Here is a 52,046-nt window from a genome sequence, read left to right as displayed (position 1 = left end):
GGGGGGGGGGGAGACTTGACCTCTCGCACACGCATTTATATTAACCCTCTTGGGACCTCGCGAGATCGCGCTCGCAGGCCAAAGACGATTCTATTTATGCGTGCAACCGACGGACCCAGGGTTAATGCGATGATATTACTCACGGGATATGCTTGCCTACCTAAGTCGATTAGCGGGCAAGAAAGCTCCGGGACCAGTTTTGCGGTCGAAAGCGAGCGCGCCGCGAAACATGAGCGAGGAGGGTGGCCGTGAAACGAAAGGGACAAAGACGGGGACGAAAACTAGTTTCTCCTCTTGCTGTTCCTTTCTCGCGTCTACGCACAAGGATCTGGACCTTTAACCGGTCATCCAGCAGCGCCAAGATTCCTCGCCACTTGTCCTCATTGCCCGTTATCCCGGTGTTCGCCAGTCGACCACGTTTGATCCATGGATTCGTTCGTTTTTTGCCATTTTATACCGATTACCGTGCGCTATTACAATTTAACGTCCGAGAGACAGAACGATTTACACGAGTGCGTAAATACGACCAGCTAATAGATTTTCTCGCCATGTACAGCTTGCGCAGCCGAATAGTATCGTTACGGTGCGTACGCGTGGTCCGTTTCGAATAAGGTGGGTCGATTTAAAGCGGCGAATCGTAACGATACCGTGAGTCTGTTTTCTGATCATGGAAAAAACAAAGATTTAAACACGATGCAAAGATGGCAGCGCCTGCATATTCAAAGAGGAAGCCAAGTGAACGGAAAACGAGCCGTAAAACTCGAAATACCCGAGGAAATTACGCGCCGAACGTGAACGCGCGAGACATCGATATAATCGTTACCAACGTCTTTAAAAGGGATATCATCCCGGCCAAGTCAGAAACGAATGAAAATCGCCTTCGTTTCGCTTTGTCGATGTTTCCGGGTCCCTGAAAGGGATACTTTCGTCGTCATTAATCTTTAGTTGACCGACCGTCTTAATTATACGCCCGATGCCGCAGCGCGATACACGCACGTCTGGTAATATTCTTTTCATCGAGCGGGGATGTCACGGACTCTCCATAAATGCAGCATGTTCGACAGGCCTGTTCTCTCTCATCGAACACCGAAAAACATATATACTTATATCGTACCTGCGTATTACACGCAAAAACTGAAAAAAGTCTGAAAGAAAGGAACGAAAGCTCGCGCACGTTTTACCCGTCCTTGCGGCTTCTGGCCGAATACATAGTCGCACCTGTCGGAAAGCGGCACACACGATAGTGACTGTACGGTACCGGCACGGAGCCGGCAATAAAATATACCTTCGAACGGCGTGATTATACCGACGAGCCCTAAATATTTCTCCTCGTGCCTTCCTTTCGATCTCCTGGAATGCATCGTATCCTTTTCACCAACGAAGATCCATCTATCCTTCCCTCTCTCTATTTCATCTCGCTACCTTTCCTTCAGCCTCTGTCTCGCTTCGTCCAACCAAGACTCCGAACGCATCCTCGCGTTAACGAATTTCAAGACCAGGCCAAGGAGCCAGGGAACCCTTCTAATCCTGACTAACGTTCGCGTCGAGTCAGCCACGGAGAGTCGAGGATGCGAGAATACATCCAACAGAGCTTAAGCTTCGTCGAGGTCCCGAAAAAGGGAGGGTTGCTGGCTGACAACGTCTTTATCGGCCCTCATCTCCAGGCCGTTGCCTCAGTGCCGCTTAATAGCGTCCATAAAGTTCCATCGTGCGACTACTATGTCGTTTAAATGTATATCGAGCGCCGCGGCACGCAGCATAGCGTGGCGCACCGAATCGCGTGCGCCTCCAACGATTTATTTTATCGTTCGGCCGCTTTATGCCTTCTTCCGTCCGCCATTTGCATACCAGCAGCCTCTGACGTACTGTACGCGCTGTACGAATTTCGTTTTATTCGCCAGACCGTGTACTGACGTTAATAACGCGTGCTGCTCTTTCGTTCGTGCCGATCTTACCTCGGCCACGACCCACTACTTTGATGCATTAACGAAGATGGGCCACGGGGAATATTCTCGTAAACGTCGCCAGTTTTAACCGCCGCCGGTTATCACGCGCTTATTAATAAGATTCGTGCACGTTTGCAAGTTTTTATTGGCGACGCGGTGCGTTGTTCGTTACACCCCCGTTGCTTTGATATATCGCGCTTGTTTCCCTGGCGTAGCCAACAGTGTCGAAACTTGAAAATCTTTTTACGAGTAACTCGCCTTACATATCCCTTGCGTGGCAAGAAGAAAAGGAATGCTATCGTGCGACTAGAACCAGTTTAGCTCCTCCACTTTGTAGCCATAAACGCGACAAACCCTACCAGACTAATCTCACGAGAAGCAGCGTGCGCGTACCTACTTTCCAATTAGCGAACATGAACCTTCTTGCGAACCCTTTTTCTTCTATACAGTTCAAGCAAATCCTTCATATTTTTGTCAGTATCTAAGACAAGGTGTATGAATGGAAATTCATCGGGAGTCCTCTCGTGTGTTCACTGTTTTCGGTGTTCTGCTTTGCATCATCATGCTTGCATCGTTGCAACGATTGTTATGTCGCAACATTCGCACGGTAGCAGCGAGCGACTCCTTTGTGAGGACACTGCATTTTGTGGCAACACAATGGCTCATTCCGGCGACCGGATTTCGGGCTCCTTCGCGTTCGTCTGAATGGGCCATTGGAGCAGGACGGACCCCAGCCAACGAGCTACATTAAGGTAATAACTTGCATGGGTGTCAACGTATTAGGCGTGATTTCCGTTACATCGTAGCCCGTCCTTTTCCCTCATTCGTCCGATCTACCGCTCGCTCAAAGCCAAGATTCTTAATCTCGCGCGCAAAAAGATCGCGCCGCGGATGACGATGCACGAGGGAAAAAACATTAAGAATCATTTCCGGCGCCATTGTCGTGTCCACGCCTCGACCACGTTGCGAATATGTAGAACGATTTGCGTGTCGATGAGAAATGGCGACGTGGCTATCGTTTACTTCTCACGGAAACCGTCCGTTCTCCTACCACGCTGAATCGAACATTTCGCAATTTAATTTGTTCCCTGATGGCGGTTGTCGTCGCTTTTACGATGCTTCGCGTGCAAGTATTTATTTCGATCCTGGATAGATCAATGAGTTTCTCAAGATGATGTAAAAGTCTGGTGTCTTGCGTGGAGTAATAAACTAGGAGGTTAGTAACGTTGTCGTCGATATCCATTGTCTGAAGCGGATTGCGGCAAACTGAGTAACTTGCATACGATTCTACGTACATTTGTACACTCTTCTTCATAAATCACGGAATGCTCGCTAATTTTTAGCAAGAGCTTCGATAAAATACGACGTTCCAAACATTGTAGTTTGGTTTTCCTTACGATACACGCGGTTGATAAAAGTAATTCAAGGCTATTCTACATTTATTATAGACTGTAACGTACATGTGTCTACGCATCCACCCACTATGAATCGATGTGAAAGGACGAAGGTTGATAACAAGTTATAATACGCGCAGAGAGTGATAGATGAACGACCAAACAGGAAACGAAATTCGATAAGTAACAGAAGGTTCTCTGTTTTCGTTTAAATTCTTCGAACACGAATCCAACGTGGTATAATCGTTAGAATCGCGGTTGTAAATTTAATTGGAATTAATTAATCGCACAGTTTTACGTTTATTCGTTGCAGAACAATGGCCGACTTCTTCTTTTTCTTTCAAACGTGCGTACTGCTGTACGTTATATTTTGCGCAACATTTGTTCGAAAGCGAAGCTCAAAATCCAACAGAAACTACTATTAGTCGCTCAACTTATCTACTCTTATCCAAAATAAACGAGTTTACTCGGTTAATGAACGTAATTCACCTCGTAAGAAGCACGTTAAAGAATAAACTATTATCCGATACTCATCTAACGCTGTACAAATTACCTTAATAGAGAATTCCAGCTGCCGATTACTATTATCTTCGCCTACTAATTGCTCTCCGTGTTACGTATCCTCGAAACAATGAACGACATAAACGAACGAACGTAATGAATGTAGACCGCAATCATCGAGCAGCAACGTAAGACTCGTCCTCTAATAACTAACTTGTACGATGATTTCGCGTTCTGTATGAACGTAAGAAACAGCAGAACTAGGTGACCGTCACGGCCGAAGGTATTGTATGAACTCACGGTCTGAAAAGTCACGGATCTACTCGACTTCCTACCAAGAACGCCCACGACGATTAAAACAGTCCAGAGGATGCTACGTAATAATAATTGCATTATACAACTTTGATATCGTTTCATTTTCTCTCTGAGGAAGCATCGTTCGATGGTTAGTCGGGATAGCTGGTTGAGTCGCCTGCTCGCCAAATGTTATTAACTCCACAAAACAAAAGGTAGAGGAAACCGATGAAATTATATAATTTTGCAAGGTTTACAAGGAGTATCGATCAATTATCTTAACGTTAAAACTTGAAAATTTTGAAAAAATGCAGTTGTGTTTTATACGAAATTGTGAATGTTGTCCCTGAGTCTCTGTATTTACAACCAACGATACGACTAACCTATCGATTTCGTCGGCTAGTTCCATTCCGATTTGCTTGCGCGTTTCGAATTATTTGAAGAATTATCGCGATGATTTAGTAGCTGGTTTACCCAAATTCCTTCGAAGCCCCGGAAGCCTTGGCGTCGATTCCGTAAATTCGAGATACATTAACGAAAGTTATTAGAGCCGAACTATTCCCTGCTGCGGCCTTTACGTACTCTCGAATCCTTGAATTGGAAATAAACGAATAATACATTAGCACCACTGAATAACAGCGGCGCGGTGATAAATGTTATACTATGTCGTCTACACGATGTTGGTGGAGGATGTTTTAATAATTTAAAGACCAGTCACGGACATCGACGTTGCAATAACGATTACGTAACCGGCGTCGTGTCGTTCGGCACTCTGTATTTATTGACGTAGAAGCAATGCCGGAACGGTGATTACGGGCAGGGAACTTGTTAAAGATATAGAAGAGCGATATTTTGCCGATAGTTTAGTCCTGCGGGGGCCACTCGGGGTCTCTCGAGTCGCCGGCAACGCGCGTTTATAGATCCGGCTCTTTCTCCACGATCGCGAACAGCCTCGTCGGATTGTAAATCGCGGGACCTCGCGTTAAAAGTTTGAGAAATGGCAAATGCATATACTATATCCTAGATACCTAACGAGTTAACGCTCGTAGCTAATCATCTGTTACGGCAAATGACGTGTTGAAACGTCCTGACAGAAGAAAAATGCTGATATCGATTAAATTTATTAACTGCGAGATTTACTTCTGGAAAAATGGCAAGCTTTTGTTTTTACGTTATAATACAACATACGAGTATAACGAAGTCGGTCGACTCCGTTTCTTATAAACTTATTAATTAAGAGACTATTCGCGTATACGATGGTATTCGACATCCGAAAGAAGAGATCTTATCTTCGTAAAGTTATTTATCGCTAGAAGACGGCATAGATAATTGTAATTTTTCTGTCGATTTTAATTTATAAAATTGATCAGCACGGTTTCCGAGCGACTCGTATTACGATGGAACGATTAACGTCGATCGGTGTTAGGGTTAAGCCAGGCGAAGCACACGATACGATTGAGAAAGGAAAAGTAATCGACCATGTTTACGATGACCATTCGATGCGCACTTCCTATAAGAGAAACTGAAACGATCGAGGAGTATCGAAATAAGTCGAGGAACGTGAAATAGGTATAATAATAACACGGTCGGACTTGATTTTTCTGGCGGTGGTGGTATTAAAAACTCATAACGCGCTTTAATAAACGATACGTGACTGGTTGCGGGCATGGTAACGATCGTTTCGACCAAATGTAGTCGAAAAAACTGAAACGTCGGAAGGGAATACAGAATGAGAGGAGGTCCGAACGAGAGGAGGAATATCGTAGAGTTCGTAAGGGAGGATCACGTTAAAACGAAATGGGGAGAAGCGAAGACGAAGAAAAAAGGAAACAGGAGGGAGACGAAGAAGAAGGAGAAAGAGGCGAGGCATAAAGAAGAACAAGAAGCGCGCGTGGTCGCGGTAGCAATCGACAGACCCGTCATTAAAAATCAGTTAACCTGGCAATTACCGTGCAAGTCCGAGCCTATTAAGTGCGCGTAATCGGAAGGGACTTTTTTGGAATAATCGTTTGCAGCAAACACTCGCAGAGAAACGAGCTCGTGGTACTCGCAATCAGATCTGCGACTATTAAGGGGGAAAGGTGCGCTTTGTTTCGCGGTAAAGCGAATGCGAATAATGGGACGACGCTACGGGTTCTTCAGGAAAGGGACACTGTGCGAAGAAATACGTGCGATACCTTGTCTCGAATGGGAAATACTCCTCGCGAGCTAAGGACTCTCGGGAACGGGATTGCGTCGGTGTGTACATTTTCAGGATGCGATCCTCGTTCCTCTACGAGTAACTCGTACGAGTAACTTGTACGAGTAGCATCGTAGAAAATAACGTAGGGAAAGTTACAAATAATTCAGGAACGTGATAGGCACTTGCATTTACAATCTCTCCTTAACAAGAATTAAACCGTCTCCAATTCCCATCGATCGAATTTCAATTTCTCCTATTCGTTCGATACGCTCCTAGCGATAGGGAACACTCAGTATACAGGTAGTACGGTTGGAGGATCACGACGGAAGAGTTAGGATACGAAACATCGGCTTGGATGTTTCGATTTAACAATTGGAAGCTCGAACGGACCGTTAGATGGGGAAGCTTTCATTTACCTTGGCTTAAGTGGCCACTTGCGAGTCTACAACCCTTTCTTTACCTACGTTATTGCTTTGTTAAAGCATCATTTTCCTTTCTCCTGATTTCCACCGTAGCGACTCCGGACCGCTCGATACTCATTCGTAGGCCCATTCGCTCCGAGTTATTCCCAACTCCGTTCCAACTCCGTACTTAACTTCGCCTACCATATAAGACTTCCGGAAGAGCCGTTTGCTCTCGATACGTTGCTCCGCGTTCGGCCTGTACCCACCAGAAGAGAAGTTCAAGAGAGAGCCGATCCGGTGAAGTAGTTACGGATAAGTTTGTCGGCGCTTAAGTGGCGCCGAATACGGTTCTGTAAGTACAACCTGCTCGTGGCAATTCGTTCGTGTATGCGTGTATACGTGTACGTGGACGTGTGCACGGTTTAAGCGCCGTCGAACGATCGTGGAGCGGCAAACTGGCCCGATACCGGCAGAAATCCTGGAAATCCTCTTTAACCAGGCTCCTCCAATTCGGTCGATAATTTAGCCGTGTAATTGGTGCACGCGAAACTCGCCGAAATTCAGAAACTACACACGAGCAGAAGATCGCCGATACATCGTCGAAAATCACACGGTAGACGATCGAGAACGACTACGGTGCATCCGTTGTACGTTCGGAAATCGAGGAAAGAGAGAGCCTGAAGAAGGCTCGTGCCTTTATTCCTCGAGCATCTTGCTCGAGTATCCTCTTCACGGTGGAATCTCGGTAGGCTGGAAGGAAGAATTCGAGAACGAAAGGCGAAACAAATAGTTACAAAACTGGCCGGGGACGGAAGACAAAGTATTTCGGTGGACAGCCGAACAACCGCATAGCGGCGTGGCGAGTCGGTGTGGTTCGTTTTAAGCGTCGTTGCCATTATCTCGAGGAGAAGGGACAGCCGGAGAACCGGTCGTACAGAATCTTGGGTTCGCGATAATATTTGCGACACTCCGATCCGTGGAACCAAGCGGATGTATATAAGCTACAGGATAGGCCAGAGGGAGGGTTAAAAAGCGAGTGATTTGGTCGGTGAGGCCCTGGCTGATTAATGTGACCGACTATGCGCGCCCGCTATATGGGCCGACCTGGCTCATTTGCATTCGCATCGGCGCGGACCACCGTGTTCTCCGCGAGTGGACTTCTTTCGGGACGAACAAGCGCATGTCCGGAGCTCTCCATTCAACGGCTGCCATTTCAACCGCGCCTTCTAGCTACCTAGCTAAAGCCGTGGGATATCTCGAACCAAGAACGATTGTCCAACTTGGAAATGGGAATCCCCTAATAAATGATACCGAGGCGAATCTAAATTCGCTACTTGTTTTCTCGTACTGCTTTAAATGGCTACACTGTACGAGATCGCTACATGGCAAGGTCGGGAATAGAACGATGATTTGGAAGGCGTCGTCGATCGTTGGCGCGTGCAAGCGTGGGCGTTTATTGGCGACCTGCTTAACATAGTCGACGGTTAGTGGATTCAATGATCGTGTAATTGCCGACAGGAAACCGGACAGTTGCTTGCAAAGCGTTTTACTTCGGAGTTGGCTCGTTCGTCTTACGACGCGTGGCAGGAGTTTGGAAACGTTTCGAAAGTTCGACGCGTTTTACTTTTTTTGAAAATGTGAAATTTTCGTCGCGTTATGTTAGATATATGAATACTGCCGTTTATAGCTATCGGAGTACCTTCTCGTTACATTTATATATTTTTCTACTTTTGAATTTCCTATAAATTGTTAACTTTCAACTTTACTTCGTAGTAAAAGAAATTCGTTAACTCTCGTTGAAAAATTCTCAACTCGTTAACGTCTCGCGGTAAACTAAAAATTTCATAAAGCGTTACTCCTTTAAAACCCGCATACGGTCAGATTGTTACGCCATACATTTGAAAAAGATACATATGAAAAACATGTGTATAAGGGAACATCCCTTAGGAAGAAAGAGGAGAAAGATCGTATGTTCGCGATTCCCTATATCTGTACCGGAAAGACGAAAACTCGATAGAATCGGCGAAAAAGTCGACGAATTCTTCCACGAGAGATGTATCTTTATAGTGAAATCGCGCGCACCTACGCAACGTGGCGCGCGCTTGTATGCAGGTGCGTAGCGATGGGTTAGCGAGGGTTAATGCGTCGGGTAATAATTAAAACGCCATTTCCCATAGGAGAGAAAGGCGAGATGAGGCGTGCTTATAAAGGCACTTGCCGCGCCTATCTTGCTAACGGTTTAAGCAAATGGATCTTTTCGCGGATCACGATATTATATCACGACATACCTGTTCCCTCTGGCAGTCGCTATGAGGATCACGGATGATACATATAAAATATGCGCGTGAATTTTAATAAATTGCCTGTTAATCCGGATAATTTATGAATGCTCGCTTCGAACTAATCGCATCAACTACGTACATGTGTATACGGTTTCGCAACACGCGCGTTTCGCTTTTCAGGAATATCAAAAAGATTCGATGGTCGTCCGTTCGACGACGAATCCATACGTCATCTCTTTTTTTTATCCTTTCCTTTCCTCCTTTTCCATCTTCTTCTTCTTCTATTAAACGAGTCAACCATATCCGGCTATATTTTATTTTGCGAATCACGGCCGCTTGAATAATGGCACCTAGGCATCGATGGCCTTGTAACGCTTCAAGGATGGTACACGGAGGCTCGTACGAAATTCGTCGAATCGGTATACGAGTGTGTTCACGTTTATCCAAGTGGTAGGATTGCATCTTGGCCACGAGAGCACACATTGTAACGAATTATCGCACGTCGAGCAGCATCGTAATTAAGAGTTACGCAACGGATAATTGAGAAACCTGACACGTTTTCAAAAACGCTACCTCGTCGACACGGTGTATCCTATCGAGAAGCTTAATAATAATATGGTTTCCGCGATGATCGAACGCGCGCGAGCTCGACAGATCACGACGCGTAGTAGCCGATAGTCCTCGCGATCCGTTTGCCTTGATCGCCGATAAACTGTCTGACGTAATACCACGTTCGCATGGTTTTCAGTCAAACGGATGAAAAGCGCGAATTTATTAATTATCCTTCGTCGTTCGCATCGACAATTCCATCTTCCCTCCCTCGAGTCCCTCCACATTGTATCAGGCTGTTTCTAACAACTCGATTCCAGTAACTCGTCTTTCCGAGAAACGTTTAATCGCATCAATCACGTTGGAAAATCGCGCTTACATCGCGCTGCATCGCGATCCATCTCAATTGGAATTACGCGGCCCGTTCGAGCGAGTGAAATATAATGTCAGCCGTAATGAAAATGTAGCCGCAACAAAAAGAGAAGCGCGACGTTAAACGACCGGGATAATCCCTCTGACGGTCGTGGGTGATAAAGATGCCTCGATTCCACGGTCTAATTACCGGCGATTATTCGCGGGCCTAACGGACAACACAGTCGCGATCGCTCGCGCGTATAACCGAGGAAGAGATGGGCGAAGAGAGACGCGTACACGCACGATAAAGAAATAAGCATCGACTGTTAACCGTCCTGGGCAATTATTAATCGCGTCTCAGGCTAATGACGAGCGTACCATAGGTACGAAAAGGCCTGCAGAGAGAGCGTATGCTAATGAAGCGGCGAGAGTAGCCAGGGCTCCTTTTATTTTTCACGCGGATAATGTAACTTTGGTTGCCGTGGCGAGCAGTACCGCGCGCTCCAGTGATTAGCATCGGCTCCGACTCGCCGTACGATGAGGTTATTCCTCAAGAAGACCACGGGATAGGTGCAGAGGGGAATATTCCTCAATGTCGCGGTAGCCGATGAAGACCTCACCGGGGGTAGCTGCGAGCCTTGACCGCGTGCTGCACGCTTGATATATATCTCTATCGTGGTCGGAGCCGAGCCAGCCCGACGAGCGGTCAAAGTGCGAAATCCAGCTAATACGATCGTGGAAGCTAGCGAACAGGTAGAATAAGCTTACCGAGGTGGCGGACGATGATAGTTGGTATACGCTGCTTACAACCTAAAATTTATACTCCGATTGGCAACGCTCTTAGGCTATTCTGGTAATGCCCAAATTTCAAACGTAACGATTTTAAAACTATGTTCATAGTTTGTAAGAAGCTTAGATAAGAGGATGAAATATAGCAGAGCTAGAGACATAAGCTTTTATGTGGTCTGAATGGTTGGCCGAAATACAATAAGTGGGACCCGGTAGAGGTTCGTAGGTATTCTGGTATTGTCAAGACTATATTTAAAACCTCATTATACCATTGTAGCCTACTATTTCTAAAAATCTGTCAATGTAATATATAGCATAGTAATTTTAGCGATGACTGATAATCAATTAGGTTTGCTTCTTATTTAATCAACAACAGAGTTGTAAAACTGTTTAATCTTGGTGTCCCGGATTAATTCATTAATATCGAAGTAATTCGTTAAATTAACATTCAAGTATTAATCAATAATAAAATAATTTTAATGTCGACGATAATCATCGGAAAGACTTTAAATGCCTACTTTATCCCATGACATTAATATCAAAATGATTGTTCTAATAGTTCGTTGTAAATGATAAATATTTGATTTTACTCCTATTTCTCTCCTCTCCTACCTTTTAAGCAATTTTTCGGCAAAATTAAACGTCACCGCCGTTCTTTACGGTTGCGCTACAATGCACGGTGTACGGTTGCCACTGTAATACATCACGGTTCACTACACAGTGGATACGCACGGTGTACAAATACGACGGTCGATTAAAGATCGTGACGAATCGCGAACGATGAACCTGTCCACGGATCGACGATCGAGGAATCTATTAACCGAACGAATTCAGACCGATCGGATACCCAAAGCGTTAATTAATCATGCCGGTTAACCGAGTATCGTTTAGCCGGTGGTTTACAAGCCACGAGCTCTCACGGAACGTGCGTGAAATTGATTTAAGATCGACGCGGTTGTAAACAGTTATTTAAACGTAAAGAATATCGGGACTCGTCGGAGGTGCGAACCAACACCTCGTTACGCTGTTCGGGGTTCCCGATGTTATTGGAAAGTATATGGTTATTACAAGACAGTTGAAAACGTCCGCCGGCAAAAATGCCATCGCTAATCACTCACCGATCTAATCGTCGAGCCTTTCGGCGTTTCGTCAGTAAAATCGGGTATCGTTGCAGCTGCAACGCACCGGCGTTATACCCGTTACAAGCTCCGCGCAAGTACCAGTAAAGCGTACGAAGTAATTCCGGAGTGTGGATACGTCGGCACGGACGTGTCAGCCGCTATTTTACAGGCGAACCATCGTCTCTTCGGTGTTGAACGCCGCGCCGCTATTTTACAAACCATGAAATACACACGCCGACAGGGCGGTGACTTAAGCCGTGTCCTCACTGGGCCCGCAACGATGTTGATATTCCATTTTCTTGAGAAAGTTGCTGGTTGTTGCCAGTAAAGAGGCTTGCTGCGCGGTCCAAAGACCAAAGAAAAACAGTTATACAGTTTGTCGACTGTTTCACAAGTTCGCCGTTGCATTTGGAAACAACCGGTAGAGACACGATAAATAAGTCGCGTTTTGTCTCGTGCGAAGGTCATAGGAAGGAAACGAGACAAGTACGTCTTTGTCCATCTTCTGATTTTAATATCATTTTATGGCTAAAGAATAGTATTTTAATGCGACATAGGCGGGAATAAATGCGACCATATCATTATTCCAAAGTTGATCAGTGCGGCTTCCGAATGTCTCGTTCTTCGGAACATACTGCGAGGACGCAGCTTAAAACAGAGAGGAATAAGGCGCGCCGTGGAAGCGTGTTAAGAAAAAAAGCAGCAGGGAAAAGAGAGATGCGTAATTACGAATAAAAGTTTCAATTAGCTCCCAGGTGAGCTAAACGTGGTGATCGCGGCTGCGTGATTCATAGGCCATATAAACTGTGTGCATAGCCGGGCAGCGTCGCCGTGTAAGATCGCCGAAGGATGATGATGCTACGTAGCACTACCTTTCACTTTGTTTTCCCGCAAAGATGCCTCGGCTAAATATTAACGTCCGTGACAGAGATGCTTTTCCCGTCTGTCGCGTCCCATGACCATTACCGAACGTTATACCGGTGCGGCTGAAAATTCAGGCGGTAACCAAGCTTTCCAAGCCGAATATATATAGCCTCTCCCGTAAACTCTTTAACCCCGTCGTGTATTACATTGTAGCGCTCGCAGTCGCCAACGACGGCAAATTAAACGGAGAGATACCGCTGTTAAACATCCCAACGTCCTTTCTTTTCTCTCTTTTCTCTCCTTATTTCATTTTCTTCCGCTTTCATCGCGTTTCAATCGCGATGCAACGCAGTTAGAAACAAAATTTTTATCACGGCAGGAAGGAGTGCCGCTTGTTCCACGCGTCTTGCTCGTAACGTTCGTCGGAGATGGGTGAAAAAGGTGTAAAAACGATCGTAAGCGTTGACGTCTACCAACGATTCTTCGCGGCCTAAGTTACGAGGTGTACGCGGTCCGGCAGCGAAGTTACAGCTGCCGAAGCTGTTATTAACGTTATTCAATCATCGCTCGAGTTTCAGCGGAGGGTTCTACGACCTCGTTCCTCCGACCTCGTTCCTCCGACGACCACCCGTGCTGAAAATTCTTCGCGACGCATACGAGACTCGGAGACGAGAGCGGCGTTCTTCTAGGACACGGTTTCTCGTCGACGATAAAAATTTCCGTCGACCGCGGATGTAGCTAATTGTGAGCATCGGGCGCTGTTAAACGCCTCTGAATGGCTTTACACCGCGCTAACAGGTAAAAAAAGCAGAAATCGCGGTGTATCGATTCTGCTTTGTCATTGCTCGGCCACCTACCTAGTTTCAACTTTTCTGACCGCTTTCGCTTTACGTATTTAGTATATATATATATATATATATACATCGTTGAGGCGTTACTCTTTTAGGTTTCTCTCTGCTTATTTGCTCCTCGAAACTTATATGCGGTGGAACTCTATTTACAGGAATAAGATTTTAGTGTCCGATTGAACAAACTTCTATCGACCGAATTTATTTATATTGTCCGCTATCACATGTATGAACATGGTACTAGTGACAAGAAACAGCGATCTTTTACTATATGATGTACTTCTCCTCCGATGGATTCAGACAAACGATGTTCCATCGTATCGTAAATAAAGACCAATGAGTGACGACGAAACCAGAACTCGCAACAATACGCATCTAGCAAAGCCTGTACATTCGGTGAAGATAAACGAACTTGATTCTTACGATCTGCGTATCGCGTATTTCGTCCCAGCTGAATCTTGCGGTATCCGCTAGATCTCCGTTGCAATGCAACCCTAACCGAGACTCGGTCACCGAACACCGGAAAATTTCTATTCCCGGGAATATCACGCATCGTTGGATCGTCCAAGCGATCGATCAAAATATCGTTTTGCAATATCGACGAGCGGAATTCGCGCAACAACGGTTGAAACGGTATATACGTCGAAGCTGGAAGAGACGCGACGCGAGTGACGTTAACGAGCGACGCGACCCGTAATGGGATTACTTTGCGTAAATCACAAAGCTGACCGGTCGTCCTGGTCTTCTACACTTATTACGTGTGTGGTTCTACGACTTCTCCCTGGCCCTGTTGAGATACGTTCGACGTTTAACCCCGAGGTCCCCGCCACGCTGGAAACCCCCGATGTATCGATCCTTGACCAACCGCACAGAAGGGACCAACACTGGTGCACACCAACGGACCAACAGGCTCGAATATTACCTGGAACTCCGGGAATTCTATCTTCCGCGATGGCTACGTACGAATACACCGAACACAGCGAACGAACGAAAGAACGATCGTCCGGTTTCTCGTCTTCTCTAATCGGGACTTTACGAGCACCCTGTATTCCGGCATGCGTGCCTCGTGCGCGACCTCAGCCGACCTACGCCGACCTCTCCCACATTACCTCGTCCACGCACCTCGCTCGGTAGAGATGCCACGACGGAGAAACTCCATCGCGGAGCATCCAGCATACCGGGATTACCCCCGACGACGTCTCTCGCAGTCTCTCGCCAAATTAGCTCTCGCTCGTGTTTGTTTCCCGTCGATTCCTCTCCTCGCAAGATTCGCGTCCTCGCGTTTAACTTGGCGTATCTCTAGCCGTTCGCGTCGGTGATCCTTTGAAAACAGCCCGAGGAGAAATTTTCGCGGCCACCGAGATTACAGCCGAGGCTTTATCCGATACCCAGGCTCGAGCTGACTGGTCGAGACGAGTACACGCATAGCGTAGAAACCTCCTCCTCGGGAATTCTTCCTGCTGAACCATCTTTAATTAAACTCCTGACGCGATATAGCTTCGAGGAATTCAGCCTGCGCGAGACACGGGAACGATCCGGGGTGAAAGTAACGCGACGCACGAACAAATGTTATTCGCTGTACCGAGATGAAATAGGACGCGTGTATTCTGACCGATCTGTGGAGGAAAGTTGATCTAAATACGAGACTATTGTCCTTGTAGGATGATGACACGATAGTTTTTTACATTCGCGAGTATTTAAAAGTTTTTAGCAACATCCAACGTGATGAAAAAACGGAAAATTTGAAATATTTCGAGGTATCTCGGAGATTGGTAAAATATCAGGATACTTCGACTGGAGAGGTGACGGTATATACTTGGTTGCAATTTTCCACCAAATCGAGGATCCGTTACGACGATGAAATTACGACGAAGAAACTTGTATCTTTTCGCAGCTGCTACCTTCTCCCACAGTATTTCTTTATCGTCTGTTTGCCAGAAGATTTTCGTACGGACGGACGGTGGAAACTTGGCTCCTTTCAGAAGTTCGCTTGACCCGCGCCGCTTCCTGTTTGTCTACTTTTGCCAGCCGAAAAAGCTGGTATCTACCGAAAAATTCGAAACTAGATTGCCGCGTTTGCCCCGGTGATTAGCAGCAGGGACTCACTAAATGGCGAGACAAACGGCGAGGTCGGTTCTTCCTGAAAGCAGCAAAAATTCCTGGCGCGCACAAGGGAAGAATACGCGAAGAGGTGGGGGATTCCTATGGAGATTCCATTGGCTCGGTGTCGTTACTCGCTCGTCTTAACGAAAGCAACCGGTGTTTGACTTGAAAATATTCCACCGGCCGTTTAATTGGCCGATAAAGTTAAGCTGCAAAACATGGCCGCGGCTAACGTGGCCAACGGAGGATTTCGTGTCTGTAAAAAGCCGTTCAACGTCAACGCGTCGATATTTTATCGTTGTATAATCTGCGCGCCAGCTCCGGAGCCTTCAGAGCGCATAAATGACATCGACCTCGGGCTGACCCGGGTAATTGAAAGAGGTGGCCGCGAAGCGACTCTGAGTAACCACAAGCAGCTCGGGCTCGTACGTAGGTGCAGGTGCGCGAGGCTGAGCGCACCTCCGTCAGCGCATATGTAATAACGAGTGTGCGGTGTTGCGTGGATTTTTGCGCTAGAATCGGAGAAACTTAACCGTTCGTTAGACGAAAGTAAACGGTGGCTGTCATTGTTCACGAGGTAATAAATAACGAGCGTCTATTCGTTGACGGAAAGTCGTTCTCGCCTAATTAGGACGTTAGTAAAAAGAAATAAAAGAATGGAATAAAAGAGGAAGAAAGAGAATGACGAGATAGACGGGGGGCATGGGAAAAGGTGGTATTAGAACGTTATTAAGTCCGAATAGAAACGCATTAAATTTTCAATAAAGAGTATCTAACGAGAGCTAATTGGCGTGTTCCGATAGGTACCTACCTAATGATTAGTTTTATAACCGGCGGGCGAAGCATCGAGGAAAATGCCCCGACCTACCCTTACTTTTTCTCCTCCTATCGTATCGATACGCTAACGATATTAGAAATAAATTTATTACCGAAAATTATCAATGCCTAATCGCCGATCGTTAGTAACATCTTCTGTTGAACCTAAGGCCACGCGGTGATTCGTGTCTCTGCGATGCGATACGGGACAATGCAGGGACGGCGCTGAAAGTATAGGCCACACGTAGAGAAAAATAAATTAACGACTTGGCCCTAATTGCACGTTCAGAATTTTACGGCCGACCCTGTCGTACACGTGATGTAGACAACATTACGGACACACACGGTCGAGTAGCGTACTACCATAGTCGGGCAAGGGTTGCGCGGAGGGGGAACGGTAATTACTTTGAGCGTGTTCTCGTGCACGATAAAAAATCAGAATGAAATGGTGCCTTTATTAATTACGTATTACTTAATCACCGGGTCGAAAAAAGGCGTAAAGAATGGAAGCGCATCCTGGTTTCTTTGGTCGGACGTGCTCTTTTGGTCGTCGATGAAAGAACTCGGGACGAAGAATCGCGAAACAGCTCGTGCTCGATCGTGGTCGAAACTAAGGCTCGTTTGCCGTGTAACGATGCCATGGCCCCGATTGCTCCTACATTTTTGGCCAAACATTCACTTTTAGAAACAAGGATGGCCCCTTTCGCGTCCTACGTCCGTCGATCGTTGTGTAACTCGCGCGTGGACTTTTTTCTCGCCGGTTTTTTCGTTCGCGCGTCTGGTGTCTGTCAGGTGTCGAAACTTTTGCCCCGAATTAACTACGATTGTATCAGTGGAATCGCGGGTCTCTGTCGCGATGCACAATAGCCACACGGCTCTGCGAGGCTGCTTCGTTATGTAAAGAGAGGAAGAGAAAAAAAAGGAAGAAGGAGAAAAAGAGAGGAGCGTAACGCAACGTGGTGTATTCAAATTGTTTACACAGTAAACACCGGTGAACCGCCGTAACCGAACGTTGTGAAACGTATTCGAAGCGCTTGTTCGTTAACTACATCGGTTGCTCTCTTATCTCACCGTGAGATATATTTATTGCAAAAAGGATAGGCTTTTATCCCGTCGTTAATGCTCTCGTCTTTCTATAAAACGTCGATCCGCTGATTTTATATAGTCGTCGATAATCGCCAGTGATCAGCGTCGACTCGTCGTCCATAACGAGGTGGCCTTGATAAAAAAAATCCTTCGAATTCTCGCGGTCGATCAACAGAGTGGCAATAAAACGAGTTTCGGGTACGCGTGTTTTGGTACTGTTTATTTCTGTCGCGACTTAACGGAGAAAGAATCGTCGTGATAGATTGACACCGGGCGTTCATTGTCTCGTGGACACTCGAAACATTCAGAAGCTACGTCGATCAACTATATAAATCGACATGTGCGGAAAGGTAGTTACGTTATAAACGCTGCTCTTTAAATGTACGTTAGAATCTATAAAAATAGGTCATTCGCTTCTGACGAATCGAATTATCAATCGTACGCTTATTTAACGAAACTAAGAAATCAATGAAACGTGCAGTTGGTCAGTTTGACTTATGAGAGACTCGTTTGACGGTTCAACCGCGATTTCGATGATTTTAGAACTCGCGTCATCGTTAACGGGCCTGCTATCGATCAACTATGATCGTCTTATAGCTCCTACTATGTAAGCTGGTTTATTTCATTCGTTCTGTTCACTCGTTGGCTTATGCCCACTGGCGCGACAGCAATTTTTCTTCTCTTCTTCAAGGATTTTCAATGCGGACACTTTCAACGTGAGTGCTTTTCTACAGCGTCAAGAATATTACTGTTGGATAGTTATGAAATAAAAATGTTGCATATTATTGAATTAGAGTGTGTGAGATACGTGATTACTCGGAAGCTGTGTGAGTTATTAGAATTATTAGATTTATTAGAAAGGGTTACAGTAGAAAGGACAGAAATATACAGGCGCTAATGTTCAGAGAAGAAATTGAGCTGAAAACAGGTTTCAAAAGACATTATCGAATTGCATCGAGGGTGTTGGAAACAAGAAAATGACTTGCGAATTTGATTAAATAAAATTGATGCATTCGCTCATTTACAAGAGTAATTTCGCAACAATCATTGGCGACTCTCGACTTTGATGCATTAATTTCTGAGAAAAATCGATGTAATTGCATTGGAAAGCATTGTCAAGACCAATATATACTAAGATTAAAATATTACGAAAGTGGGTAAAAGTTATAAAAGGCTTTATAAAAATACTCGTATATTATTCCTAAAGAAACGCTTATTCAATTTTGCTTTGATACGAAGATTAATCGACGAACCTTCCGAAAAATTCCAACGAATATTCCAAGGGAGCAGACTCGATTCCGATCCACGATTTAGGTGAATGAAACTCGCAGTAAAATCATCCGATACGTTGTACGAGTCTTGTCTATCTCTCGACGATTATTCCAATAATAAGCGAGTCACGGTAACGATTGTACCAAACGAGTGCGCGATTTCACGTGACGGCATTTCAGTTAACAACAAAATAACAAACACGAGTATTAATGCTTCGATCAAGTAAAATCATCGGTAACCTTTACTAAGGACATAGATATAAACAGACATATTTAATTATTACTCATGCACGAAAAGGACTGACGAAGAAAAAACCATCAACGTTAGGGGAAAAAACAAACCGTTAGATCTAACACGCGACATTCGGGAACACGCGACTATAGCGCGCGAGCTACGCACGTTCAATGGAGTTTGAAATCGCGCTGCGTGAAAGTGTTGCGCACACGCGTTCGTAAAAAGTAAAAGTAAAGAAATTCCATCGTGGGCTCGTCCGGGATTTGAACCCGGGACCTCTCGCACCCGAAGCGAAAATCATACCCCTAGACCAACGAGCCAACTTATTAGTCTCTTTGTTAACCATATATAAAAACCACCAATTAACATGTATAATAATTCTTATCGCGATCGACTGATTATAATAATTTACTGCACGCGCGCATTCTTCCCGTCCGAGCAACCTGACACGTGTAAAACAAGCGATCGATTAAACAGATAAATTTCTTCCATCTTCCAAGAACATAATTATCACGAGACAATTGATCGATTAAGAAATTTAAAGGCGAGAAAAATAATCGTACGCTGAAACGACAACGAACAATCGATACACGTTCCTCTGGTTTGTTCCCCCAGTTGATTCCATCTAGATTGGTCAACGGTTTAGTTTTTGCCATGACCCGTTCAAAGTTCCACGCTGTCCTGAGCGGATTGTCCAGCGGATGAAAGAAAAAACGTTAATTAGCTCGTTCGAATGGGAGACGGGGATGCGAGATCCTCCAAGTTGGTGCGCGTGGCGCCACCTGTGGTGGAAACGTTGCATTCGCGATTAGCATTGCGTGTTGTCTTCGACCTGGCAATTGCCCTGCCAGCAAGAAGATACTCCACCGTTTCGATCTATCGCAACAAAGTTGCGGAAAGGTCAGAAAGTGCGTGATTGCTTTTCATCGCTGCAACGTAATTAGGGTCGCGTCAGAGTTGTCGAGCTAGAAACTCGAAGTATTTTTTGCTACGCCAACTATGAACCGCCTGCGTTTAATACTCGTTGATACGGTCGAGTATTTTACCGAGAGGAATCGTCTCCAGGTAACGACGAAACTTTTTGATAGTTTTATACGGGGGTTATAAAGGTGTTCTCGTTTTAATGATCGCAATACTTGGTTCCCCGTGGGAAAGTCCAAGTTCCGAGTCGCCAAGTATACAGAACAAAGAAACGACAGAAAATTTCTAGTGCGCAAAAATGACCGGCTAAAAAGGTAAAAATATAAAATGTTTCTAACATTTTTTACTATTGTATTGGCTATTATCTAACGGTCGTGGGTTATTTTTTTCGACCCACGGACGGCAGTTCGAACTCGTAAAAAGTTATAGAACGACCGTTCCGACAGACCCATCGTAAAAAAAAAAATGACAGAAATGAGAAAAAAAATTTCTGTCACAATTTTTACAACTGTATACATTTACAGTGCCGCGGAATGACACACTCATTCCGAAGGACATCGAGGTTGATTAGGCGATTCCATAAAAATATCATCCCTCTTCCGTAAAAAGTACACGCGCGTTTATGGTACAGCTCGTTCAGATAGAGTTTTGCTTGCGACGTAATGGCCATGGTAACAGTATGGCAAACGGCCCTGGAATACCTTTGTTTCTATAAATCCTACTAATGTACCGTAAAACGAAGGTCGAAGATCGAGCTTAGGGCTAAAAAAACTCGTTTACGAAAAAGGTAGCAACGCTAGGTGATTAAATATTTATCTAGTACAAAAATAGATTTACAAACCATTTAAATACTTCCTCAAATATTAAGACAGACTCGTCCTGATTATTATCTTCATATGCTTCGTTAATGACGTTGTTGCTATTTGATGTGCAATGTATGGTTGGTTAGCGCGATGACGACGCTAACCTACGACAGTCCCCGTGAAAATTATTATTTTCGAAATATGTTTTTTTTTGTCTAGATTACGTCAGCGCGCGTGATTTCGTGGAATTAAAAGTGGAAGAAATGAAAGGCGACGAGGAATGCGCGATGCGAGCTTGACACGACTACGAGGGATTTCTTTTAAACTAATTAACTGAAGCGACGACCAATTGCGAACTATGGGTAATTGTACATCAGTAAGTATCGTAGAGCGCAAAAATAAAGAGTGAAAAAAGAAGGGAGCAAGTAAAGTGAGAGAAGTAAAGAAAGACTTTACCACGGTAGACGTACAGGTGCAAAGTTAACACGCGATTAAACACGTTGTAATTAATTAATTCATCACCTCTAAAATGTTACTCTTCGCTTTTTTATTTGTTTTTTTTATTTGTTTTTTTTTTGCTTTACCAGCAATCTTGGTAAATGAATACAAATGATTTGCCAATGAGTAAAAACTTGTCGAATATGATTTTGATTCTACCTTGAGATTCTAAATAATTTTATATAATTGATCGTTCAAATTTTCGCCCATACTTCCGTCCATATTGCATAGGATAAAGTAAAATTATATTTATTGAAAGCTCAATGAAAAATCGGACGTTTGTCGTCGATGATCGGCAATATTTATCAATATTACCGATGATCATTACGATTAAGAAACTTCTAGATTCTAGACGAGGTAGTCGACCAATTTAATTCTTCAGCGACTCGCACATAATGTTTATCATCATTGGTAGTATTCGTCGAGATTGGTCAACATTCCAACAAACAAACTACGATCACATACCTAAAGCAACGAATCAAAGCACCAAAAATTCAGTTCACCGACAAAATTTCCACGCTGATACACTTATTGCTATTCCTCGCCAGAAACTTTATCCCATCTTTATCGGAGATACGAATTTCTGATTACTTTTGTTGAAACGTGTCGACTCAAAAAAGCCCACGATCACGTTACTAATCGAAGGTTACTGCAATAAGCTCCTATAGGTTGCTGCTATAAATTCATAATCGACTAACATCTACAATAAGGAATTTACGCGCTTTACGCGTACAAAATCTACTACATCTTCGCTTGCTATAACGAAGGGTTTGACGACGACGCAATGCGTGCCAATAATAAATCAGGTAGGTAAATTTGCTAAATTCGTATTCAGCCAAACTGAGTTTATTCGAGTGCGCCCTACCATGCATTTATGGCAGTGACGAAAAAAGTGTTCGGGAACAGAGGATCGTTATCGGTACTGTCAACTCCGGTGTGCAAACTGGATGCGAAGCAGGTACGCGTCACAAGTCCGGCGGTTCTCCGAGAGGATAGGAGGTCCGAGCAAAGGAGGAGAAAGAGAAGATCGAAGAGAGGGTAGAGCAGCGAAGCCCCTCCCTTGAATCTCCTTCCCGTCGGCCAAGAGAATCCCTCCGGTCGACCAGCAGGACCCCCCACCAAAGATACGAGAGGACCCGCGACCCACCTGTGCCTCGGATGGACCCTGCACGCTTCTCCGCTGAACCGACGCACAGTGTGCCCATAAGGCCCATTCGAGGTATACTTACGAGAGCGCACGAGCCTCATCCAGCGGACGAACGAACGAACGAACGATCGAGCGGCCGACCGATCGAGCGGCCGTCCGATCGAGCGAACGAAGTGGGACCGTAGAAAATAATTGGAGGTGGGGGCTGATTCAAGAATCGACGTGGACACCCTCGCCTTCCAAAGTCATTCACCTAACGGTCATCGCCGCGTCAAGAATCTTCTTCTTGTTCTTCTTCTTCTGCTGTCATGTCTTCCGTTAGTCGATTTGATCAAGGGGATACCCGGACGTGTCGTTAAATAATTAGTCGAAAGAAGAGCAAACTCGAAGACGGTTGACCCGGTTTTTGTTTGGAGAATAATTTGAAAGGATCAAAGTGTTGTTTCGAGGTACGACGTGAACTGTTGTCGCGGGCCTTTAAATTCTATTTCGGCCTTGCGAATTCATGTGATCGAACTGTTACGGGAAAGATTGCAACTGGTAAGTCGTACAGTGAAATCGTCTTTGGTGTCTTCCGTAGGAGGAGAGAGTGAGTTTACAAGTGAACTGGATTTATCTATCGGATGATTCCCGATAAGTTCGTGATACCCGACGCTCCAAGTGATTGCGTAGAAATGATCGTCAGTGTCGCGGATCTGTTAAACATCGTGATGGCAAAGTGTCATGATGAACGCTATATCGTAATTAAGTAAAGGATCATCCTTCGAAGATGTCGTTGATGAATCTCGCGTAATCGTTTCCGTCTTCAAGGTACGTGATCACGTTGATTTACGAAAGGTGATCGGTTAAAACTGGGAGAAGCGATTCCCGAATCTGACAACTAGCAATTACAGGTTTCCTCATCGCGTTTAATTCGAATGGTATCGCGCTGTCGCTGTAAGTTAATAACAACGATTTTACGTTCGCTGGGTATTTTCTTCCACGTTATTTCGCGATACATTCGTCGCGTTTAGAAACGAATCGCCCGGTGTGCCTACAAGTTGAGAAGGAAAACCGAAGGACGATCTTCATTTCGTAATTCGAGCGCGTGCTGACGACCGATTCTTTCGTCTTCGATCGTGACACGATACAAAAAGCGCCATTTATCGACTAGATTTTAACGATAGAAAACGTGTCCGACATGAGAATTCGTTGTCGATAAGGTTAACTCGACTGAAAGCCTTGAGGTATCGTGATTAGGCTAATTATTCGATTCATTAGATACTCTGCGAGGAGATCGTATCGTCGTAAGTTTAATTATTTAACGATACCGAGGAGGAACTATTCTCACCGCGTGTCACTCAAGATAAGATTCCATGTGAAACCTAGTTTTCACATCTATCGTTTGGAAATATACCGTAACGAGATTATATTATATAGTTAGATGAAATCGTAGAGATTTAGATGCGATACACACGGAAAAGAGACAGAGAGTCGTATTACATGCATCGTGTCGCGTTTCTGCTCGAGCATATTCGACCGTCATACAATAGCGCATGTACAGCGCATTGCGCGATAGTTTGATACGAATCTGTACGAACTGGCCTATCGAAGAGCGATGGAATAATAACATCGGAAACAAACGGTCCACGTTGCATCGTTCGAAGGCCGATCGCCGGAGCACGCGTTGCGGAACGCCGTTTCGTTTCGAAAGACCGGAAGTCGCTCTCTGCAAACTAGATCGCGATGCTTCGCGAGGATGAGGTCGAAAGACGCCGCACGTGTGACGTGAATGAACCTGTTTGACGATCCGTCGATCGTTGCTAGATCTCGAACTTTTTTCTTTACGTAAAGTATTTAGAAAAATATATAAAATATTCAAAGTACAGTAGCTACGAGAAGTATTTGCACACGATTGTATCTGTTGTAGCATTCATACGTACATTTATTTATTCGCTTCAGGTATATTACACTTCGTATCAAGAGTAATGAAACGGAAACGATTAACTCCACCTTTTGTCGATTTCGTTATATCGATACGCGATCAATAAGCGATTTAAAAGGAAATCACTTACTCGCATAAGTCATAGGTAAGTAATATCAAATTTTAGAACGAATTGAAAAGGATAGTATGTTCCAAACAGATAACGAATTCCGTTTCAGATAAAAAAATTTGATCGAAATTAAAAAACAGAAAAATGTTTAAATCGCAGGGTTTGACGACAATTACTATCGCTTTTTATTATACATCGTCCTCCATAATTATAGTTCCTAGCGGTAGAACAATTACCTGCTTGTATCTACCTTGGCGCTCTAATCAGCAACCTTCGCTCGAGTATTTAGGAAATCGAAGATTAACCGTCTTTCACTAATAAAAAGACGACTAACGGTCTGCAGCACACAAAACACTTCTTTTTCTCTTTTACGATCTGAAAGCTTAAAAATCCAAAAACATAAAATCCTCGAACATCATAGGCCGGAAGCTTTAAAGGAGATTTGGCAAGTTAAATGATTGTAGGATCGTAAAGCACTGGAGAAGTAATTCAGTACAAAAGCGTGTTTGAAAACGGAACTAAACTCATTTCCGTAAGCGTGCGTCGTGGGAAAAAGGAAAATTCTACAGTCGTGCTTAGACGACGTGCCGCGACGAAAGTAACGAGGCGTCGGTCATTTAAAATAGTTCCGCTAAAACAGCCGTGCGCCGACTTTCACGCGCATGTAAATGAAGAAAAAATCCAGCGATTCCGAAGAAACCTCTCCTCGCGATCGATTGGTCAGCACACGGCGTCGTCGTTTAATTAATGCGCGAAGTGGCGTTGATGTTAACTGGTGGCTTTCAGCAAAATCTTCTGTCAGCCTCCATGTGTATCCGCGCGCGCGCGCGCGTTTGTGTGTTTGTGTGTGCCAGACACAAAGCGGAAGAGCGTCGTGGTAAGTGTTTTTATCGAGAAGGTCAGCTCTAGAAAGGAGGACAATCACCGAGCGGCACCGTAGGAACTCCGATTGATCCCTTTAAACGTTTGAACGGTGCCGGTTGCACCTTCTCGTTCCGTCCACTCTCTGTGTCTTTCCGTAGAATCGAACGATGATCGGCGTCACTATCGGCGATAGAGTAGATCGCGCTGAAAGCTAGGAACTGCGGCACTCGTTACGATTCTCACGGCTTCGATCGACTAGCTGGACGATTGCACCCGCGAGATCTCGACGACGATCGTTGTTACCGTTTCAAGACTTACCGTCGAAGGTGGTCGGATGGAAACCGAACGGCACGTCTGTTCGTTAATTATCGATCGAATAATCTTTTCGTATAAGTTACGCGTTTCAATAACGACCGAGGTAAACTTTCTCTCCCTTTGTAATTCACTTTTTCCTTGGAACAATGGACGGACGCTTTCCGTTATCAATCTCCGAGCGATCAAGCGAATCTTCAACGTTTACTTGAAATAATTATCGTTCGAACATGTATATTGTAGGACCATTAGCGGCAGAGGGTACGGCAATTTCGTTAAGTAACTTCTAAACAGGATCTATCGACGCAAATGCGAGGCCGGCTTAATTAATCAACAGTTTTATTGTGCCCACGGAGAAACCGTAATTAAAAGTCATTTGTTAGGGGAACGTTAAATCATCTATCATTCTTTTCGCGTCTCGTATTCTATTAAGCTCATAAGAGCGGGTATCTCCGCACGATGTATCCGTTGCGACACGCGAGCGCAACAATATGGCTTAAACTCTTAAACATTGGCAACTCGCATCGAGCGCTCGGGAATGCAGGCACCCCCTGAATGGCTCACCGGATGCACACCTGCAATCAGTGCAGGTTGCGATAGCTCGGGCGCATAGTCGAACGTTCCTCGACTCTGAGGATCGATCGATCTAGTACGGAACATCAATCGGTAAGTAATAGTACAGAACGAGGATGTTTGAGCCGAGCCCGATATAATCAAAGGAGATACCTCCCTCTCTTAAAATATCAACAAGGCCTTCGGGCTACGTTTAACGAGAATACGACGTCGTTTAAAATCAATTAACCAACCATCCGTTACTCTCTATTTATCTCGTTCTCTATCTTCGACGTTTCGTCCTGGTATTGCCGTGTTCGATCGATTTCGCGAGGGCAATCGTCGAGGTCCAGCAAACAAACCGCGATCATTGCTTCACGTGGATACGCCAGTTTTTCCGCTAGATTCGAAAATGCTCTGTAGCAATACTGTTAGCACTAAGCCGTGAAAAGATTGTTCGCTCCTTTCTTTCTCTTTCGCTCTTCTGCATTCTTCGAGTAGAAAACGATCGTTTCGGACGTATTCGCCAGCTATTATAGCCAGTTTATACGATAATAGGTGTAGTAGATAGATCCAGCGTTTATGAAAGTTGCGGGCGACGAGGAAGAGGCGAGAAAGAATAGGCGAGAAAGAACAGGGGAGGAAGACGACGAAGTGCAACAGGCGACGAAGGCGAAGAGAAGGTTGGACGCGCGCGGTTAGTGTCTAAACAGAAAAGAATCGAACGCGGAATTAAAAGTATGCGTAGGCACGTCGAGGCATCGAGCGTCCGCGAATGAGAAGTGTCAACGACTGTGGGGTGTAGGTCAGGAAAGAGAGACTCCGTTGATCAAACAATCGATGTCTCTTCCATTAGCTGGGATTTACTTTCCCATTTAGCGACAGTCTGTCATGTATGAAAGTCGCCGCAGGTGACACCGACTCCAGGTACCCTCGGGCTACGTATGTGGGTCACTACTATTGTCCCATATTCCCTCTTCGTTGTAATTCACGTGGTGCGGAGGCGGCGGCGAGTAAAAAGGACGACAACTGCGAGAGGTAAAAAAGAGAGGAAGCGTATCGGGATTCGCGTAAACGCGGTTGTCGACGAGCGACGAAAACTCGATCGGTAGAACGAGTGGAGAATGCGCGTTACCATGGAGAAAATTTTCGAAGCGTGATGTCACTTCGAGCATTATGCAAATGGTTAGACGATCTACGGGCGCAAAGAAGACGAAGTAAGGAATAGAGGCGGCGAGGTGTGAAAACGAGACCGCGGCGATCTGTTTTCTGGACGAGCGACTAAAGAAGGCGAAAGGAACTAGCCAGACTAAAGAGAGACCATCGCGAAAGAATAGAAAGAAAGAGGGAGAAAGAGTGAGAGAGAAAAAAAGCAAGTGCAGGAGGGTTTTCCGCTCGTTGAACGTAACACGCACCGCTTTGCACGATCCAGCGATTCGCGCGTACCGCGCAAACCGGCGAATTGCGCAACGAGCTTCTTCTCTTTCCCAATCGTGCGATCGGTTGTGGGCACACGATAAGGCTTGCATTGTGATTTTGTCGAACGTTTGAAATATACGCGAGTGCATTACGCGACATCGATTTTGTTTTCCCCGCGGTTTCGACATTTACCGTGACGGAAACCTGTAATCGTCGGAAAAATTACGAATTACCTAAAGGGACAAAGCTTCGTTGCACGTCCTGTTCGAATAAAACGGGGCAACTTTAAAAGAACGTTATATTCTTTGTGTTGCAGATGAATCAACAGTGCAAGGTGTGCGGAGAACCCGCGGCAGGCTTCCACTTTGGCGCGTTCACCTGCGAGGGCTGCAAGGTAAGCCGACTATGGATCATTTCAACGATACGATATGGGTTTCGTGGAAGTTCGAACGGTCGAGATAGCGATCAAATTGAAACGGCAGAGTGATATTTCGTATCGATTCCGGGATAATTGAAAGGCACTATCGTCTTGTAATTCGGTTGTAACAGGCTTCGTTCTTCATAGTTTCGTCCAACTATTTCGAACGTATCGATCTGAACGAAATCGTGAGAGAGATCGCGAAAGAAAAACGGTGGAACGCAGATTCCAGACATTTTCCAGCAGGTTTCTTTTTTCCTCTGCTTCTTTTCTGCACGTTGTTGGCGGCGATCTTTTCCACAATTTCGCAAAACTGAGAAACGTTGATCGCTTTCACGAGCCGCTTCGTGGCCGAGGTTAAACGTTTGACTAGGCATGCGTGTCAACCAAGCCCCCCACCCCCGCCCCAAAAGTAACAGCTACCATGTTTGGTGAACCGCTCGGCGATCGCTCTGTAAGGAGAACCAAAATTTCTAGCTTCAAAGGGACGTTCAAGGAACATCAATCGACCGTTCGACTGATTTCTCCTGATTAAAATGATCTACGCTATTCTAAGCGATTATTTATGCGACGATTCGTTTATACATATTTTAAAATAAATCTACATAAAGATTCGTTCGAACGAACTCTAATAACACGTGGCTATACACATATATCCTATAACCAATCACGGTTATTTAAAAGTCAATTTAATAGCTTTAAAATAATAATCAGTGAAAGATGGGCCGAAAATTACACAATTGTATATTCTGGAAAGAGTAGGTCATTCGAATCTTCTTGACATCGTAAGTGTAATATAAATAGAAATGTATATACGACGATCGATTTTTCGATCACAAATCGGACCTACGAAATCTCTCGAAGAAAAATGAATAGCCGTACGGTCGATTCGTACTATACCGCGAGTCGAGCGTAAAAGCAAACGATGCCGAGTAGAATAGTAGGAAGGTGGAAGAGGGGAGAGCTGACATGCTACGGTGGGCCTGAAAACGAAAATAACGAAACGAAACAATGTCGAGCTGACGTAATCGTGAACTAGGGCGGAAACAATTGTGGCAGACAAGTGCGAAGCGCCGGAAGCACCGCCTCGAAGCCGCTCCGCGATCCGAGCGAATTGACGAAACGCGCGTGCACGTGCTCGCGCGGCCACAATGTCTCCCGTTACCGTAGATTTGTCCCACGATCGGGATGCATATCGTTCACGGTGAAAACTCGAAGAGCGCGGCTCGCCACGGTCCTTGAATTCGTATTACGAATCGATATATAGTCTATGTAGCGAAACAGCGAGCGATTCGCGGTTTATCAGGTCTTCCAAAAGAAAGAAGTATGGAAGCAGTGAAAACGGTACAACGGTTCGTTATCGTCGTCCATTGAGAACGAATTTCGATCTCTGTCGTTCCTCTCCTTCTTTTTCTTCTTCTTCTCTTTTTCCATGGCGTGAGTCAGAGATACGTTTCTTAGGCCACGAAAGTTCAGCCGTGGCGTAATTAGCCGGTCTATTTATCGGGCGGTTTTCGAAAGGAAACCGTAACACAATCCAACTGTGGAAGGTTTTGACGATGAAAAGGCGCGAGCCGGCACTTTGAAGTTTCAAACTGCTGTCCCGTTTGCATAACCCGAGGCGCGCGCCACAAGGGGGGCAGGTAATAACGGTAGCATTTTCTCGATTGTGTCATCGCTTCTGAACTGTCGCGCATAGTCCCCTGATCTCCTTGTTTCCTCGTCACGAACGAACTTTACATTCTTAGAACGAGAAAAATTCGAACGATAACGATGACAATGACGATTACTGGGATGACGCTACAGATAGACGAACGACGAGAAACGCACAGTTACATATAGTTACATGTAGCACAGGCCACGATATAGGAAAATTGTAAAATTAATCCAGCAGAAAATCACAAATGCGACTTGATCTTACTGCGATCCCGAATTTTTATGTTTCAATATTGTTCTTACCGCGACGAACAAAAAGACTATTGCTTTGACTTCAGAAAACGCTTAATCCAAGTTTCCAAGTATCCATGTTTCTTGCTACACCGAGAAGGGATTAAAGGATCAGAGGATTTCGGGGAATAACAAAAGAGCGAAATCAGTCGATGCCGCCGATAACACTATAACTTACGACCTCGTAGCATAGTTCTTTTTATATTATACCTAGTATGATATATTATACTAAAAAGTAAACGTCAAAGTCAAGTGGAACACGGTGGCGGATCGTGGGTCTCGGCAATGCGCGCATCGGGATCACTGGGACGCAGGAAGAGCTCGTTTTCAGAACAAACGAACCAGAAACGATTAATAATATAGCGTGCGTACGAGCAGAAAAAGCGAAAGTGGATGTCGCGTACACGCTGAGACCTGCGTCTCCTTAAAGACTGATCATTAACTAAGAAGGGCGAAATTTTCTATCAGGTTAGACAGGAAATCGTAGGTGTTTCGGGGCGCAATACTTGGGACTGGGCTTCAAATGGATACGTTCGATGTCTGTCATAACGAACGAGGTCTTAAATTGCACGCGTTTCGTAAGACAAAACTTTGCCATTAGCTTTTCGCTATCTGCCGTGGTTGCTCGCTCGATGCAGGCGCGTTCGAACTATTAGCTTATTCGTTATCGTATTTATAAGTAGCCAGCTTTATTCTAACATACAAAATCATTATACGTTTTCACAACCGAGGTTTCAAGCTTCGTTTAAAAAAGAATATTTTTCAACCTGTCAAGCAGTTTCTGTTTGTTGTCGCATCGAAATTGGCTTTTCTCATTACCGTAAAAATAAAAATGCTGTACAAATAAGAAAAAGATTGTACGCCGTGTATGGAGAGAACGTGTTGACTAAACGCCAGTGTCAGAATTGGTTTTCGAAATTTCTTTCCTGTAATTTTGATCTGAAAGCTGCTCCGCGTTCTGCAAGGCCGGTTGAGGCTGACGAACACCAAATAAATACATTGGTGGACGCAAATCGTCGCATAACAACGCGAGATATTGCTGGCAAATTGAATTTACATAACCGAATAAAACCATTTTTTTCCATAAAAAAAAAAGAGAACCCTCTTGCATTTCCATACAAAGAACGAAACTATTTTACGAACAACCATAACTCGCCGTGTAGTGAATTCCATTCGAATCGAAGGTATTTCTCGACTCGATGCAATCGAGTGGAAGTAGAACGCATCGATGTGTCGAAGAGGCGCGCGAGTAGATCGAAAAGAAGCAGGGAGAATATGTGTAAACGAAAGGAGACCGTTTCGTGACGCCGACACGGAAAGGCAACGGTGTCGGAATCGTGGAATTGCACCATTTGGGCAATTAGCACGAGCACAGTAGGCCGCACGCGCCTACACCGGCTGGTTCTCCGCGATACAACATGAATGAGACAACGAGAGCACACTGTTACCATCTAACAATTTTGCAGTACTCATTATGAGCGTCACAATGCCGTTGCAGCCGTGGCGGATCTCCCAGCGAATCTTTGACCTCTGAATTTGCATTTAAAGAGCATTCTAGATTTTGTCTCCCTTTGTAGTCCTCAGCTGAAGCTTGATTCCTTTTGTCGGCGTAATTAACACGAATAAAATTATCATGCTGCGTTATTGTCGTATTAGCAACAACGAAATATTTCTGTTTCAGTCATTCTTCGGAAGATCCTACAACAATCTAAGCAGTATTACCGAATGCAAAAACGGTGGAGAATGTGTTATAAATAAGAAGAATCGAACAGCCTGCAAGGCTTGTCGTCTAAGGAAATGTTTACTCGTGGGCATGTCAAAATCTGGTTCGCGATACGGCCGCAGATCAAACTGGTTCAAAATTCATTGTCTGCTACAGGAACAACAACAACAACAACAACAGCAACAACAACAGCAACACTATCAACAGAATCTTCCTAACCAACCATTGACGCAACAACGAAAACCTATGAGCCCGCCCATTGGAATTCATCCAGCCCAACGAAAGGACGATGTCCTGATGCTAAGTTTGGACGACTACAAGAACTCGACATCCCCCAGTATTAGTTCCCCGGAATCGCACAACAGCGACAGTTCCGTGGAACTATCCGAAAGAAGAGCAGCCTTCTCGGGTCACCCAGGCTTTAGACCGTTGCATTCACACCTGCAACCCTCCGTAGCCGATCTGTCAGCGCTCAGCAAAGAAATGATGAGTTTACCCCTCGGGTTTCATCTCGGTGGAATGTCTCTGATTCCACCCGCGTTTCTACCACCGCCGAGTCTCACCATGTTCTCACCCTATCATTTATACGCAACGTCACACGGAGCTTCTCACCCCTTGGTACCAAATCATTCTTCGAATCTACTGCAACACTCACCCATCGTTGAAGACATGACCAGTCCAATCAGTCCCTCTACGACCGCTACCACTACCACGACCATTAGCATCGATAATAAACACTCGTGTGCAAATAATAATAATAATAATAACAACAACAACAACAACAATGATAGATATGCGCATAACAATAATGTTCAGACGTCGAGACAGAGTACCTCGCCGAGCGAAGAAACTGGAGAGACGTATACCAAGAGAGTCTATCTGGACGCAGTGTTGAAGAGTCAACGAACACACGCGGAAGGTTCTGCAATAGTGAAGGAACATTCGGAAAGTGGTTCGCCACTATGCAGTCCAGGATCGGAAACGGACCTTCCACCTCAAGATAACCCTATGGACCTATCTATGAAAAGGACGGCCACACGAATTAATGATGCAACAGAAGAAGACGAGATAGACATGGAGAGCGTGAGCGATCGAGACAGTCCCCCCTTAAAGAAGAAATCAGCGCCCATAGATCTAACGACGAGAACCTAGAATTGAAATATCGTTTGTTCGTTCAACGACAGACGGAATAATTCGTCTCGAGCGTCGAAATAAGTTAATCAAAAACCGGCTGCCAAATACGGCGTGTGATATCGTAATAAATTACATTTTTCTCTCCCCCCCCTCCCCTCCCCCCCCATAACTGACTATCTGGACGTTTCAACGCATGTTCAATAATGGAGCGAGTTTGCCAGAACCGCACAGTATCTTTAATTGCGCTCTCTGACGAAGTAGGAATTATCGGATCAGGCTCTGATTGCGAGATACGCATGGAGACAAATCATTCGCGCCGAATAGTTGAACGCAATCCCGCATAAATATCCACGGAGACTGGAAGAACGAAGGATTAACGTCTCAATTCCGGGTAATCACGGCAAGGATCGCGAGTCACCGATCGATGGCTGGTTGTGTAATAACCAATCGACTTTAACGAGAGTCCTCCGCTTTAATTAACGAGCGCGCGCGCTCGTGCGGCAATCACATGGGGTAGACAAAGACGAGAGACAAGGGAGTCAGGATGGAGAAAAGGGAAAGAAGAGAAGAGCCCGAGAACCTGGCACTGACGCATTTGCAGAAGCAGGAGAGCAACGACGGAGTGCAACCGTAGTGCATCGGTTGATAAACACGTCAAACTGCAGGGTGCACGTGTTCGGAACGTGCGTTACAAACCGCCGTACACGTGTAGAACGTTGCCAACCGTTTTATCTTACAAGCGTTCGACGCCTGCCAATGTAAACGCCTCCGTCGCTGCCGCTCTACCGCCCCTTCTCTGATTTTGTCCCGCACCTATTTACACATCCTTGCGCCTGAGGAATCTCCACCGATATGAGAATTGTAATCACGACAGGCCTTGCTTGATTTTGTTCATAGCGACTCCAGAACATTTCGGTGAAATTCCTCAGTGCCCTACCATTATTGCAGGATCGGGCTCTCGCTGAAACAACGTGGACGATACTTTTACGATCTTCGTTGTCCAAGCATAGCTTGCTCGAACACAGATTTGCTTTTAGTAAGACATTAGATCGTGCACGATTCACGCCACGTCGCGCGAAATGGAGCTCTTTAATTCCTTTGAGATGCTTGTGTTGGGTCGGTCCTCTAGGGAAATTTTCACAGACCTGACTGTGACAATATTTTGAAACAACGAACAATACTGTATATTTGAGGACAATCCAATATTTCAACGAAAGTAGTAAAAGCGTAGATAATCGTATATAAGAGGTGTGTAAATATGAATGTAGTAAAAACGAATGCATTCGCATTAAATACACTTCGTTAAGCACGAACGGTGCAACGAAAAGATATTGTCAATAGTTTTCTATCCTTACCGCTAATTATAAAAATAGTCAACAAATGGCCAGTATTTCCTTTAATGGTTAATATCCTTGATCATATTGCGATACTGAACACATGCAATTTTCCGTACTTGACTTAACACTAACCTTACCAGAACCGGCCAAATGAGACCGGTTTCAAAGTTTAATTTAAAATTGTATTTACATTCATTGTTATTTCTTGTTTTTCAATTTCTGTTAATATAAGAATTTACATAAAGTTAGATGAACAGAAGACCGAAACCGGTCTCATTTGACCGGGCCTGGTAAAGTTAGTTTAAATGATACTTATGTCGTTATCACAGGCACGCTATGATTCCATTTGTATCGAAATATTTCAGGTAGCAAATAAACAGAGAACGGAGGTGTAAATAATAGTTAGGTAACTAGGACTTGCGTGAACGGGACCCGGGCCAGTAGGTACTTACTTGTATATAGCTAGTAGATATTAGCGACTAATCGATCAATTACAATGCTCGAAATAATTAGAGAAATATGATTAGGATTACTATGACAATAACAAATACTATATGCACGTTGCACATTGCAAAAGGTATTGGTTACCATATTCTAATAACACTAATTAATTTGAGCAATGTACTTTACGAGTTTAAATAATTATATAAATCATTTTTCGTCAAAAGAAAATGAATGGTAAATGTAATACATTACAATGTACTTAATGTAATTATCGACGTATACGTTACTTACAAAGCCACGCTATTTCACAAGTAAAGTACAAATCTATGAATTCCTGGGCCCTCATATTTGTAAATACAAATTACATTTAAAAACCATAGCAGTGGAGTTCCAATACCTAGGTTAATGTATAAGGCTGTTGGTGAATTGAACAATTTTTATCAGAATATGCTCCCGTTTTTAGCGATATTGTTGGAAGGATACTAACTTAGCGTTGTTGATCAGTGAACACTCTTTAAAACGGCTCTACGACGACTTACAATGTAATAATTATTAGATAAATAGTAAAATTATCGATTTATTAGAGTTACAGGCACCATTCACTGCCGCGCTAAACTAGTTAATAGAGCGTTAATTAAGGCGTTAATATAGAGCAAGCTATTTTACAGAATTTTGGTACAAACAAATGTAAATGATAACGTTAACAAAAAAGCTAAAAAATGATTAAAAATACATAATTAATTTGAAATTAATCGAATGTTATTTTCAATTCACTTACATTACACGACGACATCTCCGATTGCTTCTCAGCGCCATTTAATTACATCTCCATGAATAGTTGGTGATTCCTAAAAAAATTGCAAATTTGGATAAAAAAAAGGAATAAAACGTAGTTAAAATAATTTTTCGAGATATTAATACCCCGAAGTATTAACGTTCGAGATATTTCGTTCATTTCAGGAGAGACACTTACTCTAAAGATAACGATTAAGACAATGCCAAGAATAAAGACTTGTGGAATATTTAATCGATAGAAAACATGGCCGTGTAAACTTGCAACATTCCGACGTGGCTATCAAACATATTTGTGGCATAAATTTTGGACGTATGAAAGTGCAAAAACACGCAACTGACGAGGCCATCGCGAAGGATATTAAAAATTCATATTCAAATGAGTTAGTTTCGATAGAATATATTTTTATGAGATATGTCGTGCATCCAACAGGCGCCCGTATAGTTCGCACATAAAAAACAATCGCATGTGCGTGAACCAACCAGAATTTTCGCAATACCTCTGCGAGAACTGCAAATATTACACGAACTGCGTAGAGGAAAGTCAATATTCTATATTATTACGTAACTCACCTACAAAGCAGTATGTATCCACATATAATTGACAAATAATAAGACAAAGATGCAACAACGAGGTTTCGCGCCATTACACTTTTTCTAACTATCGGAAAAGAAGGAACACAGAACCGAGATATGAAAAATGGAACATTCGAAGTGGACGCTTAACCGTCTTAGTCACGCGAAAGTACAAAATATATCAATCTGAAAATAAAGTAATTTTTTCGATTAAAATTCTTAAGTGAAATAATCATTCTTATTATTATATAGAAGTTTTTAATTTTTAAAATTATATTAGTTGTTATTCGTAAATGATTAAAGCATATTGTAGATTCGATATGACTAGGCATTGACTAGCGAAGTGCAGTTTGAATTGTTCAGTTAGTGGCAAACGTAGCATTGCATCTACTTCGTTGGAACATTAATCTTATCGCGTTATAAACTTTGATGTGAATTTTTAATAGTGCGTGTTCGTAGTCAGTTTTGTTACAAACTGTGTCAAGCAAAGCGTAGTTGTATGAAACGACTGTATCTTCCTGTCAACTATTGTGAGGATGAAATTTAGGATAAGTTTTGGAGCAATGGATAAGCATAAAAATGGAGGGAAAAGGTGAGTATTCTAATTAATTATTTAAAGAGAAAGTAGCAATTAATGCTCATGTGGTGAATAAATTTTCATGTTTTGCGTATTTAATTGGAGTACGTGGTTCGAATTGTCACACAGTTTTGCAGTAAACTGAAATTTAAATTTCAACCAAGGATAAGTAGAATCGGTACGATTTTACTTATCGACCATACATCCGTGTCACCGGCGTCTTTGATACTCTACTCTAATGCATACTCAGTAGTTCGCATTTTTCCGTGGATTTTCACATTTCACGTTTACTTTCGAACGCGCCACTGTAATACAGATTAGATTTCGAAGTCATTTCATGGCAATTTAACGCGATGTTTAACGAGTTTCTTGAGAATCGGGCTATGCACCGGTGTATGCACCGTAGCGTTCGTAGCATATCAAACACTCATTATGCAGGCCACAAAGCATTGTTTGGCATACTTTAATTCTATCGAGAGCTAGAGTCTTTAATTGTAGTGCCAATATTGGTTTTCGTTGGCTATTCGTTAACACTGAAAAAACCGAAAGTAAGTTTAATTCATTCTTTATTTTGAATAGCGTAAAAAGTTACATTTTTATTTTCGTAAAATTATACCCTGTTCATATTCAAAATTTACTCATTTATGAATTGAACAACTTACTAACGGTGTTACCTAAATTTACTATTCTTAAAAAAAAGTATGCAACCATATATGTACAAGCTCATGGAATGAAAAATATTTATATCGTTAATGAGTAGATTTGGGAGCTGGGTGGCTGAGGGTGAAGACTTCGTAATCTACTACAAAAAAATGGTAGTCTCCCATAAGTACAGTGTTAGAGGCGTGTTCTCCATCGTAGCTATGGGGAAGATTACTATAGCTTTCCTTGTTCACGTTGCAGTTACTAGAAATTAGTAAATCAGCTCCTGCTCCGAAAATTGGTCCGATGCTATAAAAGTATTTGAGTCAGTTTAATCATTAGGATACATTTCGATGTGTTTAAACATATCTTGTTATACTTAGTTAAATAATATTTACTCCGGATGATAACAAATTGCAAAAGGCTTCTTTACAATGTCGTATTTCGTTGGAGGAACATCTTGGTTATTGGTCAGAGTAAATAAGAAAGCTTTTTCTGAAGAGATGTAGTGCCCTTTAGCATTCGTTTTACCCCATGGTGCGTCGCTAAAGCCACCACAAATTTCTCCTCGAGTTCCCTAGAAAATTACATCATTCTTTGTTAGTTATAGATAACTATTCATTTGACAGGTGTAAATTACTTACCAACGCAATTACGTATGTTGGACAAACCCCGTCACAATGTCGGTGGAACGCTGTTGCAGAGTAATCATGATTGGAGGCACTGAAACGCGTTCGTAATTAAGATCGTGTTGATCTCGATATGCTTCCAATATTTACATTTTCCTCGATACATACCGATATACCAAACGCCAACTTTGCTTTGGTGATCCATACCACTGATTGAGGAGACGCTGGAAACCCACCTTATCTCGCGACAGAATTTGCGACCCAGGAAATAGGAATGGACTTACTCTTGGTTGTAACCTCTTATCTGTACAGATTTCCGCGTACTTGTTTGGTAGGGCTGCATACCTATATCTAAAACAAAACGTAAAAATCGAAAGCCTCCAAGAATAAGAAAATTTCCCGGCAAACCATACCTTATGGGTTTTGAGCCACTTGATCGATCGGGATTGAAAAATTCGTACCTCTCCAAGGAAAGCTCTATAGGCACTGCTCCTGTTGGCTCTACTTCCTCGGCAAAGACCTGGCTGTCGATTAGCAGCAGGCGAACATGATTTATCACTCCTGATAAATGTTGGCAAACCCTCACACGTTCCTCCTCTGTCCAGTGTTGAGTAGGCTGCGTCACCCCTGCCTAGGAGCGTGGTCCGTACGGTTAAGCGTTCCTTAACTCGTAATTCTAAATTCCGATCCAAGAACCTAAGGACCCAAGGACCCGGTAATAATCGTATACGACACAAGGTCTAAGACCTTGCACGACATACGCATGATCAGAGCGTTAAGTCTTCTTGGAATTTTCAACGGATTCAAAGTACTCGGAAACGGAATAGAATGTTCAAAGAAAAAGAACCTGATATTTTGCCCAGTTCAGTACAGCTCTCCAAACGTCTTCTTCCTCCAATCCTAGATAGTCCGAAGAGATAAGTTTCACCAGTGCATCCTTTGGAAGATTACAAAACGCCGTTGTTTTCACTGTGTCTACAGCATTTTCTCCAATGAAAGCGAAACATCTTTCGATGAAGGAGGAACAAGCTCCTTTACCACCTATGATAACGAAAGATCTTTGTTAACAACTTATCTTAGATCGATAGTGATATTAAAATATAATCTAAATAATAATACTTAACTTCTGCGACTTCTAAATTATATTTTTATCAGTTAGAATAACTATTCAGCTAGGACTTTGGCAAAAGCATAAACATAAATAAAACACAAACCTAGAATCAAAAATATTTATTAAATATTTATCTAATTCATATCTGTTACAGCAATTACTCAATCGTATAAAATTTACATCCGAAATTCTTCTTAAAGTTAGAAATGAACTGAGATACAAGATCTGATACAGTTTGATGGTATCTACACAAGTGGGACTTATATTGCATAGTTTTTTCATTCAGTTATTTGAAAAATAATTCTATTACAAGATTACAATAACAAATACGTTGCACAACAGAAAGCAATACCGTCACTTTAACCCGATAGTATTTTTAGTTACAACTTGTAACTATCAGTTAATCATTGTTCTTCTTAACTATATCGAGAGATGCATCACAACTTGTACAACTTGCAAAATGTTAACTCCATCTTCATTAAACCCTTTTAAGTCACTTCCAGTGTGCGTAATTGCACAAGTTATAAGGTAATATGTCTTGTTTGTCCTGGGTCATAACTTGAGGTTATAGTTGAACAATTTAATTTGCCCCTGGATTTGTATTTTGTATTAATGTTATATTGTCGCCTTTCAACATAATTCGTCCAAGTGGTTTTCTGGCCTTCGTCTTCAGATTATATTCCTCAGCATCGTCCAGTACTAAATTCATATATTCGTCGAATCCAACGATGTGACCTTCGATTCGTAGGTTGATGTTTTCGAATAACCATACTTGCACGCGCGAACGATTTTGCAGGTACCGAAATATAAGGTTGATGGGCTGTACCATCACCTTTTGAACTTTTTGTGGTCCTTTGTACGACATTTTTGTGTTGTGATTTCAAAAATTAGTAAGCAACGTTTGATAAACGCGTGCTTGGTAATAGCCAGACGCCGGAAAATGTGGCGTCGTGGTTGTACCAACTGTTCGTTCTCATTTTTCCCTATTTCTTTCGCTTGCTTAAAATGCGTTTTAAAATTTAATCATATCGGTTAAATTTCGGTTCAAGAAATTCGATTACGAAATTCTAAATCTGGCAGATTTGGAAGGCTTAACAAATTTACATTTGTAACGTTTAATACGTTTAGGGAAAATGAAACATAGAGATAAAGTAAACTCTATCGTTATAAGCGTTGGTATCACTGAGTTCGTAAAATCCCGTATATAGTGCTGCCTTCGTGACGAGCATGTCAGTTACACAACGAAAAGCACGGTCGATAACTAGTCGTGTAATACAATTACCATACATACTGTAATTTTTTAGATTCAAGATATTTACATATTCGATTTAATTATTTTTCTTATCCAGTGTATAGAATAATATCATAATTTAAGCCACTTGCACACATACATACACACGTTCATTATAGTCATCAAATATCACATAAGAAACAAATATATACACAAACATCCTAATATTACTAATTATATTCCGCAAATTCTCAGTTACTAAGAAATTGTTTTATATTTCAATTAGACATTTTTCATTTTCCACTTTCAAGAAGAAACACACACTTACCAACCATTGCAAGTTTGAATTGCCGTTTCATTTTCCATCAGATGAAACATTCAGCAAACTTGAGAATGCAGATCGATCGGTAGGCAAACTTTTAACAGTATGCCATGAATAACTTACCGGGAACACGCTCCTGGGCATCGAGAGCGGCAGTCAAAAGAGCACACGCGTTTCCTGGACTAAGCGTAGCGGAGACGTGTTCCTCGCAACTTCTCCATAGTTCCTCGACTCCTAGTTCTTGAGCAAGTCCCAACATCTCGAAGATGCCACTGTCCTGAAGCATAATCTACGGAACAGTTACGAATGAAACTCAGCCATGACTTTGGGTCAAAGCGAAAGTTTTCTCGGTAGATTCTTTCACGTGCCAAACACCACAATAAATTCCGAATCTATTCGTGATATTATTTACCTTGCCTGTGTATATATAGTGAATGAATTGTCGAAAGGTCTCCGGATGAGCATGTAGCATACGCACTGACGTTGGATTTCCAGGTGTCCCGATCCTCTTCGCGGCTGTGAAGTTCTTGCATCTAGAGAAATCGAAGCAGTGATGTCGGTATCGATTCCCGAACGATAATTACCATAGCATACGAGTTACAGGGAAGAGAAGTGCACTGCTTTGAATCGTGCTCGCGTAAATGTGCCCTGGATGCGTGACCCTTCTAACGAACACACCCACCACTTCGTCTTTCGTCACCTTCGCTACTACTTCTGGCAGAGTTTCTTGTTACAAAAGGGCTTAATTGACTTCGTCAGGAAGCTCTGTTGCCACAAGAGTATTCGCTACGTACGCAGTCGGGCTTTAGTTTTCGTTCCTCTACAAATTAATGGCAACCTTCGAAAAGTCACTTCTCGTCCCTTTTTTTCCTACGGCAAGCCCCCCAGGTACGGGAGAAACTCTGAAGAACAAATCTTTCTCTAGCACTTCGTGCTGAAAGCGGAGATTCCCTGTGACCCATTGGGAGAACATTCGATCTCGGTTTCTCTAGTGTACATCCTCTCCTACAATGCGTACAATGCGACTAGGTACATAAAAGGGAGGCTTTTAAATATCCACGAGTACAGAAACGAACAAAACTCTTATTTTTACCCCGAAATCATCGATGCATTTCCTATATCCTTCTTTGTGCAATATCTAAAGTATATTCTCGAAATTGTTCGCCTCTAATAATGATTTCACGATTGTCTACCATCGAATTTCTCACTATTCGGTTTTAGATTTCACATTAGCAACGAGCTATGTCGATTGGAAATTTCCACCATATGAAACTACCGTTCGAATTGCAATTAAGCGAAACTACTTCTAAAACACTCCTGACAATGACTACACTATGGTGTTTTACGGATATCGTAACTATTCGATTTTAATATTTCGAATCTGACATTAGCATAGAGCAAAGCTTTTGCCACGCGAAATTATTCTAATTTTGATATTGCGATTAAAAGTTGAAACAGTGACGGTAAAGGGGTGGAATTTAAATTAGAAAAGACCGACGAACCCTTAAACGAGTACTTTGTGGATCCACTGAAGACACACTGATGTTCAGTCTTCTAATACTACTAGGCAGCGCAAGGTAAAAAGATTTCGCGTGCTAGAAACGAAGAGATCGCGGGTACGAGTTTCGTCAAGGTAAGGGGTAAAGTGTAGATACACCAACAGCGTAGTCCGTATCGAATCAAAAGAAAATCCGTCAAAGAGACCGGGTGCACATGGAAAAGGCATGCACGCCGGGTGCTTTGATATTATAACCGACGCGTTAACAAACGCTCCGCTTCGTCGACAGGAGAGCGTGCGAAAGTTGGAAAATCGCGGGGCCGAGCCACGAAACATGGTTGCCGAGAGAGTCGACAGAGGAAAACTAGTGCTCAAAAAAATTAAAAACACCAGCCTCGCGTACAGGAAACCAGAGGTGCGCGCGTAGATGTAGACCTTACCGTGGGTCGACTTTTAACGGACCGAAAAACTCCACCTTTATGCTTTCGTCTGTAGTTGGGAAGCGATGCGGGCTCGCACAAATATCAAAGCGATAGTTCGCGTATTTATTTCCGCAAATTACAGGGGAAATATTCGAGTATCGAGGATATTGCACGATTTTCTCGTACGTTTAACAGGCAAGCACATCGTTGCACGCCATATGATTTATCGTTAAATCTGCTTTTCAAATCTACCTGTGTAGAAATTTGCGCGGGGGGAGGTGAATCGGATATGTCAGACGCGTCGCAAGGGCTTTCTTCCTTGAGAATCTTTGGCCTGTTCTAAGAAACGTGGCCGGCAATTCCGACTAGAGCCGCGGCAATATCGGCGCACAAAAACCGTACTACCGGCGAAGAAATGAAAAAGTATTAAGAGGAAAAATCAAGGCAGCGACGGACGATGGTTGGGTTGTGTGATGGATGGTACTCGGTAGAACGAGGCGAAGAAGGAGAGAAAGCGTGCAGAAGAAGAAGAAGAAGAAGAAGAAGAGAAGAGAGGAAAGGGGGTGAAAAACACGAGGAACGAAGTCGTTCCCGGAGAGAAGCTTTTCCCTAATCACAGGCGAACGCCGCAGTGGAATCAAAGAAAACCAAATATCAGCGAGTGACGCCGAGAAAAGAATAGGGCAACGCGTGCGCGTCTGGTGTGACGATGAGGTGTCACGGGGGTGGTAACCGTAGGTTCACGAGCTCGACGTGGAAAGAGGATGTTAGGGGGTAAGGGGCCTAGTGGTGGCGGGAAACGAGGGTCGTGGCTGCTTGGTTTCACGGCGGCAAGGGTTGAATGTCGCCGCGGGCTCCGCTACTAACGACCAAGCGTGCGATTATATAGCGGCTCCGTCGATCTCCGCGCAAAAACCGCCTCCGTTTCCGGTGCACGAGAGTCAAATTCGCGCCACACCCCTCGTTTCCCGTACCGGTAAAACACCACAGTCTCACGCTTCGGTCCATTATCAGATCGTGTGCCTCGATTCGCCACATTCAAATGTATACCATTGTCATCGAATGCGTGATTACTGGCGAGAAACGCCGTTAACGAATGCTTCTTTTTCAATTGAACATCCATCTTCTTCTTGGTGAGCGTTGTTCGAAATTCGAAGCTTCTATCTCGGAAGATTGCAATGGAACTCGAGCTGAAATTTAGGTCTCGTCGAGATTACACTTGCATCGGTAGGCACTGTGGGTCTGTCGATGAAACTGGAATTGCTTTCTCCGTTGAGTCGATAATTGGAACGGTTTGGTTTCTAGCTACCTGTATTTTTACACGTAAATAAGTGCTCTTTTTAATAAATCAAATTCGATAGAACAGATAAGAGTACACACGATACTTGATATATTAATAGCGGTCAGTTGCACGCGGGAATCGATAGAAACGATGGGATTACGTTAGAGTGCCATTGAACATCACCGAAGCCTGAGCGTATTTTTCAATTTCTTTTCTCTCGCCGTCAAACATCGTTCTCATCTGCGTCGCATTTCGAAATGACAAGGACTACGAGAGAGGGACGAGCGGTGGGACGGGGGACCAGGACTCTTTGTCAGGATTTTCACCGGACTGGAGAGCGCCGCGTAGAGTTTTGAGTGCGGTCGCGTATTGTCCATGCATTTCTCCTACGGACGACGCCTGTCACGAGCATGCGTAACTTAATTTTCCGATCCCGGTGTCTACGAAACGAGGCGCGAGGAGAGCGACAGAGAGGGGGGATGACAAAAGGACCGACGTTCCCTTCCACGCCGTGATATCAAAGGGGTTCACTGGAATATCGTAATTGACTTTACAATTAGCATCAAGCCTATCCAGTGGAATGTCGTTGCCTCGAAAGCTAAGGCCCCTCCACCTAATATTAAACCGAGCCCTTCTTACAGCAATTAGAAATCCGTCGAGCGAAAATGCGGCCCAGAGACTCGTGCTCGTCACGGATGAATCGTCCCTAACAGAAGAAAAGAGTACCTCTCCTCTTATTATCCAACTAATTAGAACGTTCGATCGATTCGTTTCACCGTAACAATCGGAGTCCCTTAATTAAAATTCATCGCTGCCGCGAACTTCGCCATCCTCTCCTTCTCTTCGTTCCCAAGAAACTTTGATGACTTGGCGATTTTTCTCCCGGGAACCGTTCGTTCGACCAAGAATTTTCATAGAATCTCGTCCGATCGAGCGTTTGTTTCGCGACTGGATTGTCCCTGCCGACCGGATATACTTTCTCCCTTGCTCCGGAAGAAACAGCGGAAGGGACGATGCAAAGCGTACGGGAGAGATAGGTGAATTATGTATACCTAGGTTCCTTCAGCGACTCGAAGAATTTAACGAAGTTATCATTTCCCTTCCGTTGGGTTCGTTTGCAATTCTGCAGGAAAGTTAACGTCTAGCTATTCTTTTCGTTTTTCCCTCGTTCCACCCCTCTTTGTACCCGCGACTTCAGTTTCAGCGACGAGAGGAAAGTTTGTAACGCAATTACCGCGAAATAAGTTGGCGTCTCGGAGAAGGCGACCAAGGCGAGTCGCGGTGTTTCGAAAATATTTTCGAACGCGAATCCGCTTCGCTATGCTATGTCCGTCTCTCCATTTCCATTGTAGGATACTACACCGAGGATAAGACGGAGCACCACGTTTCTACGTTAATTCTCTATTTTCTGGGATACGACAGGGCCCATTGTCTCGGTTGCCTCCAACTTTTCTTTTTCGCCGGGTGCACTCTGAAAATAGCGGGGCCGCATATTTCCCCAGCTCTGTATCGGGTGAGCGTGTTTGTCTCCGGTGTGATTTATCTCACGCGTGTTTTCGAATAGTTGTCGGGTCTCCGAGGAAATCCGTATCGGCTACGAATCGCTCGACGAGACGCGATCTGTTTTAATAAAAATTACGATTAACAATTAATTTGGTCCCAGGGTGCGTCGTTCGAACGGTTGCCTTCGACTTAATAAAATTTCCGATCTCGCGTGCTCCGTTCATCGGAATGCGTCGAGCTCGTTCGCGTCCCTGGAGGCGTTGAAAGATATCGAGAGCAAGCGAAAATAATATAAATTGTCTCATTGTGTATAAGTCGGGTTTGAAATGTTTTCCCTTATCAACTGGAAGGTATCGACGCGTGCGCCAGCGAGATTAACTCCACGGTTTTGGAATCGCTTGGTCGAGAAGGACGAAACGATTCGAGTACTGACCTCGCTTGGAGGATAATTCTGTGAGCGTACACCGGTGTCTCGTCCCTTCCTAGCAGAAAGACAATGTCAGCTGTGTCTTTGTCCTCGGAAAGTCGAGCCAGGTCCTCCAGAAGTCTGGGTACGCCGGCTAAACCTGCCTCGCCAGATACCCCCGCTGCTCCTGGTGCCGCCCCCACAGCGACGGCTCTAGTTCCCATGTTGGTCGAATCGAAAATCAGCAACTGCGTGGCAGACGGCACTGGAAGTTAATTAGTGAGATATTATATGGTATATCTGCGCCGTAGTAATTTCTTCGGCCGTGCAGTGGCTGGCAAATATAGGGCACAACTATTATACAGGGAATTAATTATACAGGGAAAGACCTTATACCAAATTCATTTTAATTTAATTGATCTGTAATTATTACTCGAGGTAAAAATTTGAAAGTCGCTTTATATTTATAGCGCGTGAAAAAAGAAATGGCGAAGAACTCGGAAGGAACGATTCAAACGGCAATTATTTCTTTATTCTCAAGATTTCTTGCATTTCTACTATGATATACAAAAAAATTGTTACAGGAAATAAATACGAATAATTGAGTTAGAGTTAAATCCTACTGCGCAAAAGTTAAATTCTATATTATAGAAAAAAAAAATAAAAATAAAATTTGTGTTTGATAGAAATGTTTATGTCTACCGCAGGACGATTCAGAAGTCACTGACACGAAATTCTAATTTCATTTTCTTTCTAACTTGCGTCTTTCATAGAACTGTAAGTTCTTAAATTTAAAGAGACCGCATAAACTTTTATACGCGTAATGGGAAGCTAGCTCCGATATTCTCCTAAACTTCTTCAGACTTGCATCTCTCTTAAATGTTTCAGAATTAGTGTACGGTATTTCATACTTGCGGCTAGTTAAAAATCCAACACGTTGCTCGCGGTACCTAAGTAAGTTCCCTTAAGTACTACAAAACTTTTGCTCATTAACCGTCCTTCGGAAACAATCAAGCCAATTAAGACGGAAGCAACCGAACGAATGCACCTTCCTGCATTAAACCGATCGCGCGGAGTTGCCGCTCTATGGTAGGGAGTGAAGCGGAGTTCGTACAATTTGCGATAATCCGAAATTAATGACGGGGACCTCAACCAAGAATAAACCTGTGACTGATGACAGGGAGAGGAACACGAATGCCAGAACGTGTGTCATCGTCTCGAACGCTTTCCGGTCGCATCCGCGGCACCGGTTGACGAGCTTCGCCGAGCAATGTAACCAAAAAAAAAAAGAACAAAACCGATTAACAATCGGCGCTAATTGCACGATTAATATTTGATTTGCACCGCGTCGCGACGCGGCGTCGCTCTAGCCCCGTCTCTCTTCCTCTCCGCGTGCTCTCTTTGTCCGTGTCGTTCTGTCACGGCCGGTCGATCGACACGGAGAATTTTGTGTCACGACGGCTGGCTGATTCCCTTTTAATTAGTTCGGGTTTTGTAGTTTTCGAGCTCGTGACGCGCGTCGATCGTGCCGCGGTACAGCTCGAGGGCTCCGCGTGATTCCCGGTCATTTGCCCTTCCACGGATTTCCTCGCAACGCGTCCCATCATCCCGCATTCCAACGTCGCCTCTGATTCGATTAAAAAATCATTAGACGAAGGTTTTGTTTATCTCCGGTTAAGCAGATCGCGTCGCAGGAAACTCATTAACGGTGCTACGAATCTCGAATTCGAACGTACACGCACTGTTAAACATTCACTTTCTATTCAACTTTGTATTTCGAAATGGATGTTACGTTCAAACGGATATTATTAAAACACACTGTAGCGAAAGAATTGCCGCAAGCGTTCGAACATGTAAGGAATTCTTTTACGAATACGTTATACGCATTACACGAAGCATTTGAAACTATTCGCACTACAACGAAGCTCGACCGTTGTTAAAAATCCGAATGATCTTTAAATCGTAAAGTTTGAAACAAGAGATTAAAACAAATGTATAGTTACGTTTCTAGGCGAGTTTGGAGGAATAATTTCTGCCGATCGATCTCCGTGTAAGCACAAACCACAACTGTGTTCGTCACTGCGTGTTTATTTTGAATATACCTGTTCGGTCGGCTGTGATCACGTTCAGTATCGTTCCGCGTATAAATAAACACAAGTTTACCAGCATGAATTGCGCGGAACCTAACGATCGTTGTCCAACGCCGTTACTGTCAAATTCGATCGTGTTTAGAGAACCATTGGAACGTCTCGAGAAACGAATCATCGCGGCGTCCAAAATACAGGAACATCACACGAGGAACGCAGTGTCGGTTGTATTGCTCTCACCTTCTCGTCGATCTCAGCGAGCGAACGTGCCCAGGAACGTTCGAAAGAGGAATCTAAGCGAGCCGCGGCGGGCAAAATCGTTGTTTCCGTGGCACACGTGGACGAGTATTGTGTTCGCACGCGAAACACTGCATTTTCAGCCGATCCTCGGCATCTCACACTCCCACGGGGCGAAACATTGTTTCGTCAAAAACTTTCCTCCCGCTTGTCTTTTCTTTTCGTTTCTCCCCTTTTCTCTGCCAGCTTCCCGTTATTCTACAACGCGAACGCAATCCCGCGAGTATCGCACATCAACGAAGAAAGAAGAAAAAAATGTAAAAAGGAAGAAACGTGACGAAAGTGGAGGAAAACGCGTAGTGTACCGTACTCGACCGGAAGTTCCGACGTTGAACGCGAGGTATTTCTCCTGTGCGAGACGAGTTTCACGAGCGCTGGACCAGGCCTGCTTCGGACCCGCCGCTTTCTTCGGCCCTTCTCCTCTCGTTCTCTCCTCAGGTGAGGCCGTGCTCTTCTTTCCACCAACGTCGATTCCCTCCTTCCTTCTCGTTCTCGTGTGGCCAATGCTCCTGTAAGATCACTCCTCCTCCAGCCGTTGTTGCCAGATCCTCTTTGGAGCACCGATCGCACGATCAAAAAGGATACACGCGCTGCCTCGTTCCAGCTAGCAACGAACGCTGCTTCGTCTAACCTGGCCCTTCGATCGACACCGATTCCAAACTTTCTCGCCCGCTATTCGCCTCCATTCCTCCCTGTTTACCCAACATTCTACCCTTTGTTCTTCTTAAATCGCGGCGAAGCCAAGATCCACTCGTTCGCTGTACTCTCTTCTTTTCGAGTCTCGCTTTATATCCCTTTCTCCCAGTGGCGTCCCTTGTTTTCGAGACGAGCTTCCACCAGGTTTCGCTCGGTCGCGCGATATTGCCGCAATGCGGTGCTTCCTAGTTTCCTCGACAAAATGAGATTGTCCTTTTATTCGCGTTCCGTGCCTTCGGATGCCCTTTTTCGACTTTGCTGTGATTCTTTTTGAGCGTAGTGGATCGTCTTTCAGACGCTTGAATTTCGGTTTCAGCTTCCGTTATCGACGGCTTCTAATCGCCGTTGTTTGTTAACGTTACATCGCTGTTGGTTTAGCGCGGTACTTTCATTCGAGATTTTTACGTTTAATAGAATTTCAATGTCGAAAGAATCGAAAATCGGCATTCGTGTATTTTCTTTCCCGTGAATTTCATTTTTGAATTTTTCCGTGGATATTTGAATTGATTAATATCGTGACTACATTTTCGCAAAGATTCTTTTTCACATTTACGGCATAGTTACTACGTAGACTGCATATGTCTGTATCGTAGGAATAAAATATTATTTATTAACCTGTACAGGACTTTTGTCTTAAATGAAACTTTCGTCGCCAATGGAATACGATTAATTGCGAGACGTATAAGAAATTTATTCAGATACGTGCTGCAATTATCAATCATATTCGTCTTTCATTCGTTAAGAATACAATTACTTTAGGATCTAATTGCAAGTTAATCTTCGTAACTTGTGACTTTCGTTTTCGCTGCTCCAACACGATGTGCTTTATCTCTAAAAGCTTCTCATTTAACTTCTCGTATCATTCTCAACGGCACCGCAATAATTACGCGATGGAAATGATAAATCACAGATAGACATCACACCTGTTCTTCGCAAACGTAGTGATCCATGGTAAAGTTTCTCGTGTCTCGAATTAATCGGTGGATGGTAAAGTAGACTCTTTGCTCCTCCATTGACTAAGAACAGCTGGATACTCGTTTGTGGCTCCACACAACTCCATTGATGCAATCATATCGATCGTTGGTCTAACGATCGCTATATCGATCGAACGATAAATCCCAGTATCGATATAGAAGGGAATCGATTTTTCTGGCCTGAAAGTTCTCATCGTATATGTAAGTAGACATGTAAATTTTAAAGATCGTCAAAATGCGGAACGAAAAGTAATTAAGATGTAAAAGGATCGATATTTCGAATACTGCTGTTTTCTTTACTTCTTCTCTACGTTCGCGTCTTTTAGGATATCTTTGTTCATAAAGCGCGTGATATACACAAAAAGTAATAAAATTATATCGAGCATTATCCATTAAATATAACATTCGTTTCGGGTCATGCAAATCAGAGGAGAACAGCGAGATTAAATTTTTATTACTAGGTACGCCACGTGTTATTAAAAACAAAGTTAATTCTATTTCACCCTTAATCGGTTTAGTTTCCTTTAAAAGGAAAAAAGGTCCGGAGAAGCTTTGGCGACGGTACTTGCTCGCGCGTTGGCGCCATCGGTGTTTACCGAGCAGTTTGTCAACGACGGTTACGAAAATTCGCCCTGGTACACCGGCTGGAACCTACATAATTTTATATAATATGGCACGCAACGAGGAAGACTGAAGTGTCTTCTCGTCGGCGATGAGACGCGAATTTCCAACGCTGCAATATCCGAGGCAGTTTTTTTCTCCCAACTGCTGGAAATGGAATATCCCTAGCTGGCAGTAATAATCGGAGAAAGATCACTTAATGGCCCTCTAGGATAAGAGCCACCGCCATTCGCACCTCCGCGAATTTGCTGCTAGCGCCTAACAAAATTGCCGCATTATGTCGTTTAACGCCCTCGGAAATACAGCCGCGCATCGGGAACGGGAGAGAATAAAAGTTAGCTGGCTGGAGGGGGTTGAAGGGGGAGGGTTAGCGAAGAGGGAGACGCGGCTAGCTGGGGACGGACGAAGGCTGAATGAAGCGAGAAAGAGACGGGAAACAGCCGGGGAAGAGAAAATTACACGGGATGTCCGCGCGATAGAACGATGTGACGCGACGCTATAACACGGGGAAAGGTGTCAGGGAGTGCGAGCACAAGCATGGGCCGAGGATCGCGATGCATAATAGATGCGTCGGCTGCGTTTTGGTGCAAACAGGAACAAATTCCTCGGTGCACTCGTTGCAACAATTGAATCGGTAATCAAGCCGGTCTCGATAATCGAATCAGTCTCTGGTACACGCGTAATTGAAATTTCGCAACCGACCACTGCAAATACCCCCAACCTCGCCACCTTTTGCCTATCTCTTTTCCCTGTTCTGGCTCTCGTTGCAAGTCGCGAAATTGCCTCGGCGAATTTTCTGCTCGCTTGTGTCCCCGGTGACGAATCGGCAATCTTACAAATTGTCTCTGCCATAGAGAGGAAAAATGGTGTACGCTGCAGAGGTAGGAGGAAAAAGCTAATGGCGATGGATGGATGACCGATGGCAACGACGTCGCGTCGATGCTGCGCACTGTGCCTCACGGTGACAAATAATTCGATGTGATACGTATACCGCGCGAAATCGTATTTTCAACGCCAGAAAGTTGTGGCGATCGAATGATTAGACTCTCTACAATGTCAAGAACTATGTCGCCCCAAGCAGAGATAGTATAATATCGATCTATGCTGAACGTCACTCCGAAGAAAGAAATTTCGTGGAGAAAAATGGACTCGAGTCGTTTTTTATTTTTGCTTCTGAAGATATTACGATATTGACGTAGAACGAATCGTTTAAAGAAGAGCATCAACTGCAATAGCTCTTCTTGGAGCTTGCAAAATAAATTCTTCCATATCGTTATCTGCATTACAACTCGTTGCAGATTTGCGACAAAATCGAAGAAACCCTTAAAGAACAGCTGCATGGAATATAACGGAGCGATCGAAAGGTTTATTATTTTCGACTAGTCGATGTCCGCGTTAAGAAAGCTGCTATTGTTCCCGATTTCATTTTTCCAACGCACACGGCCGGGAATGAAAGGCAGGGTTGGATTAATTATCGAAGGACAGAAAAAAATGGGTACTTAATTAAGGTGGATGACCGGATCAGATGTTCTTAGCCGCGCAACGGTGACACAGTCGAGAGAATTTCCTTCGAGCGGACTTCATTTCGCGGAGCGTGAATAAAAGTGGCCGACGAAAGGAGGCGACACGGACTTCGTCCCTCGCTCTCACGCTGTTTCGCGTAAATTGACCCTGACGAAGAAAGCATTTCTGTAAACTACTTTCATTCCGTTCCTTTTGTGTCGACTCGCCGCGCCGTAGCTTTGGCTGAAAAGACTCGCGATATCTATGGAAAATGCACGGTTGGCGA

At 43.9% G+C, this 52,046-nt stretch overlaps 3 protein-coding genes and 1 non-coding gene across 7 annotated transcripts; 1 reads left to right on the top strand and 3 right to left on the bottom strand.

Moving 5' to 3' along the window:
* Positions 1-19,287: 19,287 nt before the first annotated feature.
* TRNAP-CGG lies at positions 19,288-19,359 on the bottom strand. Its single transcript has one exon. It is a non-coding gene; the product is annotated as a tRNA-Pro (tRNA).
* Positions 19,360-22,407: 3,048 nt separating this feature from the next.
* On the top strand, positions 22,408-35,480 carry LOC100741622 (knirps-related protein-like). Of its 2 annotated transcripts, none has more exons than XM_033320082.1 (3): positions 22,408-22,948; positions 27,905-27,982; positions 31,635-35,480. In XM_033320082.1, exons 2-3 carry the CDS (start codon positions 27,905-27,907, stop codon positions 32,826-32,828), a joined length of 1,272 nt encoding a protein of 423 aa, XP_033175973.1. In that variant the 5' UTR covers positions 22,408-22,948; the 3' UTR covers positions 32,829-35,480. The 2 variants fall into 2 exon arrangements, with proteins under 2 accessions (XP_033175973.1, XP_003488512.1); XM_003488464.4 differs by having other exon boundaries at positions 22,411-23,218.
* A 1,605-nt stretch (positions 35,481-37,085) lies between these two features.
* On the bottom strand, positions 37,086-48,728 carry LOC100741257 (kelch-like protein 17). Of its 3 annotated transcripts, none has more exons than XM_012384139.3 (10): positions 47,910-48,728; positions 45,610-45,847; positions 40,884-41,004; positions 40,595-40,760; positions 38,655-38,848; positions 38,221-38,438; positions 37,976-38,158; positions 37,823-37,901; positions 37,577-37,755; positions 37,086-37,487 (listed from the first exon to the last, which is right to left on the bottom strand). In XM_012384139.3, exons 2-10 carry the CDS (start codon positions 45,804-45,806, stop codon positions 37,286-37,288), a joined length of 1,539 nt encoding a protein of 512 aa, XP_012239562.1. In that variant the 5' UTR covers positions 45,807-45,847; positions 47,910-48,728; the 3' UTR covers positions 37,086-37,285. The 3 variants fall into 3 exon arrangements, with proteins under 3 accessions (XP_012239562.1, XP_012239561.1, XP_003488509.1); XM_012384138.3 differs by lacking the exon at positions 47,910-48,728 and adding an exon at positions 47,586-47,864; XM_003488461.4 differs by lacking the exon at positions 47,910-48,728 and adding an exon at positions 47,586-47,711 and having other exon boundaries at positions 38,269-38,438.
* On the bottom strand, positions 39,170-39,884 carry LOC100741381 (probable small nuclear ribonucleoprotein E). The gene has a single exon (XM_003488462.4). It carries the CDS (start codon positions 39,781-39,783, stop codon positions 39,499-39,501), a length of 285 nt encoding a protein of 94 aa, XP_003488510.1. The 5' UTR covers positions 39,784-39,884; the 3' UTR covers positions 39,170-39,498.
* Positions 48,729-52,046: the final 3,318 nt, after the last annotated feature.

The sequence above is a fragment of the Bombus impatiens genome, unplaced genomic scaffold (assembly GCF_000188095.3).
Source record: "Bombus impatiens unplaced genomic scaffold, BIMP_2.2 scf_0235, whole genome shotgun sequence".
NCBI lineage: Eukaryota > Metazoa > Arthropoda > Insecta > Hymenoptera > Apidae > Bombus > Bombus impatiens.
This window is presented reverse-complemented; position numbering and strand designations above follow the sequence as displayed.

What these genes read in the sequence shown, in the direction of transcription:
- LOC100741257 (XM_012384139.3), bottom strand. Translation starts at nt 45,806, where the DNA reads ATGGGAACTAGAGCCGTCGCTGTGGGGGCGGCACCAGGAGCAGCGGGG. An exon ending in ACTATATATACACAGGCAAG is followed by an intron (nt 40,761 to 40,883) that starts GTAAATAATATC and finishes ACTGTTCCGTAG; the next exon opens with ATTATGCTTCAGGACAGTGG. An exon ending in TGAACTGGGCAAAATATCAG is followed by an intron (nt 38,439 to 38,654) that starts GTTCTTTTTCTT and finishes CCACGCTCCTAG; the next exon opens with GCAGGGGTGACGCAGCCTAC.
- LOC100741381 (XM_003488462.4), bottom strand. Translation starts at nt 39,783, where the DNA reads ATGTCGTACAAAGGACCACAAAAAGTTCAAAAGGTGATGGTACAGCCC.
- LOC100741622 (XM_033320082.1), top strand. Translation starts at nt 27,905, where the DNA reads ATGAATCAACAGTGCAAGGTGTGCGGAGAACCCGCGGCAGGCTTCCAC. An exon ending in TCACCTGCGAGGGCTGCAAG is followed by an intron (nt 27,983 to 31,634) that starts GTAAGCCGACTA and finishes TTTCTGTTTCAG; the next exon opens with TCATTCTTCGGAAGATCCTA.